The sequence below is a fragment of the Alligator mississippiensis genome, chromosome 1 (assembly GCF_030867095.1).
Source record: "Alligator mississippiensis isolate rAllMis1 chromosome 1, rAllMis1, whole genome shotgun sequence".
Lineage (NCBI taxonomy): Eukaryota > Metazoa > Chordata > Crocodylia > Alligatoridae > Alligator > Alligator mississippiensis.
In genome coordinates, this window is record NC_081824.1 from 377,558,126 (window position 1) to 377,630,214 (window position 72,089).

Sequence of the window (72,089 nt, forward strand, 5' to 3'; positions counted from 1 at the left end):
TGATTAAAAAAAAAAATTCTATTTTAAAAAGGTAACCCCAAATCCACATTTTTCCATTATTAAAATGAAACTCCACAAAAATATATATTTACTATTTACAAATATATATTTATATTTATAGATGTATATATGTATAGATATAGATATATATAGATATAATATATAGATATATCTATATAGATATATAAGTCTACATAGCTATATGTCTCTACATATGTTGATGTTTTGTTTTGTTTTTTGTATCAGAGAAAACTAGAATCACTGGTGTTCACCCAGGTGAATGGTGAAATTGTTGTGGGGTGGACTTTGGTGAATTTCCCCATGTAACTAGTGCCTCATTGAAACCTGCAGCTATCAGTTTGCAGAATAGGTCTCTAAGTGATCCTCACCCTGCAGTCCATGCTTGCCTTCAAGAATGCATGGAAAAGATATAATCTGATGGCTGACTTGGCTACAGCTATTTATGCAAAGAGTGAGAAGGGACAAACTGAGAGGGGGAAAAAACCTAATTCATTTACTTGCTGCCAATAACGGGGAGGTATGTGGCTACATCCAACTCTTAATCTTTTGTAACAGCTGTTGCCCTGAATGCGTTGGCCAAAAGTCAGCACAGTGTAATCAGGCAGAAGTGGGAGTAGCTACAAACCATGGAACAGTGTTTCTGGCCAGAGAGACAAGCAGTGACCTGTAGGAATGAACCATAATGGCCCCCTGGGACAATGAGTAATGAAAAATGAGCTTCTGTATGTCCAGGGACATCTTCTAGGACACCTGTGATGAGCTTGGCCCCAGTCTCCAGAGGCGCCTTTATCTGTGGAGAAACACATTGCCATTGAATGTTTATGACACTAGACAGCTTTCAGTTTAAGGCAAACCATGTTGGCATTGGCAAGATGACAGCTGGAGGGGCAGTGCAGGATGTGTGTTTCATTCCACACACCATATGCTTTGATGATCTAAAGGAGGTCATGGAGGGATTCGCAAGCCTGGAGTTCCCACCTGTGATGGAGCCATCAGTGGCACACATCACCACCCTTTCCCCTTACTATCATGGACTTTAATTCATCAAGCAGAAAGTCTTATCAGTTTTATTTCAGGCAGTTGTGGAACAGCATAGATATTTCACACATGGAAATGCTGGCTGGTTGGGCTGGGTGCATGAAATTGGGATATTTAGTAGTTCCCTTCACCTTAAACTGATGGAGTTTTCCCTTGCTATTTACTGGGGACCCTGCTTGCCCATAGCAGCCCAGATGAAACTTTCCCTGGTTGACTGGCTGCCTGTAAGGAACTGTTTAACTACAAGTTCAGCACCACTTACATGGCAGGAACTCCCCAACCTGGCTGACAATGGAAGAAATCTGCAAGCCACAGTCTGCATAACACCAAACCAGAACCTGGCTGGAAGCCTCAATGGTGCATGGTCCTGCTTGTACAGACACCTCATCGGTGGAAGCTTAGGAAGAACTGGAAGTGGCAGTAGGTATGGGATTGCAATGTCCTCCAGCCGTGTCTCTGGGTCTTCTAATCTGCTGCCTCTCACTTCTTGCCTCTCTTTCTAAGCCAATCTTCCCTAGAAAACTATTCTGTAGCCTGTCTGTTTGCTGTTCCTTGATCTGAAGGGTTCCCTTTCCCCTGAAAGCCTCTTTCCTCTCAGCAAGCTTACAGTAAAGGAAATGAAAAAGAGTTTCCATGCAAACTCCCTAGAAAACTCCTCCTTGCTCTGGATTCTAAAACAAGGAACTTAAGTCTTGGCCTAGCTGATGAGTTTTATCTGCTAAAATAAAACTATATTGGTTAATCAGTCCTAATTAAATATAAAAAAAAAGAATCTTAACTTTTAGGTTCTCCTTCAAAGAGAGGCAAACTGACCTGCAAACTGCTTGCAAATTGTCCTGTTTGCTTCTCCCTGGTTACTTGGATTATCTCCTTATATGCCTCTCCTGGGCCTGGACTGGCTAGGGCCCTTTGCTAGGGCACTTCATCACACCTAGTAAGCAATAAATTGGCAGTTAGTCCATTCAGCTGCTCAGAACACTCTCCCAAGCACACAAACCCACTAAACAGCCCTCAGCAAGCCAAACACACAGGCAAACCTGGCTCAGTTACATTCCTCCCGGAGTAGGATCTGGTGACTGGTGCTTGGTGCCTGATTCCTCTTTCCCTTCACCCTCACTTCCAGCCAGCTTCTTACCAACTGACCTGTTTGCTTCTCTCTGTTTGCTACTTTCCCTCTGGGTCTCCAAACACTAGGGAAAATGGAATACCAATAAGATGGTCACCACTCTTCTCTCTTAGGTTACAATGTGGAGCACGGACCCAAAGGCTCTGAGAGGCCCCTGAAGCATGGCCGGCCATCTGGTGGGATGGAGAGGTTGCCAGTGCATGCTCTGCTTGTTTAGGCTAGCACAGATTGGTCTTCCATGTTGAGAGCCCTAGTAGCCCTTGTCTATATTACCCTGATCACGTTGACCCCACAGCAGTGGTAGCACCTGTTATTTGCTTTGCACAGCAAACTAGAATTATTATTTTGCATTTTTATTGCAAGAGCTGGTGGTTCCTGATCACCAAGGATCCTGGTTTTCTCTGATAAAAAAAGTATTTAAAAAAGTAACACAAAATCCACATTTTTCCATGATCAGAAAGAAATACCACTAATATAAAGTGTATAGGATAGATATATATATTTGTGGTGTTTCCTTTTAATCATGGAAAAATGTAGATGTTGGGTTGCTTCTTTTAATCCAAAAAATGGAGAATTGTTATCAGAGAAAACCAGGATTCCTTATGATCACCAGAGATCCTGGTTTTCTCTGATAAAAAAATCATAAATTATCTGATAAAAATTGCAACTTCTCTGATTAAAAAATAAGAATCTATCTATCTATCTATCTATCTATCTATCTAGCTGTCAGTTGAACACAACATTTTATTTATATATTTACAGTTTTAAAGAAAGTTGGAAGCCAACCAGTTCCTCAATCACTATAATAAAATAACTTTTAAATACCTATATGTTTTGGCATTTTATTTTTGGCTTTTCATGATGGAAAATCAGAGCTGCTGCTGAGACCACTCTATACATGCCAGAGAACTATGCACAAAAAAAGAAAAAAAATATGTGCAGGAAATACTTTTATTTATTTATTTATTTATTTATTTTTACAATTTAAAGCAGAGATAGCGCTATTTGAACCTTCTTTAGAAATATATGCAGGTACTTTGTATAGTTGGCCAGTGGGTGTGAGGTGTGTGTGTGGGGGGGGGGGGATTTCTGAAGGTGTGTGGAGTTTGTGCATGGATGTGGGGGTTTTGGGTGTTGTGAAGGGGTGTGGCAGTTTGTGGGGGGTGGGTATTGGAGTATGTGGGCAGGTGTGTGGTTTGGGGGGGGTTGTGAAGGGGTGTGGGGGGCATATGGGGGATTTGTGGGTGGCAGAGTTTGTGATGCATTGCCCCCCCCCACTGGTGGCTATTTCCATGGGAAATGAACAACCTGGATCTCTGCTCATATCTGTTCCTTGCAAATGGGTGGGCATGTTGTGATGGCTCAGCAGAGCATTTATCCCTGCCATGGAATATTAGGGAATAACTAACTGAGACAACTACCTGGGACCACCACCTTGCATGGACCACCAGGACTACTGTAGATCTGTGTCCAGCTCAGCAGGCAGCTAGGGAGTACTCCTGGCTCAGAAAAACTGGCACTGCAGTGTTCAAAATGCATGGCTTTAGAAAGCACAGAGCATGAATATCAATTCTCCTCCACATTCTCTCCACATGGAAGCCTGCCACTCAGGAGACCAGACACCACAGCTGGAAAAAAAAAAAAAAAAGCCTACATCCAGATACACTCTGAAATGACACCTCCTGCAGTTGAAGATCTAATGAAAGTATAACCTGTTGTTGATAGGAATGGAAGATTGGGGAAAACCCAGGAGTGTTCAATCAATGTTTTTTCCATGTTAAGAAGAATGTGAATTGCCACAGGGGTCTGCAGTGACCAAGTAGTGACCCTGACCATTTAAAACAGCTCTCTTTCTTCATTTACTGGCTTGCATGCTTTAAATTCTTGTAATAAACAGCCTTTATCTGTTAATGAGTTCTTTGCATGGAAGTCAGAACCATTGCAGCCACTTTCCCAGGGCTTCATAGATTCATAGATTCATAGATGTTAGGGTCGGAAGGGACCTCAATAGATCATTGAGTCCGACCCCCTGCATAGGTAGGAAAGAGTGCTGGGTCTAGATGACCCCAGCTAGATGCATATCCAACCTCCTCTTGAAGACTCCCAGGGTAGGAGAGAACACCACCTCCCTTGGGAGCCCGTTCCAGACCTTGGCCACTCGAACTGTGAAGAAGTTCTTCCTAATGTCCAATCTAAATCTGCTCTCTACTAGCTTGTGGCCATTATTTCTTGTAATCCCTGGGGGCGCCTTGGTGAATAAAACCTCACCAATTCCCTTCTGTGCCCCCGTGATGAACTTATAGGCAGCCACAAGGTCGCCCCTCAGCCTTCTCTTGCGGAGGCTGAAAAGGTCCAGGTTCTCTAGTCTCTCCTAGTAGGGCTTGGTCTGCCCTTCTGGGAGAAGGACATGGGAAGGGAAGTTTTGCCAGAGACACTGGCTGGGAAAATGCCCAGAGGTCCAAGGTGGGGGACATCGGGGTGGGGGGCACCCAGGTTCCTGTGATAACAATGATGCTTAATGCTTAGAAGCCTGCTAGCCTACAAGTCATGAAACCCTATTGAAACTAATGCACTGCTGCCTTGTGTTAAGCTTTCTTAGGTTCAGAAGCAAGTTCTACTGCCTTATCTTCAACAATGGGGTGCATCCAGATGAGGGTGCATGTGCAGTTTTGGTGCCACAGATCTGTCAGTAGTGTCACAAACTACATTTGCCACACATGCAGGTCTTCAACCTGCTGATGATTTTCAGTGGGGTTTTGACACTGGGAGGCACACATGGCAGCAGCATGCACCTCCCAAAACCAAAGCCTGGCTGGACACAAACACACTCCAGCTGCTGCCCAAGCTCTGCGTGGCCAGATTGCCACCACTGCAGCCCCAGGAGGACCCCGGGATCTAAGTTAAGGCTGCTGGGGAGGGGTTTTAATCAACATATTTGCTAAAGTGGACCCTGATAGCATGCCAGGCCTACACAGGGAGTTAGGGAAGAGGAGAAAGTGGGACAATTGCTTCAAGGGCAGATGGGGGCGGGGGGTGCATCCCCCTTTGATTCCTTGTCCACCCAGACTTTAAAAAAATCTGCCCGGGAGTGGTAGTAGCATCTTTATTCAGGCAGCAGTGAAAGAGTCATTTGACTTCATTGCTCATTACAATCTATCTGATTCATTCTAAACTCTTCATTCTACAGTGTTAATAACTCTTTCTCCTTTTTAATGGTCTTGATGTTCCACTAATTAAGCAATTATTTCTTCTGTCATTCTGTCAGTAGTTTCAGGTAATGGAGCTCCTATTTCAAAGTTCTTTGGACTGTTTTTAACTCTAGTTAGAAGTGTTAAATCAGGTGTGGAAATAACTTTTAGTGAAGCATTGGATGCACTGTCAAGATGCTCAAGAAGGCTAGATTTATTTTATGAATTTGAAAAAGAGATTCACATTTAATTCTGACTACAAAACTAATGAAACATTTTTTTGATTATTTTTTCCTAGACTCTTGTGTTTTTATACATAATAGATGATAGAACAAATGAATGCACATTTCACTAAAGTTATATTTGGGTTTTCTTCAATTTTAAAATGAATAATATAGCTATAGGTCCCTAGCATATTGGTAAATGTTCTAGCTGCTTTTTAACTGGATAAAAAATATATATTGTGTTATATGTAATGATCAGAAATCCTGGTTTTCTCTGAAAAAAAAAAAGCCCCAGTTTTTATATTTAAAAAAGTAACCCAAAGGCTACATAGTGGCATTTCATTTTAATCATGGAAAAACATAGATTTTGGGTTACTTTTTTAATCTGAAAATTGGGGATTTTTTTATCAGAGAAAACCAGGATCCCTGGTTATGACACACTACACTATCTGCACCACCTTTTCAAAACCCTAGATCTGCTCATGGAAGTTCAACTGCAAATCCACAAAGTCGTAAAACAGTAGCATGGGAGAGAAGGATGCTAGGACAATTCCCAAGTGAAGTTTTGAGGTTCAACAAGGAGTGCTCTTGCCCCTTTATCCCCTGCTATCCTTCCCACCACATTCCCTACCTATATCTTGTGTTGAACTTACTGTCCTCAGAAATAGAGGGGATCCTCCAACATACTGCCCCCTGCCTCCCCATAGTGGGGTCTACTTAGCAAACACCAAAGGATCATGCAAACAAGTTGGGAGTTGGGGGGAAGACTCCAGGCCTATGTCTATGTCTGCATTGCTGGAAAGGATGGCCTGGGACTCCTCAACTTTACTCATTTCCTCAGTTGTTGCTGTGGTGATCTAAGAGGCCTGTATGTCCTTGTCCATGGTGGAAAGGACTCTTGGGTGGCACAGGTTGTGTCCAACACATTTTTGGACATCACTGTGTTATTTACCACAAAGACTCTTATGACCCTGAGTGCACCTGACACACAGGGCACTTACACACATGCAGGGAGCCTGTTCCAATATGTTGGAAATCCAGTGCATTGGAGCAGACTTGATTAATCAAGTCTTCTGGAGCACATACATTGACACACTCTGGCAGCTTCATGCATCACGTGCATCAGTAGTGCAGTGTGCCTGTGCACTGAGAAAATGGCAGCAGTGCACTTTGAACTAAAACACATTCAATGTGCTTTAGCTGAAAGCTCACTGCTGCCATTTTCTCAGTGTGGAGGTGCACTGTGCCACTGATACACATGACATGTGGGCACTTTAAATTAGTGTGGCTCACTAATTAAAAGCACCCGGTGCCAAATCAGAAGCACATGTAAAAATGCCATAGTTGCTGTCCAGTTAGCCCATATGTCACAGCTGCTGTTGCATTTGTCATGATACTAGGTTGACCATGATGCTAGATGAAAGGGAGATGGTACTAGATGATGGAAGAAGATGAAATGGAGGAAGAAGATGGAAGGAGATGTTATATGGTGGAAGTACAGTGGATAGGAAGGATCCATGCCAAACCCTTAAGGATATTCCCAGTAGAGAGTTGTCTCTGGTGGATTGTTCTAATGCTGATCTTGGATGTGCCACAGGCAAGAAACAGGTCACAAGTCACAGTGCAGGGCAGTTACTAGGTGGGTGTAACCACCTGTGCCCTGCCATATCTGGAAAGAAGATTTCTGCCATCAGGGCAGATAAATTCCAGAGGGGCTGGGACTGTGGTGGAAACAGTGAATTGTAGGGTTCTTGAAGGGCTGAGTTGCTTGTCCTGGTACACAATGCCAGAACATCTGTTCAGATGTACTTCATGTTTCATGAAGAAATGTCATGAGAAATTATTAGCAGATCTTACCCTGTGAAGCCTTTTAGGTATATCCTGGAATAATGGCAAGGGCATTTGAGGCCTCATCTACACATCACACTTAAGGCATAATTAACCAGTGGTCACCCAGCCAAATGTTCAATCAATTAATTGTGTGATAAAAAGAGGAAATAACCACTAAGTTATTTAATAAAATATGTATAATAACTTTGTAGATATTTCCTAGCATGCCATTAATTGAATATGTGGTCAGTACCTCCTGTGACTGGGAACCCCATCATCTGATTGGAGCTTCCAGCTGGGGGGCACCATGTGCACCCCTGAGCCTGGAAGCTCCCAGCTGACACATCTCCCAGCCATAGAGGGGCCTGTGTACCTCTGTTGCTGGGAGACACTGTTGATGTTATCTCCTAGCTGCAGGGGTGGCCCATGTACCTCTGCAGCTGGGAGACTGTAGCTGCTGAGATCTCCCAGCCAAAGGGTGTCTTCACACTCCCACTGGAGGAGTGATTATGTGGATCATTCATTCTGAATGGCAGATACCATTAAGCCTTATTGCTGAAGCAGAGGGAGTGCAATCCCAGGCTCCCTCTGCACCTGCAACAAGCAAGCTCCCCTGGCTGGCCGACCATGGCAACACACCATGCATTCCCACTGCTGGAAGTCCCATCAGCTGATTCAGGTTACCAACCACAGGGGCACCCCAGGGGTTCTCACAATAGGGAAACTGTAGTTGTTATGTTTTCCCATCCACAGTGGGGCTGCATGCATCCCCACAACTGGAAGAGTTCAGCAGCTGCGGCCTCCCTTTTCTGTGCAGAATGTAGAGCCCCATGCAGCTTGGAGATCACAGCAACTGGAGTCTCCCTGCTTCATGGCCCCCTGAACAGCTCCCTTGGGGAGCCACAAGAGCTTGCTTCTGGCAAGTGTAGAGGGAGCCCAGGATCAGGCTGTCCCTGAACAGGCAATAAGGCATGATCGGCTCTAATGAGGCAGCCACACAATCATGCCTCCTGCCTTGCACATGTGGCATGTCAGGAGGCATGATTATGTGGATCATACATTATATCACAATTTGTCCCAAGAGAAAAATCAGTTCTCTCAGGACAAATGCAACATCTTTTTATAGCCTGAACAGGTTACCCAGAGAGGTTGTGGAATCTCTATCCATGCAGGGTTTTAAAACCCAGCTAGACATAGCCTTGGCTGGGATAATATAATTGGATATGATCCAACTTTGAGTAGGGGATTGAACTAGATGGCATCTTGAAGTCTGTTCCAACCCTACTTTTCTATAATGCTGTGATGTATAACCAAAACAACCTAACTAACTCAAGTTTGTGAATCCTGCTAATAGAATTGGAGACTTAAATATTAAATGTGAGGATATAGTGTTCCCTTTTCTAAGTACTTCTGTTTATCTGGGCCATGTTTTACAGTGAAAAACAGACCTAATATACTATAAAGAGGATAAATTACCATTATAGGGACTGTCAAGAGATATTTCTGACTTATGGATAGATTCTGATGCTGATGCAATGAAAGGATTTATGTGAAGGAATTTATAGAACAGATTAAAAGGCATTGCACATGGTATCTTGGTATTAGAGTTCATCTTAATGAAGTTTTTGAGAAGAAATAGTAGATGTTATACTTGTTGATGAGTAATTAGCAGAGATCCTCATTTTCTCTGATAAAAAAAAAATCCCCAATTTTTGGATAAAAAAAAATGACCCTAAATCCAAATTTTTCCATGATCAAATTGAAACACCACTAATATATATATATATATATATATATATATATATATATATATATATATATATAGTGATGTTGCATTTTGATGACAGAAAAATGTGGGTTTTGGGTGACTTTTTTATTTAAACATTGGGGATTTTTTTTTTTACCAGAGAAAAACGGGATCCCTGGTAATTAGCACTGAGTTTAGAAGTAAAATAGTAACAATGGTGTTAATATGGATTTAGATCTTGTCAGGCTGGCCTTGGTTTTTTTGATAATTGACCTGTACTTGTAAGATTAAACCATTAAGACAATATTCAGAAATTCTGAAAGTGTGAGGATAATTTATGACATAAGGAATCTTATTGTATTGAAAGTATTGAAAGTTTCTCACCTCCCATTTTAAAAATGCTGTTAAAATAACAGGTAAACAAAACTAATATATATCCCAGTTAGTCAGTACTATTCCATTTTCTCTATTATTTTTTACATATTTACAAGCCATTTAGTCTTCAGTTTTCAAGGTTTTTGGAGAGGGTATTTATGCTTTTAATTAAAGAAATAAATGCAAAATTTTTATTCTTTGTTTCTGAGATTGCACAGATACTGAAACATACAATATTGGGCAAAAGACCTGATACTTCAGTCATTAGAATCAATAGGCTTTTCCAGTTATTTGAATATGAATAGATTAACTCTCAAATTACTCATGTGATTATTTTTATTGAACTCAGTAATCAGTTGAACTGTTTGCAGTACTAGCTGGAGCTAGTTACAGAGTCAGACTCAGTTGCCTTTGTCCCACTAAAAAAGAAAAGGGAATTGCTTTCTTACATTGAACATTCCTGAAAATATTTCCTAACCAGAGAAGAAGAAAAGAAAAGAAAACAAAACAAAACAAAAACCCTAAAACCATCTACTTCATCTTGCCAATTTAATTGGTTACCAGAAAGTCACTTTGACCTTCAGTTCCAAGTGCACGTGTTTAGAATCATGACCTTCTCTCCAGTTCCTTTTAGAACACATGCATCTACTTGAACATAATAATAGTACTTGTTAAAGCAAATGCTTCTCAATCTGGTAAGAAGTCTGTGACCTTTTCAGACTCTAATCTGGCCACTATTATCCTTGGCATTTGTAACCTCAAGTCTAAACTACTGTTATGTGCTCTATGTAGCGTTGTCCTTTAAGAGTACCTGGAAGTCGCAGGTAGTGCAAAATGTGGTGTCCTGCTTTGCAGTGAGGATAGATCACCATTAGCACATACTCCAATGTTTGAGAGTTTGCACAGCTTTCTGTGAGGCCCTACATGTTCTGGGCCCTATTTACATAAGGGTGTTTATACACATGCTCGGGAAGTGGAGGGGATGCTTTAATTAGAGCAGCACCAAGAGCCACTCTAATTAAAGCTCCTGGAGTGTCATGTATCAGTGTCCCCACACTTACAAATGGTGGTGGGGCACTTTGTCTAAAGATTGCAAAAGAAGCTTTAGATAAAGTAGCCCTACTGCCATTTTTAAGCATGGGGATGCTGATACATGAGACGCTGGAGGCTTCTGGAGCATGGTAATTACCACACTCCAGCAGACTTGGTTAATCAAGTCTGCTCTGACACACTGTAATTGCAGCATATCGGAGAAGCCTTGCTCATCGTGTACGGGTGCCCTAAGAATCTTTCATGATTCCCAAGTCATCTGGGACCAATCTCCTATGTGTATCATCAGTATGCTAAGTCTGCTTGGCACAAAACATGTAGGGAGTCAATCTCTGCAGTTGCTGCTCAGCCCTGGATCTCCCTCCATCTTGAGGCTTACCAGAGCCCAATCCTGGACATCTTTCAGAAGTTCTGTGAAACCTGCAGATTTATGCAGGTACTCAACAAACAAACCCAGAATAATGTTTTTGTTTATGGAGTCTGTGCTTTATCTTGATAGTCCCTTTTTAAGCTGTTTTTTAGTCCTTTTGTCACTTTCCTCCTTGTAAATTATCTTACTTTCCTCTTGTAAGCATCCCTGAGCCCTTGGTAGGAAGGACAGCATATAAACTGAATTTAAAAAAAAATCTATTTAATATTCTTATTATGTAAAGTATGATTTCTCACTAATTATATCTGTGTATGTATGTGTATATAACATTCATAAAGAATATAAACCATTCATAAAGAAAACATTTAAAAATCATAGATGCTCTTTTTTTAATGTTAAAATGCCACCAACACTTGAACACTATGTACAGGATCCTGTTTCACGTAACAAAGGAACATCTTTAGACCAAATCTAAGTTACTTGATTTTTGTATGAGAGCAATTCTATTCCCCACTCTCAATGTATAATTGTTTCCATGGAGGAATAAAAAAGTATCTACACATCTCTGGAAGGTGATTGTATTTCTTTGGGGTAATAGAGGGATCTTACCCAGATAGAATAATAGCATTTTCCTACACAATAGTTGGGTAAGTTAGTGTTAGTTGCAAGATGAATTTTTATAATCTACTCAATGATGTAGGATTTTACTTTGTGGATCTGTCTACACAAGATGCTTTACTGCACAGTAGACTAATTTATTGTTCAGTAAAGCATCACCAAGTAACCATGCAAATTAATAGCATGTGTAGATGTGTCCAGTAGATATTGTATTTGTGCCATAATAAGTAATTGGGTGAGTGTTTTTCCTCATATGGCAACCTATGTTTTTATATTGTGATATATTGTGATATCAATACATAATTTGATTCAACACTGCATGTTATACTGTGAATGCTTATAAAAAAATGAAGTTCTCTTATTGGACAAACTGTCATAAGTATTTCAAAGTATTTTCCAAAATTTCATAATGATGTTCATTTCAAAATATTTACTAAATATTTGTTAAATATTATTTACATTTTAAAACTCTCTGCCTGACTGTGCAGAAAAAGGAAAATCATATGAATTATTTTTATCTGCTGTTCTGTGCTGCAGTTTTTAGTAATAAAAAGGCTGAGAAAGCATGATCATTGGTCTTTAAGTTGAATAGGGATTCCACCTGTCCTAGTTTTGGAGCTCAGTTGTTTTGCACCAACCCCTCAGAGAGATGTCTTCTCTGCACAGATGAGTTGTATACTACCTTTGGCTGTACTGCATGGGAGGAACAAAATTGTTACTCAAAGTTTTAGTCTCTGGGATTAGGTATCTCTAACTCATAGCCTAAAGTGCCTTGGAAATAAGAAATGAAGTAGAGACTTTGGCATGGATGGTGTTTGGATAACTTAGCTGTGAAAGTCATCAGATAAATTATCCACCATGTTTATGCAATGTGCATTTGGAAATCTTACTCAAAGACCCTGAATTTGACTTACTGTTCTCTGGAGACAGAGTATAATGAACAAAGGACTAATTTGATGTTATCACTGCTCCACCCTTACATCTCACTCACAAACCTCCAGTGCTGCTTACCTCAGCTCAGCTGTTACCTGGGTGCTCTGCTGCCCAGGAACTCCTATCTCTGTCACTTTCAGGGCTAGACTACTGGACCAGCTCAGGCCCTGAGATTATATGATGATAGCCTGTTGCCTTACTGATCAGGTTTGCCACCTGAACCCTCACTGCAGCTTCATCTCCTCTTAAAGTGACAGGTGCACATTAAGTACCTTGTCACAGTATGCACACAATAATGACCAGGGATCCTGATTTTCTCTGATTAAAACAATAACAAACAAGCAAACCAATGTTCAGATTTTAAAAAGTGACCCCAAATTCACATTTTTCCATGATTAAAATGAAACACCACTATATCTATCTATCTATCTATCTATCTATCTATCTATCTATCTATCTATCTATCTATCTATCTATCTATCTATCTATCTATCTATCTGTCGATAGATGGATATCTATACCTATACAGATATACAGATATATGTATGTGTGCATGTGTATATATATATGTATGTATATGTATGTATGTGTGTGTGTGTATATATATATGTATATATATACATACGTATGTGTATATATATATGTATGTATGTATGTATTTTATGTATGTATTTATATATAATACTGAAATTATCTAGGATAAAACAATGCAACTGTTAACAGGATATAGAAACTTTAATTTAGGCCACAATAATTACTTATGTTGGGATTGAGCCAGGATACTAGGCATAACACCCCTTCCTTGTAAATATTTAGTGACACTTTTTTAATGACTACAAATGCTCAGGTTCTCAGTTTCACACTTCACAAAAAAAACAGTAGCCTCTAACAACAAATGTAATGATTATACTGTAACCCAGGGATCAAGGCTTTACAGAAAATAGATTTAATGAAGACAGACATGGCCAGATAACTTTAATTTGTATCTTTCAACTTCAATTATTCTAATCTTTTGCTTCCTTTTCTTTTTTCCTTTTTACTATCCCAAAAGAAGACAGTTTCTTCAAATAAAGCCAAAGAAAAATCAGATACATTTTATTTCAATTTTATCCTCAGACATTTAAAAAAATTATCAGATGTGCCTGGTTACACACCCAGACATTTTATTCTCTGTTTGAAAATATTATTTTCTAAATGTTGTGCTCAATTTATGCTGATTGGCTTTTTCTTAAAATGACTCTCTGATGTACAGATACAGCAATGTTATGTTCAGAACAGAGATCATCATGCAAATTGTAATATACTTGTTAAGATTATGTGCTCAGCTTAATAATAAACTACTGTTTGCTAGAGTTGGATTTGAAACTGAGGAGGGCAAATCTTTTAATAGATGGACTCAAAAAGATAAAATTAAAACCAGAAAACAATTGGAGTTAGAAGTGGATATCAAACTAATTTGAGAGAGATGAGTATCTTCCTTAAACATAGCTTAATTGTCCTTTGCATAGCTCCTGCTTAATTCTTCCTTGTTTCAACTGCCATATTAGAATACAAAATAAAGTAATCTCTACAGGCATAATAGATAACTAAGCATTTCAATATAATTGAAAGTACTGTGTCTAATAGAAAATTATATTTTGTAACATTCAGGGGTGTGCTTGGTAGCCGTGTTGGTCTGAGACAAAAAGACATATAAAAAACCAGAACTCCTGGTTCCAAAATGATACCTTTTATTAGGCCAACTGGAAAATGTCACGAAAATTGTCCTTTTCTGCAAGCTTTTGGAATCAAAGTCCCTTTGTCAGGCTCTGGGAAAAGTGTAGATACTCTCATGGACCCAAAGGGACAGACTTCCATCTTCAGCTCCCTCTGGGAGCAAAAGTCCCTGTGCAAAAATGAAGTTTATTTCTTACCTATGGGGACTTTTTACCATCTTGTACCATCTACACTTTTCCCAGAGCCTGACAAAGGGACTTTGATCCTCAAAGTTTGCAGAAAAGGACAATTTTCTTGCCATTTTCCAGTTGGTCTAATAAAAGGTATCATTTTGGAACCAAGAGTTCTAGTTTTTTGTCTATTTTGTAACATTGACACTTCATGTTTACCAGCCATGTTATCATTAAACATAATTGTAAAACATGGCTAAGGTTTCTGGGATTTTTTCTCTTTTGTTTTTCCCTAAAGTGTCTAGTACTCACAACTTTTATCTGAGTTACTAAGCAAGAGCTTGGGTAGATATAGGATTTTGCAAAGGAGAGTGCAGATGGTGTGGTACATTATTATATATAGCACAACTTATATTTTCTTCCAGTTCAAGAAAAACTAGAAGCTTTATTAATATGGTGAGAGTATAGCACTGTATTATTGAATTTAAGATTGAAGCCAAAAACAAAAATAATTATTGGTATGTTCACTAATTTGCTAGAGTATCTATATACTTAACCCCTACTGCCCCCCCCCCGCCAAATCAGTCAAAATCCCAAATCCACATATTTCTGTGATTAAAATGAAACACCATTAACATATAGATATGTATACACTGGTGTTTCACTTTAATAATGAGAAAATGTGGATTTTGGGTTCCTTTTTTTAATCTGAAAATTGGGGATTCTTTTTTCATCAGAGAAAACCAGGATCCCTGGAAAACCTGGGGAGTGGAAAGAAATTAGCAGGAATCAAGGAGACGATAATAAGCCATGATGTCTAATGACTGTCTCAGCACTGCCTGAATAGAAGTGCCATGGTCCCTCCCAGGCAGTTGGTTTTAAAGTATGGATAGAGCAGGAGTCAAAGTGGGGTATAAATTCATTACTGCAACCTCCTATAGCTACCCTTGAACATAGGCCATGTACAGACATTCAAAATGCCCAAGGAGAAATTGTTCCAAGTTATGTGGTTTTCTCTAAGTGGCCTGGTTTAGGTGGGGAGTGAACAGTGTACATGGAAAACATTTGAAGGGGTGTCATGCAGGCAGCCTGTGTTATCCCCAACCCCCTGCCATGTCACTGCAGAACCTACCCCATACCCAAATCTAAAGCTTTCAGAATAGTCCAAGAGCAAGTGCTTTCCCTTATGAATTGCATGTTGCAGCCTGCCCATACCCTGCCAATGCACCTTACTGCCCACATTGAAGCATGGAAACCCCGAAGCTCCAGTGTGTCTTGCGTGTCACCATATGCAACTATCATTAGAGGCAGTGGGACATCACACATGCCCATCTGGGCATGATACAGCATCTGGTTACCATGGGATGAGGCTTCCTTCCCGCAAGGCAGCATTCAGTTGTCCTGCACTGGGCTACCAATTGCACCATGTACTCAGCAAGCATCCTGTACTAGGTCACCCACTTCTATGTGGCTGACAAGGATGAAGACATCCAGGATACCATGAATACTGGGGTGCTCTGGCAGCACCTCCAGACCATTAAGCACCAGTTCTGGGCCCATGCCAGCAATGACTGGTAGGAATAGATTGTCCTGGAAACCTTGAGCAATGAACAGTGAGTCCAGACCTTTCGCATGCATCAGGCTACCTTCACAGACATCATCACTCAGCTGGCCCTCCACATCACTTACCAGGAGGTCAGCCTGTGGCAACACCTAACTCCAGATAAGAATGTGACCATCACCATCATAAAGATGGGCACTCCCAGCAGTCTCTGCTATGTCACCAACCTGTTTGGTATGGGCAGGTCTATGACCAGAAAGACTGTCCAGGAGGTATGTCTGGTCATCGAGAACATCCTGGCTAAATGCTTCATCCACCTCATCTACCCACAGGAGCTGGTTTCACTACCAATGCTCTGAGCAGCTGGAAGAAGGCACTGCTTCTCCCAGTAAACTGAGCATAGCCTTGACAATAAGGCAGAAGTCTATGAATAAGGCAGATTTATGTTTGCACAGAAGGGCAGGTGGGCTGTTAATCACCCACAGCTGTGTGGGGGTGGGGCTTTGAACAGCATCTGCATTCTAGAAAGGAAGGGAGGGGATCAGAGAAAAACATGATCTCTGGTGATGAGATTGCTCATCTCCACATAGTTGCAGATGTGTGACACATTGGGTAGTGAAGGAGGATGAGACATGTCTTTCCATGGTCCATAGAAGTGCATATGGGGTCTCCGCATCCAGGGGTGGGCGAGGGTCTGGCTACAACCATGGATGGATGGAAGGGTGGATGAAAGTTTGGATGGATGGATGGAAGGGTCTATGGATGGAAGGCATGGTGGATGCATGTAGGTGTGGGTTCTGGTTCATGGGTCTACCTCTTATTGCATTTGGGTGCACCCCCTGCTCCAGAATGACTAGGGCTCTACTGGCTAGGCCACCTTCACAACCTCAAACTTTCCAGGGGCTTTCCTGTGATGCTGACAAAACCCCATGCTCTGGCTTAGAAATTTCCAGAGTCCTCTACCTGCAACACTGAGGCCCCTAGCCCCACCCAACCTGCTCCTAATGTTTCCAGTAGCATTCACCTGCTTGCCCAGGCTTGGATGCTCAGTGCCCTTCTCCCCTTCCTCCAAACCTAGTATATTGGAACCCTATAGCTGTGAACCAAAAAATCCTTCAGCACCCCAGGTGCACATGGCATTGGTACCTGCTGGCAATGGCCAAGCTGCGGAGGTCACAGGGTCACCTCTGTGCTGGTCCAATCCCAATGTTCTTCCACCCTGACCCATCAGAGGCAAACCACCTGCAATGGCTCTTGGTTGGGAAGGGGGGAAGTCTATGCTGCGGTCTGACTGCCTGGCTGTGGCCTCTGAGGCCTCTGAGATGTGATGTGTTCAGGGCCAGGTTGGAGTACATGGGCCTATGCCCAAGCACAGAAGCATGGGGGTTTCTGGCTGGATGCATGTGTGAGAGGGTCAGGGTCCATGGGGCTATGCCCGAGTGGGGAGGTTTTTCTCAGTCTCTGTGTACATTGTGGGGTGCTTCATGACAGGGTGGTGGGTCATGACTCAGGACTCAGGTGTCGAGGTCCTGGGACTTAAGCAGGGGATGTAGATGACTCCCTTTTTGCCACCCTTGTTGCCTAAGGCACATCCCATTCATAGCCTTGCCATCATAATTGAAACCCATAATAAAACATGGAAAAGAGGGGATAAAAAACAACAAACAACTAAAGAAACAACTTATTTGCCTGACAGGATGCTTCCCCACTTCGAGTAGAGCACAATTAGAAAAGTCTCTCCAGTCCAGTTGTTCCATCATTAACTTATAACAAAGTTTCTAATTATTATTTGTTACCTTGTCCAGGGTTCACCAACCCCACAGTTTACAGGCAACACTTCTATATCCTTGATCCTTGATTCTTGAGGGACACTACTCTCCGTCGCTCTCGTGCCTCTTCATGAAAACTAGCACCGTCATTTGATTACTATGGCTCCAGACTCCCCTTCTGGGGACTTACTGTTCATTTGTCGTTCCTTTTATCCTTGCAATTTCTGGTTCTCAATTAACAACACTTTCTGTTTTACAGGTGTGGTGAACAGTCCTGACACCGGCTGATGACATCAGCATTTCTTGCCACCTCTCTGCATGGTAAGTTTCTTCCTTCACTTTTCCTAAGTAATGGGGTCCAACAGCTCCCTGGTACATGCACATAGTCTGCTCTATCTCTATGTGCTTTTATTTGATCCTTTTTCTTGACACCATGGTCACATTTTTAGCAGATTACAATACATTTTACTTAGAGCACCAAACATATCCCATACCATGCAGATAGGACATAATGCCTTCCATTCCTGTTTAACTGTCCTTGGCATCATGACCCTGTAGGTAAAGATTTGCGTATAATGGTTGTCAAAGAACCTAGCTGTCAAAAAGAATGGTCATAGTAAAGGGACACAATACAGTGGTCTGAGTGAACACATAAATAGGAAATGAAAAGGAATTTGCTATGTGATAGGCTGTTTTGAATTAATAGCATGGACTGGAACTGAAAGGGAGAAAAACAGATACAAGCAAACCTCCTGAGGATGTAAGAAGCGAAACACAAACATTTATATATATATATATATATATATATATATATATATATATAACCATTTAGGAAAAATCATAGGCCAGTGCAGAGGTAAAGCTTAGAAAGGAGCCAAAAGAGAGGAGCCAAAATAGGATGCTATAGGGTTATGTATACATCTGAAAAGGGGACTCAGATCAAGTTTCAGCAATTTTCCACAGTTAGGTCTTGATGCAAGCAAGACAAGACTAGGGCAAAGTTTTTATTTTGGGAACATTCTAACTTGGTAAGATTAAAAATGTGTCCCGTCCCCCCGTCCCTGCCCCTCCCAAACCAACATAAATATATAGCAGGCAAAAAAATCCTTCCTGGATCTTTTTGGCAACCAGTAAACACTCTGGGGCATGGCATTATCAGATACCTCCTACACAGATAAAAAGTTCTCTCTCAATACTAGCATACAGATTACACATACTTGAATCCATATATCACATATTGTGATTATTAGTCCAACACTTTCCACTCTATCATACAACATTCTCATACACTTGCTGAGTTCCCTTTAATTTGCTATGCTCCCATAAACACACTCCCATAAAAAGCAATTCATGTTCTTTTTCGAGAGACTGGAGAAGACTTCCAAAACCTTACTCCCCAATAGTTAGAAGCCTTTCAATTTCCTATTTAAATTAGTTCATAACCAATCTATAGACATTTTATCCCAAACCAATATCATTTTTAAATTAAATGCATCACCCCCCCCCACCCTGAGATTAATCTTGATCATACATTTATTTAATTTTTGTTAAAGGCATTTCCCTGCTCAGTCTTCATTTTGGTAAAACAAACAAGATCTTCTAATCTTTCTCCATTCCCTTAACACCGTAGTGGTCTGCCTGACACTTTTTCAGTTTATATTTTTTTCTTGGACATTGGTGATCAGAATTGTATATAATATTCTAAATAGGACCATATGGATGTGTCACATAGTGGTATAACAACTTTCTTATCTAAACTGAACACACCCAACGTATTAAGTTCTAAAACTGTATGGTGGCATAACTAGGGTAGGATGAACAGGGCAGCTGTCCCAGGTGCTGACTAGAAGAGAACAGAAAAGAATGGCTGCCATCTTTGCTACACAGTTGCACTGGTGGCAATCAGAAATTTCTGCTGGCCCTGTGTATGGCAACTGCCCTGGTTGACAGAACATATTGTTTTGCCTCTGAAATTGCATTAGCTCAGGGGTATCAAACTTACTTCTGCCCTAAGCTGGATCTGGATCATGAGGCTGCTTGTGGGCTGGATCCAGCTCAGGACAGAGGGTAGCTCCATCGGCAGTGGCTTCTTTTGCCACCAGGTAGATGAGGAAGCTCTGGCAACAATGGCTCCTGATCCCATTCCAGCCTCTGCATGAAGCAGTGGCTCTGCCTCCCAGTGCACACAGAAGCATTAGTGGCTTCCATTCCTACCACATGCCCCATGCCAAAGCTGGGGCTGTTGCCTCCAACACATGTTTTGTGTTAGGGTGTCAGCTTCATCTCCAGCTCCAGAGCAGAACACACAATGGTGATAGGTCCCATAAAGGGCATATGCCAGCTGGGGTCACAATGCGGTAATGCATGATTCAGCCAGAGATGGCTAGGGCTGTGTCAGCCCTTGCTAACCCTCACGCTGCTGATCAGCAGGGATCCTGTTTTTCTCTGTTTAAAAAACAATCCCCAATTTTTGATTTAAAAAAAAGTAACTCCAAATCCACATTTTCCATGATTAAAATTAAACATCACTATATCTATCTATCTATCTATCTATCTATCTATCTATCTATCTATCTATCTATCTATCTACACACACACACACACACACACACACACACACACACACACACACACATTAATGGCATTTCATTTTGATCATGAAAAAATGTGGATTTTGAGTGACTTTTTTTAAACCAAAAATTGGGGATTTTTTTTATCAGAGAAAACCAGGATCCTGGGTCATCAACAGGTTTCCTAAGAATGTGTTTAGTTCTTGCACCAGGCTCACTCGTGTGTTCTGTTATCCTATCCTTCAAGAAGGACATTGATTGAGGTAGCAGATAAATTTTCTTCACTGATGATCGATGGCTTCCTATATGGATGGATTAGAACAGAACCTACTCATATGGGTAATTTTTCAATGAGTAATTGTGGCGGTAGAGATTGACCAAGGGAATCAGTGACAAGAGAACTCAGTGAGTGCACTGGGCATGGGAAATGAACTGAAATAAATTAGAGATGTAGAGTATATCTAGAGCAGGCTGCAACCCCCCCCCCCCCCAAAAAAAAAAATAAAACAAAATTTGCACCAGCAGTTACCTGTGCATATTTGTAAGCACAGATTGGCAATGAGTATGTCTCCCTGTATAGAGTAGTTAAGTGGCTAAGATTTTGTACAGAAAATATTTTCATCCTTCCTCTTCTCTTCTATTGGATATTCTCTATGGTTACTTAAGGATTGGAGTTTGTGAGTACCTAAGAGTTAGAGCACATGTGATTTGCATAAGTTTTATACATGTTTCTACAGTAGTGCAACAGAGGGAAGGTAACTAGAGCAGCAGCTCTGGCCTCCAACTTTGTTGGGGAATGTAAAAATATCAACAACTTCAGTGATAGCTGCAGTTGTGATAATGCTGCTGTGATTCAACACTGCAGCAGCTGGCACTGCCATGGGCATCATAACTGCCTGGGATGTGGAGCTGCCTGGCTACCCCTTTGTATTTATGTATGGCTACATGACCAAGCTAAAACAAGGTAGAATTTGTATTTATAGAGAACTAACAACTCTTCCGTGACTTCATGTGCATATTGTCATCCATTGCTAAATGTAAAATCATTACGTCACTCTCAATTAGGGGCAGACAGCCTAGGGTGAATGAATACACACAAGCAGTTATCATGCAGTAGGTAACATTCTAACTCACCTGGTGGTACTTTGACTGCTTAGGCAGGTCTTAAGACAGTTTTTCTTTTCCAATAATATAGAATTATGTTAAACCATTTTAATAATGGAGGTATGAACATTCAATAAAATGACATGTTTTCATATTTCTGTGTTAGACAAACATGTATTGATATTCTGTAATATGAGATAATTTCTAGCTAAGAAGGCTACTGTAGCCTACTTAACCCAATATCAGTCTATTCATGACAGAAATATAGGGTACACTAAAAGGTAGAGTAGTAAAGTAGCACTGCAAAAGCTAGATAACTAGATTGTGTTATTCTAGGATACGGCCACATTGACAAAACTGTTGCACTGATTGCAGGGAAACAGCAATGAATTACATTAACAAATTCAATATTGATAAATGATCTACTCAGCTTCTGCCTAAATTAAAATGACTTCAATCCAGATGAGTGCAGCCACATATTAACACTCGGTCCTCTGTTTCTCCTTTCCATCCTAGTAAATTATGGGTTTGGTGGTTGCCAGCTTGTATGTATTGATTAAAACTGTTGCTACAGATTTTTCTCAAATTAGTGTTAAAGTAAAATAAAAAAGAAGAACCATTTTATTTTGCTGCAACTGTTAATTCAGTCTAGTTAAGTTACATGAATTGTTTTTAAAGGTAATATTAAGAACTATTAAAAAGTCATCTGAAAAATCATGTGAAAAATAATTCTTCCAGTAATTTGAACAATCTTACCCAGCTCAACAGCTACATGGTAAAAGCACAGACTGAAATGAGGGCTTTATGACTATTATCTTTTTGTAATGCATGTTGTTTTTATAGTTAATATTTGAAATTAATGTTTGCTTTACAGTTTTCAGTTAGACTTAGAAGTAATTCCAATAAAAATTACCTTTTGTTCTATAAGATATATAAGTTAGGCTTTATGGTATGCAACTTTGAACTGAAATTGAAATCATACTTGATATCTGTAGCCAACATGGAATCTGTTTTTGAGAATGGCATGTAAAAAATGAATGCACAATTCTTCTCTTAACTGATGCTCATTACCAAAACTCCATAGAAAACAAATGGGTGTATACAAAATGAAATTGAGCACTTGAAAATGGATTTGAATGAAGGATTATGAACTTAATATCTCCTTGTCCAGAATTCAGACCCACTTCTCATCCTGAGTTATTAATTAAAGACTAGGAAGGCTGTGTGGTCTAATAGATGAAAATAATTGCATGGTATTTAAAAAGCTAAAATTAACCATTGGCTAATTGTGTGACCTTGGGCAAATTTAATCATACCTATGTCATTTTGTTCACCTGAAAAATGTAGAGAATGATACCTAGAAACTCTTCTACAATGTTTCATTATCTATGCCTGAAACAATATAGACTTGCTAAATAATCTTGCTCTTTTAACTGAGACAATTCAATTTCAGCTAGTCAAAGCAGGCATAATTTGTTTGGTAGCAGATGCATATTTAAAGAAGCATGATTGTATTTTTTCCTAGTCATTTATGCAAATCCCTTCACTCTATCCCTACACTATTTGTTGGGGTTTTTTGTTCTCTAAATAACCATGGATTATGAACAGAATTACTAAACCAAGCAGCTTGTGTAGATTATCATCTGGGATCCTGTTTTTTTCTGATAAAAAATCCCCAATTTTTGGATTAAGAAAGTGACCCAAAATCCACATTTTCTGTGATCGAAATGAAAGTCCACTAATGTGTATTTATTTATTTATTAGTGGACTATATATGTATATAGAGAGAGAGAGAAAGAGAGAGAGAGAGAGAGTGCAGAGTGTTTTAATCAGAGAAAATATGTGGATTTTGAGTTACTGTTTTTCAAAAAAAAATGTTATCATAAAAACCAGGATCCCTGATTATCATAGTGTTAGAGTAATATTGTAGATTTGCATAGTCCTTGCAAGGATATTTGTTAATCATATAGGACATTGGACAAGACTCGGTATAAATATAGAGATGTTCAAGTTTTCTCAAGGCTTTGCTGTAAGTTAATGCCAGTGGTGGGTTCTAGAAATGAAAGAAGACCTCTAGCTTCTCATTTGCACACTTATATGTTATGACAACACTGTGTGCAGTACTTTTCTACTGAGCAATTCTGGGGAGAAGCTTTACCTCCCAAAAGTATGTCTACAATATATGATAGCAGAAGTTATAATAAACTATTTTACTGTAAACAATACTGGTATTTGTGATGGAATAAAAAGATACTTGTGCACCTCTGAAGGGCTATCCTAGCCTTATAATGCTCCTAGAGGGGTAATAGTTGAGTAACTCAGAGTTAGTCCCAAGCTGTGCATAGATCATTCACCAAGTGAAACAGGATTCTGTTCTATAAGCACTGAAGAAGTGAAAAATCATTAACTGGACATTTTGTTTTTTATATTGTGCTATCAAGATTTTTTTAGCTTCTAATCTATGTGCTATACTGTAAATGTAGATACAAATGCAGTCTCCTTATTGGACCAATTATCATATTAGAGCATTTAAAAAAAACCTTCAAAATCTCTACCTTCCTGTGTCCAAAAGGAAATTATTTTTATCGCTGTTCTGTACAATTTTTACAAATAAAAAAGCCGAGTAAGCATACACTTAGAATGGCCTTTTATTTAAGTGGGGCAATAATTCCACCTGTACTGGTTGTGGAGTTCCACTGCTTTGCACCAATTCCTCAGAGAGATAACTTCTCTGCACAATTCCTTAGACATCTGTACTGCATGGGAGGAGCAGAATTGTTACTCGAAGTTTTTGTCACAGGGCTTAAGTGATTTTTCAGGAATCCATAACTCATTGCTGAGATTGACTTGGAAATAAAAACTGAGGCAGAGATTTTGGAAGGCATGACTGGTGTTTTGGCAACTAAGCTGATGAAAGTCATTGGATAAATTATCCACCATACTACCATGCAAACCACCACATTGTAGATAGTTTGCACAGGGAAGAGGATGTTTTACTGTTGGTGGGTGGGTGGTGGAGGAGCTCTGTTGGGGAAGGCAGAGGGGAATCTGTTCATTGTGAGGGTAATAAAAAGTTTTCCTGAGAACTGTCTGCAGGGAGCATGGTGCTTGGGGGGTGTATGTGTGTGTGGGGGGGGGGGGGCGGGGGAGTCAGTGGGTAGCTGTCCAGGTGTGCTACAGCAGGGAGTGCAGGAGGAGGTGGTTGGTTAGGTCTCTTGGACCTGGTACCCTGGACTTGACGGTGTGTGTGCAGCTTGCCTGGATCCTCAGTGGGAAGGGGCCACTGTTGTCACTGCCACTACAGTTGGCAATCCCACTTCCAAGCATCCTCCACCCTCTGTGCCTCATCTGCCCAAGCCTCATAGAAGACCTCCCCACAGGTCTCATAGGTGTTATGCAGCATGCAGACTGTGGTGATGACCTGGGGGTTCTTGGTTTTGGTGAACTTGAGGCGGGTGGTGAGGGTGCACCAGCATCCCTTGAGGAGGCTGAAGATGCACTCCATGAAGGCATGGGTCTAGCCCAGGCACTTGTTGAGGTGGGTCTGGTGGGGGTCCAGGTGTCTGGTGTAGGGTCACATGAGCCAGGGATGAAGCACATAGGTGGGGTCCCTGATGAGGAGGGGCAGGACCACCACCATGCCCAACTGGAGGTCCAGCACCCCTGGTGTGAAGCACCCACTCTGCACCAGGGCTGGCAGTGTGGAGTTCTGGAAAATGTGGGCATGTGTGGGTACTGCCCACCCTGCTGGTGTTCACATTGGTGAAGGTGCTGCTGTGGTCGATGACAGCCTGGACCACGATGGAGTGGAAGCCCTGCAGGTTGTAGTAGGGGCAGTAGCCATGGGCCAGGCAGGTGATGGGAATGTGAGTCCCGTCCAAGGCTCCTATATACTGGGGGAATTCCAGGGTGCAGAACCCTGCCACCACCACCAGGGAGTCATGCACCCAGAGCACCATGTGCCCCAACATGTCCTGAAGGGTTCTGCACACCTGGAGGACGACTTCCCCAGTGATGATCTTGTTCATGACCAAGAGGTGGATGGCATAATGCAGGCTTGCAGGCACTGCAAGCTTCAATGGGGTGATGACTAACCAGTTGTCCATGGGGAGAAGCTGCTGCATGGTGGTGTCCTGCTGTTCCAGGTGATCCTAGAAGGTGTCCCAGGTCATTCAAAATGCCTACAGCAACTGCTCATCATCCCAGGTGGCCTGTACAACATGCAGCCATCAGTTTTGGATAGCCAGGTGGTCCCAGAGGCAGCAGGGCTGGAGGCCCAGGAGGGCATGAATGGGCCTGGTGGTGGCTTCCAGGAACATATCATTGGCCTCCTTGCAGAGTCTGACCAGCAGCACAGTGCAGCATGGTCAGCCAGGTAGTTTCTGTGCATGAGGGAACTGGCAGGGCCCAGGCAGCCATGTGCCAGATGGGAGTCACTGCAGCAGGATCCTGGGGTGTTAGGCATCAGTGCCAGGGGCAGGGATTAGAGCAGCCGTGGTGTGCGGAGGCAGAGGCTGTGGCGAGAGAGCTGCTGGGTACACTGTGTACACTGCTCCTGGCCAAGTAAGTGGCTGGCTAGGGAGCAATGAGTGGGGATACCTTTTAAAGATGCCCTCCAGCCACAGGCAGCTATGGCCAGAGCCTCCAGCTCCCCCTCATAGTGGCAGAGGCTCATTGCTGGGCCCCAAGAAGTGGAAGCATTTGGCTTCCATTTGTAGCAAATCTGCTGAACATGTAGATGGCTGACTGGGAGCATTTACTCACTAGTAAACTACTCTGGGATCAAATACACAAGTAAACACACCAGTGGGTGCATCTATACAAGACATTTACAGTGGAGCTGCCTAATTAGCTCTGCATGTACATAGATTTCATAGACATTAGGGCTGGAAGGGACCTTGGAATATCTTCAAGTCCAGCCCCCTGACCCAGGGGCAGGAAGTCAGCAGGGGGTCAAAAGACCCAAGCAAGATAAATGTCCAAATGATTCTTAACAGAGTCCAAAGTAGGTACTTGCACCACCTCTGGAGACAATCTATTCCAGGCCTGGGGACTTGGACAATAAAGAAGTTCTTCCTTTATGTCCAGCCTGAAACAGTCATGGAGGAGTTTGTGACCATTTGATCTTGTCATCCCTTGGGGCTCTCTGGTGAACAGATGTTCCCCCAGATTCTAATGAGCACCCCTGATAAACTTATAGGTGGCCATCAGATCACCCCTGAGCCTGCACTTTTCCAGGCTGAAGAGTCCCATAGCTTTCAGCCTTTCATCATAAGGTCTGTTTTCCTGATGTCTGATCATGTGCATGGCTCTCCTTTGGACTCTCTCAAGCTTTTCCTATTAGGGTGCACAAAACTAACGAACTCCAGAGCAAACTAGTACATGTAAATACAAGTACTAGCTTGCTCTGGAGTTTTTTTGTGCATGGCAGTGCATGAGTAGATGCTGCCTAGCTGGTTGGGGCAGGGCCATCCCTGCACTGAAGCACCCTGTTGGCCTAGTCAGTCCCTTTGCAGCCACATTGAGTCCTGTCAAAGCAACCCTTGGCGGCTGGCAGCTGGGGCTGCTCTGACTGGGTGCAATGTGCCATGCATGAATAAACACTGGAGGGGTATTCTCTGAATGTATTGGTTCCCAGGCGCACATTCAAACTGTGCACCCAGCAATAAGCTCCAAAGTTTATTCATATACATTAACTGCACATGTGGATGTGCCCAGTGGGTGTGTCTATGTGACAGGTTTACTGCCGAGTTAACTATATTAGCTCTGCAGTAAAACATCACCATCTACACACGTGGTGCTATTAGGATGGAGTAAACTAATTAACTCCACTATATGATAGTACTGCTTGTGACAAGTACTATCCTATGATGGAGTTATTTTTTTCCACTGCCACACATGAGAAGACACTGACGGGGATGGCTGGGGCCTGAGGGTGCTTCAGTATCAGGGCTGCCTTCTGGCTAACCTCTGCAGAAAATTGAGCTGGGTCAGAGCAGCCCTGGGCTGGCAGACTGACCCCTGAACCCATGCCAGCTGGGGTTGTGCTACTCCACCTCAACATGCTGTGGTCCCAGTTGCACATGCAAATATGGCACCTAGTGGCAATAAATTCTGGTGAACTGCATTGGAGTTTATTCAGCCACATTAATTGCATGTGTGGACAATCCTAGTGAAGAATTAGATTTAACCAGCATTTCCAGCCTATCTCTATCTGTATCATGGGTGGGTAACAGAATCACTCCTCCATAGTAGTTGATTAATTCAGTCTTAGTTTCAAGCTGTACTTTGCTCATCTGCTAGGTAAGATAGTGTTTCAGTTTAAGTGTGTGCATGTATATGTATCTTATTCCTTAGATCTTATCACATACCAAGGAGAGTCCTAAACTCCTGGAAAAGAAAAATTATTATTTTTCAGGCCTGGTTCATTTTGTTCTGTTTCCTATTAGTCACATTTGTTTTTGACATTTTTTTTTTTTTTTTTTTTACTATGAATCTTTTGAAACATCTTAAAGGAAGACCATTCTTCCTAAATATTACTATATATAATATCTATCACAGGTCATGTGTACAAATTTAGTTGTAAATATTTTTAACTCTTTATAGCTAATATAGAATATACTAGATAGAAATATTTAAAACAATTTTGGACAAAAATTCTATATAAATATTTCAGGGAAGTTTCTGAGCTAGTAAGTTGAAGGGATGGCCTTTCAGTTCCAGTAGTACTCTATTTTTGTCATTTTAAATATGTTTTTGTGGCTCATGAGATTGCATTCTGTTATTACTCTGAATCCAGCCCAGATTTCCTGTGACCAAATATGATTTCACAAAAGTATAAATGGAGTTATTTTTATTTCTATTCATTCATTATTTCATTAGTTTAGAACCTACACATTTAGCTATTTGTACATTTGCTACCAGATGAATACAGGAAGCAAACAATATGAGTATGTAAGCCAAGAACTTCCCTGAAATTTAAAGAGCTGAATTAGTTTGAGATTTTTGCAATTAGGAAAACTTAAATAAGGATTAATAACACGAATTTCTTATGGATATATATAAAGAAAATTGAGTTCTTCCACCTCTGCCTTATGCCATTAAATGAGAAAAGGCAATTAAACATATAATCAGGATAAAAATATGCTTCAAGTCAAGTATATATTCAATTGCTTTCCTCAGTTGAGGCCTACTGCCTACATAGCATGACTCCATAACAATATTCTTATTGCTATTACTTTTCTAATACATTTGTCCATTTTCTGGCACTAGTTTATTGTGCCTCTGCTTAATTGATATTACATACTATTTTGTTGAGGTAATAGTTTTCTTATTATATGCTTGTATAGATCCTAGGAAAAAAGATCCCTGATTATGACTGAAGTTTCTGAACACTACTTTGAAAATAATTAATGTAAAACATAAACAATAATATGATAAAAGTGTGGGCTTTTTAAATCCAAACTATTACAACCAATTATTTGTGCTACTGTGTATAAAACATACTATGTTTTGGGTTCTGCAATAAGATGGTTTGCTTGCCAAACATCCAGGCTTCAGAAATTGAACACAAATCAAATTTGACCTGCCTCCAAATTCCAGCCATTCTATTCTTGCTAGGAGATAAAGCAATAGTCACAGTATGTTCAAAACTATTACATGCCATCAAAAAGCCAGTCAGGTGTTAATCTCTTGATTAAGAAAATTATTGGGTTTCTTTGCCAATAGAGAGACTGAATCCATCCTACAAGAAAAACAAACAAAAAAGACCTATTAAGGTACCTAAAGAGACCTAAAAAGACATATACAGGGAAATGCTGAGTACTGAGTATCTAATCTTTAAATTAGTAATGTAATATGTTGTATTTCTCATTCTTAAAATTAAATATTGTTTTTGTGGGAGATGAACAGCTGGGGACAATATGCACATTCAGAAGTTGTGTGTGATATTCAAGTTGTTAACTTTTAAATCAAAATGTTGTTTTAGTTTTGGGGATTGTATCCCTTCCTGTGAAAAGTGAAGGGAAAAAATACTAAAAGTACCTTTAACAGTGCCTAGGATGGCATCAACAGCAGATTTATTTAAGCTTAAATATCACTATCTTTTGGTAAATATTGATAACAGCTTTTTCTGTGTGAAAGAACTTTTCACTTTTAAGTTGTGTTTAATGTATACTGAAAAAGTAAGAAAATTTTATATTACTAAGAATCCTGGTCTTCTCTGATTAAAAAAAAAAAATAGATAAAAAAAATTACCCAAAATCCACATTTTTCTGTGATTAACATGAAATGTCATTAATATTTATATCTATATAGAGATAGTGGTGTTTCATGTTAATCACGGAAAAATGTGGATTTTAGGTTACTTTTTTAATGCAAAAATTGGGGATTTATTTTTATCAGAGAAAACCAGGATCCCTGTATATTACAAATTTAAATTTAAATGCTTTAGATGACCTATTCTGACTATTTTCTCATATTACTCTCTTTCAATAATATTTTCAAGATTTTGGTATGGAAAAACATTGAAATCACACACTCTCAAAGACAAATAAAGCATTTTCCATGTGCTACATTAATAATAAAAATAAAGCAAAAATGCTTCCAAATGATCTCAGTAGGGGCCTTCTTAAAATTTGCCTAAAATTGCTTGTTTTCACACGGTAGATAGGAACATAAAACAAACCTTCTTTGCCAATCAGAAGTGAGATTCTTCATCTTTAGCCAGAAAATAAATAAATAAGGTGTTCCAAAATTGTAAAACTTGTCAGAGGGAATTTGAATGGAGGCAGTGATCTTGAAGACTTAAGAACTGTCTTCTTGACAATTTCAAATGTTATTGAATTTTACCCCTAAATCATACCAGCATTTTTTTAAAATTCCTCACTATATATGTAAATCATTACACAACCCACTGAAAAGAACCTGGAGAAGGTAGAAAAACAAGTGAACATAAAAGAAAACAAAACAGAACCAAAAAAACAAGCAAAAGTAAACAAAAAATATAACCTTAAAGAACAAGACATTTTTAACTATGCATTTATGATACAAATAAGAGTGTTGGATATTTCATATTTGTTTCCCTTTTGTTTTCCTCTGAGCAAGCTCTCCAAAGTCACCTGGGTTTGAGAGAAATAAAAGTTATACCCATTCTAGTTGTTTCATTAGTAAAAAAGAGAAAAAAAGGGAGAATTCTAAAATTTGAGTTGAATTCTAATCATTCATAATGTAGACTGGAATCCATTCCATTTTTCCACAATTCTATTTCTTCTATTAAAATTACTCATAATTTTGCTTAGTGGAAAACAGACAGGAATTAAACTCATACCAAGAGCAGACATGCTGATTACGAACATTCCTATTTTTTTCTATGGTAAACTATTATTTTTAAATCAGAAGAATACTTCTAGGAAAAAGACTTCCAAAAGGTCTTAGGATTTCCTGTTCTTTTCAAAATTCATGAATCTTTCAGTTTTACCTAACAGAAGACAAGGAGAATTGGGTGCAGAGAAGTTTGAAAGAGATTTATTAAAAAATTTGAAATATATTTATTAACAAATTATTTCCTTCAACAGTTACAGACATTTAAATATAGGTGTTTTAGAATCATCATCACAGACTCATGGAAAATTAGGGTTGGATAGTATCTCAGGAGGTCATTTGGTCCAACCCCCTGCTCAAAGCAGGACCATCCCCAACTAGATCATCCCAGCCAAAGCTTTATCTAAATTGGTCTTAAAAACCTGCAAAGATGGAGATTCCCCCACCTCTCCATCTGGACAATCTGTTCCAGTATTTTACTACCCTGCTAGTATGAAAATTATTTCTAATATATAACCTAAACTTCTCTTGCTTCAATTTAAGACCTTATTCTGTCATCTCCCATCACTGAGAACAGTTCAGCTCCATCCTCTTTTGCATCCTCCTTCAGGTAAAGGCTGCTATTAAATCCTGTCTCAATCCTTTCTTCTGTATACAAAGCAAGCCCAATTCCTTCAGCCTCTCTTCATAAGTCATGTGCCCTCTTCTGACCTCTCTCCAATGGGTCCACATCCTTTCTATAGTGGGGGGCCCAAAACTGAACACAGTACTCCAGATGTGGCTTCACCAGTCATAAATAGAAGTGAATAATCACTTTCCTTGCCCTGCTGGAAGCACATCTACCAATGTGGCATAGTATGCCATTAACTTTCTTTGCAACTAGGGCACACTGTCAGCACATATTTATCTTAATGTCCACTGTAACTCCCAGGTCCTTTTCTGCAGAGCTGCTGCCCAGCCAGCCAGCCCTCAGCCTGTACTGGTATATGGGATTGTTCCATCCTAAGTGAGGCACTTTGCAGTTGTCCTTGCTGAACCTCATAAGAGTTATTTTAGCCTAATCTGCCAATTTGTCTAGGTCACTCTGAAACCTAGCCCTAGCCTCCAGCATATCTACTACTCCCCCCAGCTTGGTGTCATCTACAGACCTGCTGAAAGTGTACTATATGTCATCTTCTAGGTCAGTGTTTCACAACCAGTGGGACGGATCCCACTGGTGGGATGCAAAGGTCGTGTAGGTGGGAGTTCAACTCATTTGAAAATTTTCATTAATGATTAATATAATGTTAAAATCCATGTAATGTAAAAATACACTTCTTGGAAAAAATGGGGTTTTGTTTTTATCTTGGTGGGACCTCTTGACAAAATGGTTGGTGGGACATAAGGTACAAAAGGTTGAGAACCTCTGTTCTAGGTCATTGATGAAGACATTGAACAAAACCAGCCCCAGGACCAACCCCTGGAGCACTCCACTTGATACCAACTACCAACTAGACACTGAGCCATTGAGTACTACCCTCTGAGCCCAATGTTCCAGCCAGCCCACCTTACAGTTCATTCATCCAACCCATCCTTCCTTAGCTTGCCTGTGAGGATGTTGTGGGAGGCCACAGCAAAAGACTTGCTAAAATCAAGGTATACCACATCCACTGGTTTTCCCGCATCCACGGAGCCAATCACCTCAACATAGAAGGTAATCATGTTGGTCAGTCATGACTTGCCACTGGTGAATTCATACTGACTGTTCCTAATGTTCCTAATCACCTTTTTCCTTCTCCAAGTGCTTCCAGATGGATTCCTTGAGGATCTGCTCCATGATTTTTCGAGGGACTGAAGTGAGGCTGACTGGTCTGTAGTTCCCTGGATGCTTTTTTCCCTTTCTTAAATATGGGCACTACATAATTCCCTGTTTGCCCATGTTTGCCATTTTCCAATCATCTAGGACCTCTCCTGATCACCATGATTTTTCAAGATGACCACCAGTGGTTCTATACATGTTCTCATTTCAGTACACCTTGTTTTCATAGAATTTTTATAGCGTTCAGAAGGGATCATCTGATTATCTAGTCTAATTTCCTGTCTATCACAGGCCATTAAATTTTCTCAGATACCCGCTATTATGAGAACAAGTATTTGTTAGACAAAAAAATATGTCAGTCCTCAGGAGACTAAATAGTTGTATCTACAGGCAGATTTCATAAGAGATACAGCCCTAACAATGTCTCAGGTCCTTGCAGTGGCAGGGGATTGATTAGTGAGATATGTCCACATGATCCTAATGGTGAATTGTTCTCTTCACTGAAGAACAAGTCAAAATTCCCACAGATACTTGCTAATTTGACCTTGAAAGAAAGCTAAAAGTTCTTTCACAAACCCAGATCTGTTTTTCTGTGAGAAAGAGCCTCCAAGAGAATTCTCTGTACCACTCAGATAATGGTACACTGGTCTACTCTATATTATCCACCATTTCCAGTTAATTTCTACACAATTCACAGAGCCATAAGGAACTCAATGCTTGGGTAGCCCAGTGATGAAGGTATTCCCAGAGAAAAGGAAACCTGAATTCTGATCTTTCATAGAGTCACAGAGTCAAAGAAAAGCAAGGCTGGAAGGGACCTCCAGAGATCTTCCAATTCCAACCCCTTGCTTCAAGCAGGATCATCCCTATGCAAACCATCCCATACAACCATGTAGCAGGGCACTGGGGTGCATCTGCTCCTTTAAGGCTGATTGCAGGTGGTATAGGGGGCTAATGAAAGACTCTCCTGACCAGAAGAGGGCTCAGGCTGGAGCTATATAAGCCCAGAGTCTGAAGAAGTCAGGCAGTATCTCCCTGGTAACCAGAAAGTGAGGAGCTTCTGGCAACAGAGTAGCAAGGTTCCTGAAAAGACTTGCATTTATCTAAACAAACTTTCAGGACTGAGGGCAGAGGCAAGTCCCCTGGGCAGAGAAAGACTGGGTTTTACAGGCAAGTGGCCTTTGTTTTTGAGATCTCTGCCAGAGAGCTAAGGTGCTTCTTGTTTATTTAAATAGCATTGGTAGTTTAGCCTTGAGCCCTCTATGGCAGGCTTGAGGCCTACTTAGGGAACCAGTAACCCAGGAACCCACATATTGAGAGTGGGGCCCAGTAAGGGGCCAACAAGCCTAAGGGAAGGCTGAGACCCAGACCAAGGGGTCCATGTGCCCAGGGAAGGGCTGAGTTGGGGTGGAGAGCCCAGAAGCCCAGAGAAGGGGCTACATTGGACTAAAGGGTCCAAGACCCCAGAGGAGGGGCTGCATGTGGGACTGGGGGTGGGGGGTGAGCCAAGGGAGCTGAGTGAAAAAGGGAGGGTTACATTAGAGCCTGAGCCAGGCAGGGGCATCATGGGTATCTGGGGGTGTCATGGCTTTTCCTGTGGCCATGGACCTGTTACAAACCATAATCTAAACTCTATGTTCTACTCACAATCCTATCACAAAATACACCTAACACCCTAAACTGCCACAGCAGGGGAACCATGGCAGCCCATGCCCTGCCTCTCTAAAATGTTGCCAGTGTACACTCAAGAGGGCCATGGCCCCCCACTATTGTGTATTTTTCATTATGAAATCTACATGCAATTTACATTAGACATTCATTAATTTAAATAAAATAACCTCCATCCTAAATCTGTCAGCAATATAAAACAGACATACACCCATCTTCAACAATTCTTATGAGATGGCATAATCCTTATCCCAGGTGCCTATTTAAAGTAGAGATAAATTAGGTGCCTAATGGCACCCACTGTAGCCATTCCTGGGACAGGTGCCCTAATTTTAAGCATCTAAAGCAGTAGCATAACTAGGGGTTGGTGAGAAGAGCCACCCACCCCAGGCATCAAGCTAGGAGGGTGCTACAATTACCTGCCCCACCTCAAGGAGTCTTCACCCCAGCAGCAAGAATAGCTTCATAACTTATCCACGGTGGGAACTTCCAAACAGTCTTCCTGCAGCTGCTTTAAGAGCAACAGCTGGAGCAGACAGCAACAACTCAACTAAGGACTGTTTAGGAAATCCCAACATAGGCAAGACTTCTGCTCTTCCTCTCCCTGCAAATTTCCAGTGTGAGGCATGTTTTATTCAATGCCTGAGGTTTTGTGGTACTACAAAGAAGCTTATAGTGCCACAAACCACACGTGTCTACATGTCTGGACTCAGCCATAAGTTTTAATTTTTCAAACCCTATTGAAATAAATTGCCATTAATGTCAAAGACTGCACTCAGACAAGTGTGGATGTGTGGTATGTGGCACTGAAGACCTGTCTGCAGCACCATATGCCACATACACTGCACATACAGGAGATCCCAGGGTCAAAAAAAGCCCATGTTTAAAAAAAAGGGAGGTGGTGCGCACCACCCAAAACCAGTGTGGCCACCCAGAGCCCAGGTAAGGCTGATATGGCCAGATTTGGACATTAGGACAGAATAGAAGAAGAATTAATAAAATAAATATGTTATAACCAGAAATCCTGGTTTTCTCCTGGTTTAAAAAAAAATCCCCAATTGTTGGATTAAAAAAGTAACCCAAAATCCAATTTTTTTTCCATGATCAAAATCAAACGTCTCTCTCTCTCTCTCTCTCTCTCTTCCTCTCTATCTCTCTCTACATATATATACACACCTATATATAGGTAAATTAATATCTATAGCTATATAGATTTATCTATATATCTATAGCTATATAGATATAGAGAGTGGCTTTTCATTTTGATCATGGAAAAATGCAGATTTTGAGTTACTTTTTTTAATCCCAAAACTGGGGATTTATTTTTATCAGGAAAAAAAAAAAAAAAAGGTATCCCTGGTTATAACCTATTTATTTTACTAATTCTTCTTGTGTCCTGTCCTCATGTTCAAATTTGGGTTCATAAATGGTCACATACTATTGCTTGATCTGTAGGTTTAGTGAGATCCTCTTTGGTTCATTGTTCCCCTACACATGAGCAGGCCAGCAGGTATTCTGTAGTCTGAAAGTTTTCTCCACATTCACTCATGTGTTTGAATTTGTGAAGTATCCCCACAGTTGCATGTTAACTTTATTCTTACCCTGTTCAGAGGCAGTTCAAACTTCTACATATTAGTCAATCAAACTCTATGCCTACAGAGGATGTTCAGCAGTTTGATATTAATTTCATACTTATTCTGATCCTGAGTAATCTCTAGTTTTGAATGCCAAATTTTATTCAGATGGATGTCAGTGTTTCATCCAATGGCTACCCTTGCAGGGAGGAAACCTTTTGATGATTTTTGTCCACTGGGAGCTGCAATATGAACATGCAGTAGATGCCTCTTGTTTTGCTCTTCTGGGTGGATCCTGTTTGGCTTTCTGCCACTCTCCTGATATCTGGTTGGGCAATTCCAACAAGAAGATGGACACTATGGACATTCATTGGTTTAAGGCATCCAGTAATGCACCTGCAACATTCATTCAGCACACTGTCTAACTTCTTTCCATGTGTCATTCTTTCTGAAACTGGGCATGCATATTTAGCTGCCAAATAGTAAAGTGCAAGCAGAGTAGTTCAGATCCTTATTGGGATGGCCCCCCAATTTGGAGTTGATGAGTTTTTTTAATAATATGTTGTTCTGGAAACTAACTTTGCATCTCATTTTTCCTCAGTGTACTCTGTATGAAAGTATACAGTCTAGTTTCATTCCAAAGTAGATAAGACTTGGGCAGTAGGTGAGGGTTATTCCATGCCAGGTTAGCGTGAATTGCTTACTAGTATCTAGGTTCTAAAAAGACTAACTGTTATTTTATTTGGATTGGCATGTAGATGACTTTTAACAAATAAATCTCACAATCCACCTGGGCAAAATTCTTAACTTGAGTAGTGTTACACAAATCATCTGCATAAATAAAACTCCTCATGCTTGGGTGAATTGGTTGATTACCGGTGTAGATGTTAAATAGTATAGGTGCAAGTATGTTCCCTTAAGACAGGCCATTCCTTTGTTTTTGCCATCATTTCCACTTCTTGTATAATTTGATGTAGAATTGTTGATTTTTTTAGAAAGGGTCATATTATTCATAGTTGTTGGAAATCTTTTGTCATATCATATATTTTTGCAAGTAGCCTCTTGTGGTGACATAAGCTGCTGGCAGGTCTATGAATATGGCATTAATGACTGTTCCTTTTTTGGAAGTCACCTTTGTGCTGAGTGATATTTAATACTTGATCAGTGCATAATTTCCCTGCATGGAAGCCAGCTTCCTCAGGCATTTGGTGCTCTTTAAGAACTGGTAACCAAAGGTTTAAGATGAGGCATTTATAGATTTAGAAAAGATGACATAACAAGTATACATGTCAGAAGGTCTTTGGATCTTTTACTGTAAAACATGAAAGGTTATATGATATATAAATACTGAGGGCACTATTCTTTGCTCTTATTCATGGCAGGCAGTATATTATTCAGGAGGGTTGCAAAATGTGACCTTTAATTTTCTAATATTTGTAATCATGAAGTCTGTAGCAGTATCTTAGGTAATGAAGATGCATAGAAAATCTGAAGATACATACAATTTCTTCTGGTTATACATAACTTGAGTTATAGTTCCATATGGAAATAAAATGTTTTACCATTTAAAAAAAAAATGAAGTTTTCAATATTAAAGAATCATGTGAGAAAGGGAATACGATGAGTAATAAGCATTTTTGTCATTTGTTACTATATTTCATGCCATGTGATCTCACTAATATAAATGAGAATGCACAATATAAATGTTGGGGTTTTTTAAAATGTCTTCAAGGCTTCAATTAAGATGAGGTAAACAAATTGTGGAATTTTAACATGTTAGCAAATGCACAAAGCTCAAATGCTCTGCCAGTTGGGTGACAAGACACTAACTTGCTAAATATAGCCACATTTAGCTTACTTGCTAAATTTAGACATATTTTAATTTAAAATGTTTTGGCTATCATGTTCATGTTCCTTATGTATTTACCCTGAAGTCTCACTGTCTTTCTAAAATATTTACCTGCCTATGAAAAAGAAAGCATCCAAATTGTAATTATTCAACTTTATATGAATGGTAAATGAATGTATAACCTCACTTAGAATCCATATTTGATATTCAGATCTTACATGTTTTTTTGGAATAGAAAAAAAAAAAATGACTGAAGTGTGGGGCCGACTCCTTTATGCTTTAGCAATGCTTGTCTGAGCAGGTAGGGGAAATGGACTATCTATCTATATTCAGCTGCTTTTCCTGATCAAAGATTGCTGTCATAGGAAAGATAAAAGAAAAGAAGTAGGTGTATCTTAAAGGAAATTAATTTATCTTGGACTACTCAAAATGTGAGCAGAAGTCTTCTTTTGTTCAAAAAGGCCTGGAGGTACGGAACAGGGAATATAAAAATTGTGAAAGTGTAGCCTTAGTTTTTCAGAGTTCTTTGTAGCTTTTGAATGGGGCTTCATGATTCCAGGTACTCTGTGATTTTGTAAATGATCAAATATAAAGTAAAAGTACAGATCTATTTAAAAATACAGATATGTCTAAGAGTGTGAGAGGAAAAGAATATCTAGTTATATTATCCTGTTACTTTTTCATCTTTGTTGATTTGTATTTCATTCTCACTCCTCAGCATAATATAGATAATTCAAGGTTGTTTTAAAAATGTAGCAGCTGGAATCTGGTATATGAATAGTATGTGTTATAAAAAGTACTTTAATTAAGTAATGCATTTATATCTTTTTGACATATATGCAAAGTTAACTTTGGCAGATGGCCCCCCTGAGGCAAAATCCAACAGTGGAGATAGAATCTCACTGTTTTGTGTCCAAAAACGCACATCCAATATTTCATAATAATAACATACAATTGGATTTTTTGGTTCATCTCTAACATTTTATAACTCCCTTCCAACTCACTCAGCACATCTTTTTCTTGGTGAAAGAAAAATATTGTATAAAAGGTAACTTCTCACAGATATATATGTAAAAAAACCTTCATGTGTAATAGAGGTAAAAGTTGAGGGTTAAAACATAAATTGGTTTGTTTCAGAGGTGAGCCTGAAAAGTATCAAGGAGTTTTTTTAATGATTTCAGTTTTCAATGAATGGCCATTCAGATCAAATTTAGTAATGATAAGTGGAAAATTCTTCACTTAGAATGGAATAATCAAATGTAAACATACAAATTAGGGAACAACCAGGTAGGCCTCAATGCCTTATAGAAGTATCTATGGATTTTAATGAACTGCAAGCTAAATATATAACATTGTTGCAAGAACGGTATAATATCAATATAACATTTCAAAAAATGTAATAACATCAGAAAATGTATTAACAAATGTCACATATAACTTGAACAAAGTAGTGTTTTCCACTTTATGTAGTACTGGCAAAGCCTCACCTGGAACACTGTCCAGTTTCGGGCACTGTACTTCAAGAGGGATACAGAGAAGTTGGAGAGAGTCCAGGAGAAAGTAACATAAATGATTATAGATATAGCAAAATAAGATTAAAGTTTGGAAAACTAGAATTATTTAGTCTAGAGTAGATAAGACTGAGAAGAAGATATTAAATTTAATAACAGTCTTCAAGTACAAAAAAAAAGGCTGTTTAAAGATGCCGATGATCAACTGTTCTCTGTTTTCACAGGAGACAGGATAAGAGGGAATAGGCTTAAAAATATAATGAGAGAGATTCATGCCACATATTAAGAAGAGTTTACTAACAAGGAGGATAGGGAAACACTAGGTGTGTTTACACATGCATTAGCTCCAGGAGAAGATAACCCATGAGTAATCTACTCACAAGAAAACACTCCTGGGCAGGTGTCTACATTTGTAGAGAAGTGGAAGCAGATTTGCTGATAATGGCAGCAAACTGATTTCACTTCTTGGGGCACTGAAACGGGCCCATGCCACCACCAGGAAGAGGTCTAGGCTCCTCCTGGGTGCTAGCTCAGGGATTGGCAGGGAACACCAGGCCAGGGGACAACTGTCTCTTAGCCAGGGCTCAGACATTGCCCCCTGCCTCTGGCAGGCTGCCTGCTGCCAGGGCAAGGACAATGTCCCCCTGTCCCAGCAGCAGGGAGCTCCCAGTCCCAGCTCCCTGATTGGGGCAGAGAGTTTGGAAATAGTTGCATGGGGGGGGTCAGGTCCCAGCCCCCTCTCCCAATCTGCTCGTGGGTCAGCTAGCAATGAACCCCTGGCTGGGTGGGGCTTACTGCTAACTGCCCCACCAGGAGATTTGGGCAGGAGACTGGGACCTACCCCACCCCTGCAGCTCTTTCCAAGACCCACACCTTGGTTGCCCAGTCAGGGCATGGGGCTGGGACCTAGTCCCAAGGGACATAGTCCCTGCCTGGTTTTTGGTGGCAGAGCCTGCCCCAGCCTGGGGGCAGGAAGCAATCTCTTGCCCCCTGCCCGGGTGACCAGAAGTTTCTTCTCCCAGTCAGTTGCATACATGAGTGCTACTGCACAGTTAGTAATCACAAATACATTTTCTGCTTGCATTTGCAGGTAGCAAATTTACTCATGAGTAGGGAGGCTTGCTACACAGTAAGCGTATGCTCATGTAGACACATATGCCCAGTAACCTACACTACTTCACAGTAAAGCATCTCATATAGACATACCCACTGAAGCTGGTCACCTTGAGAGGTTGTAGAATGTTTGTTAGAAGTTGTTTAGGGTTAAGACAAATAATGAGGTTTTAGACCGGGATATATCTGCTATGGAAAGAGGTTCCATCCCAGCACACTGAACACTGACCTGTTGAGATCTCTTCCAGCCCTATTTTTTCTATCTTTTTATAATCTGGTCCCACTCTAACTCTTGTAGCATAACCTACTACACTCCTGCACCCATACCCTACTGTTTACTGCAGAACAGAACAGTCACTGAATTATTCAATGTTTGTTTCTTTGGGAATAAAGTGACAAACTCAAGCAGCACAATGAACTTTATACGAGAAAGAAGCTGAACTTGAAGGAAAATTCTAGAAACATATCCAAGTTAATTGGTCAGAGGAAACAAAAAAAAAATGTGTAAGGCAAAATTGCTTTCAGATATAAGTTTGTGGCTGTAACTGAGAGTCCCTTGTTGCATCCAAAGCTAAAGTTTGTCCACAAGGTTTATTTCAGAACAGATGCCAACAATTTTTCATTTAATGCTTCTGAACTAAGACAGGAAAAAAAAAACATATTCCCCATGAACAGAAATGAAAATTTACTACATAATGTTTGAAGTTTTATAGAAGTTAAATGTCAAAAGGTAAAGCTTTATGTATCCTGTACTTTATCATAGTGGAAGCTAAAATTGTTCATGATTAACCAACTTTTCTGCTATTTATTCAGCTGGTATTTGCCTTTTATTTCATTACATGTTCTGAGAGTTTTACTTAGTTTGTATTCAGTATCTCAAAGACACTTGGGAAGACTAAAATAAGTCTTCATAAGCAGCACAAGAGAAAAAAAAAGTGCAGTGATTATTCTAGCTGTAACTGTTAGCATTCTGCACTTCAAGTATGTATGGTTTCTCAAGTGAGCTTTGCGTATCTCAAGGTACACTGGCAAGAGACATCAAGGATGTATAAACTGAATTATATTTTGATCCTTTCTACAACATAATCTAAACCCAGTTCTAATCTTGAATTTCTGTGTGAAAATATACACAATGTAGGGAATACTACCAAACTTGTTCAATGCACAAAGCTTGCATGTAGTGGACTTTAAAAATACATTATAAACATTGGGAAGAGCGCTACAAAAATACACTCTCCAGTGTTTTGCACAAATTCCTTTTTAAAAAGATTACAGCTTTGGGCACATAAGCTGCCTCCCCTTCACCCACTGAGGTCTGCTACTTACTAGGTAACTAGTAGGGTGAAAATGCTAGACTTTAGGAAAGCTGATTTCAATGAACTCAGGCGTTTAGTCAAGGATGCACTTCAGAGTAAGAGTTTTGAAGAGATGGGAGCCCAGGAAGGGTGCGTGTTCCTTAAGGAAATGATCCTTTAGGCTCAGAGGGAGATGATCCCGATGCAAGGAAAAAGGGGGAAAGGGGCCAAGAGGCTTCCTTGGCTGACCAGAAAAATCAAGAGCAGCCTACGGGCAAAAAGGGGGGCATAAAAAAAGTGGAAATGGGGAGAGATTACTAAAGAGGAGTATACCTCTTCTGCTGAAGCTTGTAGGGAGGCAGTTAGACAGGCCAAAGCTACCATGGAGCTGAGGATGGCATCCCAAGTTAAGGATAACAAAAATTTGTTTTTTACATATATAGGGAGTAAAAGGAAGGCCCAGGGTGGAATAGGACCTCTATTTAATGGGCATAAGCAATTGGAGACGGACAGGGGGCACAAGGCTGAACTTCTCAATGAGTTCTTTGCCACCGTGTTCCTAAGCGAGGGGCAAGACAAGTCTCTCACTGGGATTGTAGAGAGGCAGCAGCAGGGCGCCATACTACCAAGCACCAGACTACCAAGCAGACTACCAAGTGTAGAGGCACTTGGAGGAACTGGATGCATTTAAGTCGGCAGGCCCGGATGAGCTCCATCCGAGGGTACTGAAGGCACTGGCTGACATCATTGCACAGCCACTGGCAGGAATATTTGAACACTCATGGCGCACAGGCCAGGTCCTGGAGGACTAGAAAAGGGCCAATGTGGTCCCCATTTTCAAGAAGGGGAGGAAGGAGGACCCAGGCAACTATAGGCCAGTCAGTCTCACCTCCATCCTTGGCAAAGTCTTTAAAAAAATTATCAAGGCTCACATTTGCGAGAGCCCAGCAGGAAAAATTATGCTGAGGGGAAACCAGCATGGGTTCATAGCAGGTAGATCATGCCTGACTAATATAGTCTCTTTTATGACAAGGTTACAAAACACCTGGACTCAGGAGTAGGGGTTGACGTCATTTACTTAGACTTCAGGAAGGCCTTAGATACGGTATCCCACATCATACTGGTGAACAAGTTAAGAGGCTGTGACTTGGATGACTACACAGTCCGGTGGGTGGCGAATTGGCTAGAGGGTCATACCCAGAGAGACGTAGTGGATGGGTCAGTATCGACCTGGAAGGGTGTGGGCAGTGGGGTCCCGCAGGATTCGGTCCTTGGACTAATACTCTTCAATGTCTTCATCAGCGACTTGGACGAGGGAGTGAAGTATACTCTGTCCAAGTTTGCAGATGACACAATACTGTGGGAAGAAGTGGACACACCGGAGGGCAGGGAACAACTACAAGCAGACATGGACAGGTTGGACATATGGGCGTAAAACAACAGAATGCAATTCAATAAGGAGAAATGCAAAGTGCTGCACCTAGGGAGGAAAAATGTCCAGCATACCTACTGCCTAGGAAATTACCTGCTTGGTGGCACAGAAGCAGAAAGGGATCTTGGAGTCCTAGAGGACTCCAAGATGAACATGAGTCATCAGTGTGATGAAATCATCAGAAAAGCTAATGGCACTTTATCATGCATCAGCAGATGCATGACAAACAGAACCAAGGAGGTGATAATTCCCCTCTATCGGGCGCTGGTCAGACTGCAGTTGGAATACTGTGTGCAATTTTGGGCACCGCACTTGAAGAGGGATGTGGATAACCTGGAGAGAGTCCAGAGAAGGGCCACTCGTATGGTTAAGGGCTTGCAGGCCAAGCCCTATGAGGAGAGACTAGGGCACCTGGACCTCTTCAGCCTCCACAAGAGAAGGTTGAGAGGCAACATTGTGGCTGCCTATAAGTTCATCACGGGGGCACAGAAGGGAATTGGTGAGGCTTTACTCACCAGGGCGCCCCTGGGGGTTACAAGAAATAATGGCCATAAGCTAGCAGAGAACAGATTTAGACTAGATATTAGGAAGAAATTCTTCACAGTTAGAGTGGCCAAAGTCTGGAATGGGCTCCCAAGGGAGGTGGTGCTCTCCCCTACCTTGGGGGTCTTCAAGAGGAGGTTAGATAGGCATGTAGCTGGGGTCATCTAGACCCAGCACTCTTTCCTGCCTATGCAGGGGGTTGGACTCGATGATCTATTGAGGTCCCTTCCGACCCTAACATCTATGAATCTATGAATCTATAAGTTGCAAGAATCCTTAATTGTTCTTAAGATGGAAGAATGGGGACTCATTGGGGTGTCTAGTAGCCTTTTGCTGCAGAGCTATTAATGATTCAAGGATTGAAGAAATACTTTGAGATAAATGCTGTTTTTCTTCTTAAACTTCAATGTCCGTATACATCTATGTCCGTGCAGTTTTTGATGCTTATACACAGTTTAGGATTCTAGCATTTTACTCTGTGCCACATAAAACCCTCTCCCCCCCGAGAAAAATAAAATGCACACATATCTGCTAGAAGTTAAATAGATGAGGTTCCTTGCCTATTTTAGCTCAGTTATTTAGATTACATTCTTTTCTTTTCTAGTCATCTAAGTGACTAGACAGATTTTTAAAAGGACTTCAATATGGTCTCCCATGATGCTCTTAGAAAAAAAAACAAACTGGGGGATCAAGGGCTGGCATAGTCCATGGTCAGGTGGGTTGGGAACTGGCTAACAGGTTGAACACAGAGACAGGTCTGTTCTGTTAGTGGACAGGTCTATATTGTCTTGGCAGGAGGTGGCCATTGGTGTCCCACAGGGTTTGGCTCTTGGCCCTGTACTGTTCAACATCTTTATCAATGATTTAGATGAGGATGTGGAAAGCATGCTATCCAAGTTTGCAGATGACAGGATGTGGATCCAAGTGGACCTGGACAAATTGGAAAGGTGGAAAGAGTGGAACCGGACAGAGTAACCAGCAATATGTATATATGTTAGAAGGAGATGTGCTAGTCAGCACAATGGCTGAAAGGGTACTTTGGTTTATGGTCCATAGATTCATAGATTCATAGACATTAGGGCTGGAAGGGACCTCAATAGATCATTAAGTCCGACCCTCTGCATAGGCAGAAAAGTGTGCTGGGTTCAGATGACCCCAGCCAGATGCCTATCTAACCTTCTCTCGAAGACCATCATGGGAGGGGGAGCATCACCTCCCTTGGGAGCCCATTCCAGATTTTGGCCACTCTAACTGTGAAGAAGTTCTTCCTAATGTCCAGTCTAAAGCTGCTCTCTGCTAGCTTATGGCCATTATTTCTTGTAAGCTCCAGGGTCGCCTTGGTGAGGAGAGCCTCACCAATTCCCTTCTGTGTCCCTGTGATGAATTTATAGGCAGCCACAAGGTCACCTCTCAACCTTCTCTTGCAGAGGCTGAAGAGGTCCAGGTGCCCCAGTCTCTCCTCATAGGGCTTGGCCTGCAAGCCCTTAACCATACGAGTGGCCCTTCTCTGGACTCTCTCCAGGTTATCCACATCCCTCTTGAAGTCCGGCGCCCAAAATTGCACGCAGTATTCCAACTGCAGTCTGACCAGTGCCTGATAGAGGGGGAGTATCACCTCCTTGGGTCTGTTTGTCATGTGTCTGCTGATGCACAATAAAGTGCAGTTAGCTTTGCTGATGACTTTGTCACACTGATGACTCATGTTCATCTTGGAGTCCACTAGGATTCCGAGATCCCTTTCCACTTCTGTGCTGCTGAGCAGGTAATTTCCCAGGCAGTAGGTATGGTGACATTTTTCCTTCCTAGGTGCAGCACTTTGAATTTCTCCTTGCTAAATCGCATTCTATTGTTTTCTGCCCATTTGTCCAACCTGTCCAGGTCTGCCTGTAGTTGTTCCCTGCCCTCCAGTGTGTCCACTTCTCCCCACAGTTTTGTATCATTCACAAACTTGGACAGAGTACAATTCACTCCCTTGTCCAAGTCGCTGATGAAGACATTGAAGAGTACTGGTCCAAGGACTGAGCCCTGCGGGACCCCACTGTCCACATCCTTCCAGGTCGATACTGACCCGTCCACCAGCAGTCTCTGGGTACAACCCTCTAGCCAATTTGCCACCCACCAGATGGTGTAATCATCGAAGTCACAGCCTCTTAATTTGTTCACCAGTATGGGGTGGGATACTGTATCAAAGGCCTTCATGAAGTCTAAGTAAATGATATCTACCCTTACTCCTGCGTCCAGAAGTTTTGTAACCTGGTCATAAAAAGAGACTATATTAGTCAGGCATGATCTACCTGCTATGAAGCCATGCTGGTTTCCCCTCAGCATAATTTTTCCTTTTGGGCTATCACATAGATGAGCCTTAATAATCTTTTCAAACACTTTACCAAGGATGGAGGTAAGACTTACTGGCTTGTAGTTGATTGGGTCCTCCTTCCTCCCCTTCTTGAAAATAGGGACCACATTGGCCCTTTTCCAGTCCTCCGGGATCTGGATTGTGTGCCACGAGTGCTCAAATATTCTTGCCAGTGGCTGTGCAATGACGTCAGCCAGTGCCTTCAGTACCCTCAGATGTAGCTCATCCGATCCTGCCGACTTAAATGCATCCAGTCCTTCCAAGTGACTGCACTATTTCAGGGTCAAGGCTTGGTGGTCTGGTGCCCTGCTTTTGTCTCTCTATGATCTCATTGTGAGGCTTGTCTTGCCCCTTGTTTAGGAACACTGAGGCAAAGAACTCATTGAGGAAAAACAAATTTTTGTTAACCTTAACTTGGGATGTCATCCTCAGCTCTAAGGTAGCTTTGGCCTTTCTAACTGCCTCCCTACAACCGCTAGCTGAGGAGGCATACTCCTCTTTAGTAATTTATCCCATTTGCACTGCTTATATGCCCCGCTTTTTGCCCTTAGGTTGCTCTGGATTTCTCTGGTTGATCACAGATTGAACATAAGCTGTCAGTGCAACACTGTAGTCAACAGAGCTAATAGCATACTGGGATGCATTTGCTGATGCATCATGAGCAGGCCTAAGGAAGTGATACTTCATTTCTACTCAGCACTGGTGAGATCCCAGCTGGAGTACTGTGTTCAGTTCTGGGCACTGCACTTTAAAAAAAGATGTGGAGATTCTTGAAAGGTCCAGAGAAGGGCCATGAGCATGATTAAGGACCTGGAGGACAAACCTTATGTGCAGGGATCCTGGTTTTTTTCTCTCTCTCTCTCTATATATATATATCTATTAAAGGTGTTTCATTTAAATCATGGAAAAATGTGGATTTGAGGTTACTGTTTTTTAACCGAAAATTGATTTTTTTTTAATCAGAGAAAACCAGGATCCCTGTTCATAAGGTTTGTCCTCCAGGCCCTTAATCATTCACCCTGCTCTATGTTCACATGGTTCACTTTGAGAAACACACAACTATTCACCAGTCCCAAGCAACTGTGCATAGAAGCTGGAGTAAGTAACTCTGGGTGAAAGGAAGGGCAGGCAAAATGGGGATGGGGTGGGGTGGAAGTGAGTCTGTGGGAAGTGGGCTGCTTGGTGGGTCTGGAAGGAGTTGGCAGGTCTGCAGGGGAAGGATATATCTCAAGAGGCAGGGGGTAGAGATGTAGGAGACTAAAAACAGCCCAGTCAGGGTTGTCAGGGGGGCAGGAAAAGTGCAGTCACATGACTGGGGTCAGCATCTGGGCTTTCCCCAGCAGAGGCTGTACTCCAAATACATACAGGAGTTTGACAGCTTGAGCTAACCTGTTCCCGATTTAAATTAGTTCACCTCCAAGGGTTAACTAATTTAGATTGGGCACAACATTGTTTGCCCAATTTAATCTCTGTGAATACCTGTATATAAGATATTTAGACAGACTTAAACTTAGTTGTACAGCTCTAAATGTAACTTATTCAAGTACCCTTAGACTGCTTGTTATAACAAAATTGGGCCCCAAATAATCTCTGTTCTAGTATGTTGAAGAAATTGGCATACATAATAGAAATGATTTTAGCTCATCTGTACTGAATCTGCCAACTTGCCAGTAAAACCCTGTGACTTGAAAATAGTAAATGCAGTGTTTATATTTATAAAAGGAAAAATAATTGACCCAAAAAAGAAAATGGAGAATCAAACAAAACACAGCATAAGTTTATCCTTCGATAATTGTGTCAGGGTAATTTAATATCTTTTTCCAAGATAACAGATTTCTTGGATAGAGGTAATGCAGTTGACCTAGTTTATCTAGCTTGAAACAAAGTGTTTTAATACTTTGCCTCATGATAAATGTTTGGTTAAACTGGAGAGGACAGGGATCAATGCTACAGTCATAAGCTAGATAAGGAGTTGGCTTAAAGGGAGACTGAACTGGGTTATTTCAAAATGTGACATATCTTACATTTGTTGTCCTCCTCTGAGTTTGGTCTCAGCCATCTCAAATTTTATTATCTAATGCACCATATTAAAGCAAGTGTGTAAGTGAGGCCTGCCAATGCTGAGTTGAGTAATTGTTTCCATTGGTTTACAGAAGAATTCCTTTTAATGCAGATTTCTTTCTAACACAACATAATACAGCATTTGCTTTTTATGGTTATTGTGACATTGTTTAACTCCATGTAGCTGTGATTCAAATGAATGCTTAAGCATTTTAAGCACAATTTAAAATTAAATATATACATCAAGACACTTAAGTATGTGCTTACACCCAGTGTTGAAATGGACTAATAAAATCTAATATTAGCTTCACATCTGTTTTTTTTTTAAAGTAGCAGCTGATTATTCTTGATATATATATATATATATATATATATATATATATATATATATATATATATATTATTTTTTTTAATTCTTCATTGTAGTTTGACACTAATTTTAACCTTATTCTTGCAGTCTTAGCAGAAAATAAATTTACTGCCTGACACACTAAGGGTAAGGACACGTAGCAAATGTATAAGTATCACAAGTTGAAACATAACATATAATACAGGATGTAATAATTCAACTGTTATATCTGCATGATTCAAAAGTGACACAAGTATAGCAATACAATTCAAACTTTAATCCTTGTTCATTCAGGATCAAAGTTGGGGTATTTTACCTAATTTTTATCTCTTCAGGATAATCTAGATATAATGGGTGTTGATATACATGCTCCAGGATTCGCAGAGTTGGGGGGAGAGGCATTTTAACTAGATGAGCTTGGAGAGCCACTCTAATTAAGGTGCCCAGAGCATCTCATATATTAGCTTCCTCACACTTCAAAATGGCAGTGGGGGTACTTTAACTAAAGCTCATCGAACAAGCTTTAGTTAAAGTGCCCCCACCACCATTTTTAAACATGGGGACAGTGATGCACAAGACTCTGGAGGCTGCTGGAGTGTGGTAATTACTAGTCCTGTGTGAGTAGGCAGCTATTCAATCCAGCTTTGGATCCAGCTGGTTCAGATGCCAGGGATCCAATCCACAGGTCTGGATCGATTTCCCACTTTGATCCGGCTGAAGCGAGTTTGAAACTTCAGAGCCGCCTCGGAGATCTGGCCATAGGGTATAATGGGGAATTGATGAAATGTCTATAACTTTGTTGTTTGTTGTCTGATTTTGATTAAGCATGCCAGGATGTTAGCATCTGCTGAGATAATGAAGCCTGCCAAGTTTCAAGAAGATATGTACAGGGGTTTGGGAGAAACTTCAGCCCAAATTCTTAAAAGCAAAACTCATGTCATATGTGTGTGTTACACCACAGCAGGGTGAAATCTGCAGGGGTGGTAGCCCCTGGTGAGGCCAGTCCAAAGCCTTGCACATCCCTAGTAATGACCATGTTCCAGAAGATTCAATTAATCAAATCTGCTCCAATGTACTGTAATTAGAGCATGTCAGAGCAACCTCACTGGTCGTGTATAAGCACCCAATAATTGCACTGTAAAAGGTGATGACCACTCTTCCTCCCTGGTTAAAGGGGCCAAAAAAATGTGTGTCCATATCCTGAATTTTCCTTCCTTACTTCTAGGTGGTTCCCCAACCAAAATGTTTAGGTTCATGCCACAGGGCTTTATAGGAAAGCCTTCACAATGACTGTCTGCTTTTTACTTGAACTGTGGCTATATAAATAACTTTTTTTTTTTCTCAAATGAGTCTATCCTACATTCATACACAAGAAATTCACTTCATAAATTTACAGTTGAATAAAAAATGTCTGTTTATATATATATACACACACACCCACACACACCCTATAATTATGCATTTCTCTAGTCATTTATAATGACATACAAGTCCATAGCAAAGTGGATTTACTGGTGTTTTTACAATTCTAATAACATCTCAAAGAGAGAACACATTTTTCTCTTAGAAGCTGTGATTTCAGTGGGTTTTGGCTAAGTAGAGACTTAGCAGATGGTCATTGCTTTATTAAGACTCCCCTGTGAAAAAATAACCTTACTTTAAAGTAAAAGAAAAAAAGGCAGATATGTGATCACCAGGGCTCCTGGTTTGCTCTGATAAAAAAAAAAATCCCCAATTTTTGGATTAAATAAATAAATAAATATATTAATGGTGTTCCATTTTAATCATGGAAAAATGTGAATTTTGGGTTACTATATATCTATATATTGGTGATGTTCCATTTTAATCAGGGAAAAAGGTGGATTTGGGGTTAGTTTTTTTAAATAGAAAAATAGGGATTTTTTTCACTGAAAACCAGGATCCCTGGTGATCACATATCTGCCTTTCACTAATATATATTAGTGGTGTTTCATTTTAATCACAGAAAAATGTGGATTTTCGGTTACTTGTTTTAATTTGAGAATTGGGGATATTTTTTCTTATCAGAGAAAACCAGGATCCCTGGTCATTACTCTAGTGGCAGGATCTAAATAATTTTCATAAGTACCTAAGTGGGATTTAAGCCAAATTGGGAGGTGGGATGGGTGGTACAGACATTGTACTTAATGCACTTTAGGCACACAGAAAGCACTTTACAGCCCTGGCACAACAGATATTCATGTAAATAATTTTAAAAATGTCACTCTGAGTTAAGCCTGGATGTACAGGTAGTAATCTAAAGTGCTCCCTGTTAGAGCACATTATGGAACGACTGCAATAGATCCCCTCAATGGTTAACTTAGAGAGGAATCGCCACTATCAGTGATACCCTTTGATCCCAGCCTCTCATGCAGCTTGTTGGGGTGGGGGGTAGGAGAAGGGCATTTTCTGTCCCAAAAGCTGCTCCAGGTTGGGGGGGGGGGGCTATGGGAGAAGGGCTCCAAAGTCAACCCTGCCCCCCAACAGCACTGACTAGGCAGCAGCACACCAGGTAGTGGACACAGACCCCAGAGCCCTTCTCTTCCAGGCCTGGCTGGCCCACACTGTGTTGCAACTACTGCAGTTGGCTGCAGTTGTCAAGAGGCTGATGGGAACACCCACTTGTATGGACTTGGACCACCCCCCTGGACCATAGCCAGCAAGCTGCGGGGGTGCTTATGGTGGAGAATGTCTGTTTCCCAATTCTTCCAGTCAGCTGCTGCTGACACTTGTCAGCTGAAAGATTGGCAAGGATGGGGACAGAGGCTACTTTGAGTACTGTGTCCATTTTTGGGCGCCACACTTCAAAAGGGATGAGGGGAATCTTGAGAGGGTCCAGAGGAGGGCCACTCTCATGATTAGTAGCCTTCATGATAGACCCTATGGGGGGAGGTTGAGAGAGGTGAATCTCTTCAGCCTTTACAAGAGACGGCTGAGGGGAGATCTTGTGGCCACCTATAAATTTATTAGGGGAGGTCAACAGGGAATAAGGGAAGCACTGTTTACTAAGGTGCCCCAGGAAGTGACTAGGAATAATGGGTGTAAACTAGTTAAGAGTGGATTTAGGTTAGATATTAGGAAGAATTTTTTCACAGTAAAGGGTGGCCAGGATCTGGAATGGGCTTCCAAGAGAGGTGGTGCTATCACCTAGCTTGGAGGTCTTCAAGAGGAGGCTAGATAGTCACCTGGCTGGGGTCATCTGACCTCGGTCCTCTTTCCTGCCAGGGGCAGGGGGTCGGACATGATGATCCATTGTGGTCCCTTCTGACTCTACAATCTATGAATCTATGAGATCCAGGAGTGCCTTCAGCAACCATTGTGGCCAATCTGTGAGCACCACCTGCCACCCTACTCAACAATACAAAAAAAAAATTGCATATTCTGTTTTTGTTCTAAATTCTGGCCAAGTTTCTAAGACATTAGATAAGCCTGGATTTGGCTCACTGGTCCCAGGACAGTTTAGGCATTTTACATTACACACCAATTGGATGAAAAATAGAAATAACCTTGACAGAAGGAACCAGAACCCAGGACATCTCCTTCCCAGAAAAAAATGACCTTCTCACTGGGCAAGCATTAGCCTCTCTCTTGCTTAATTTCTTGTCCTCTTGAATCTTGCATGAATCTAATGGCTAAGAATTAATGGTGAGGAGAGAAGAGATGAAGGGATATGCTGGTGATTAGGACACTTTTCTGAGAAATGAGAGATTTGGAATTGAATCCTGCAGGGTTGAAGAGGAGCTAAAATTCAAATCCTCTGCTTCCTGTGTGAGTGCTCTGACCATTCAGCTATTATGCTAAAAGTGGACACTATCCACCACTATTAGTTGTGCATCTCCTTTCTAAAAACTCAGCATCCCAAAATAATTATAGATATCATATAGCTCATCCTTTGGAAGTCACTGACTCTCCCTATCGACTGTTTAACCCTAGTCCAAACAGCTCTCCCTGCTAACAGGGATTGTCTCCCTAATTCTTTGGTATTATAGTGCTGAAATGCAGGTGTCTACAAAAAGAATTTGGACCTGATCCTATGAAACTAGACTTTATTCTACCTAACTCCATAGTAAAACTTATGGGAAGAAATTGTGTCATCTTTGAAGTTGATAGAAAATGTCTCTTTGATTTTCAATATTGATTCCAATGTTTTGCAATCAACATTTGAACGTAGTTTTGGCATCCTTTTTTTCCCTTTGCATCATGCTTATTTTTGCTTAAAACCTACATTATACTAGAGTAAAGACTGAATACAGATAATAAATCTTATAACAAAAAACATTAGAAAGGTGTTGTAGTTATTCCCCAAACAGGCACTAGAGACTCAGATGATTCAGCATTAAGGTTAAACATGAAATAAATAAATAAATAGATGTGAAGGCATAGTGGAGGAGGCCAAATAAACTTAACTCTATCCTATAATGACACTGGGCAATATTACTTCTTATCTGACAGTATGTTTGGCCCCAACTAGGTGAAACTTATTTCTAAAGATGTATTTTACTCCCCTTTACAGGTCTCTTCTTTAATGACTTCTATTTTTCCTAGTCTAATTCTTAATCTTATTTTTATTATTTTCTAAAATACAAGACACTGGCCGTGTCTACACAGGATGCTGACTGCACATTAACTCATTATTACTGTGGAGTAGCATCATGTAGCCTGAAGCATGATGCACCAATACTGTGTTTGCAGTAGTAACAAGCTACTGCATGGTCAACATCACCTAAAAACCATTTGGTAATACTACTGCACAGTAACTTCAGTTACTGCACAGTCATTTAGTACTTGTGTTTACAAGTACTAAATGACTGTGCATTAACAACTGTAGTTGTAACAACTGCAAGTAGACTTGGCCAGTAAAGATAGATTTCTAATGGAAATTCTCATTGTGCTATTAATCAATGTCTGGTCTTCACTCAGGCCAGTGAAAACCAAGAATCAACTAATAAGCAGGGATCCTGATTTTCTCTGATAAAAAAAATCCCCTATTTTTGGATTAAAAAGTAACCCCAAATCCACATTTTTTCCATGAGTAAAATGAAATACCACTGCTCGCTCTCTCTCTCTCTATATATATCTATATGTATATATAGATATAGATACAGATATATAGTGGTATTTCAATTTCATTTTGATCATGGATTTGGGGTTACTTTTTTAAATCTGGAAATTAAGGATTTGTTTTGTTATCAGAGAAAACCAGGATCCCTGGTGATAAGTCCAAGGATACAAAGAAATATGTTAATTTATTTTTTTATTAATTTGGTTTTAAAGATACCTACTTAATATGCAACTGATGGAATGTACACTCATGAAAATTTGATACTCATTAGTTTCCCATTAGATGCTGGTGCTCAGCCACTTGTTTGCCATTTCAGAAGCTCTCATGGAAGTACCTAAAGTAGTATGCATTTAATTTGAAATAGGGGAATTGTATTAGTGCAGTTTAGTTTTTTGTTTATGAAGTTTTAAATGCAGTCATGTTTACATTTAGTAATGAGATATATACATATAATCCAGTATATTTTACATTTCACTCATATGCTTTCCAAAATCTTGTTAAAAATGCAAATTATTTTGTTGTGATTTATTTTTCTTTGCTACGACAGGATCAATTTCCCTATTCCTGAAAAAGAGAGTTTGTACCCAAAAGCTTACAAATAACAATTTTTCCAACTATTTAATCAGTCTAAAAAAAAGATCACATCTACCCAAGGAACTTTGCCTGCCTACGTCCTTAGACCAACACGACTACAACCAGCAACCCTGAAGTCAGGTAAAGTACAGATATCAGGTAAGCAGAGATAATCTAAATGTTTGGCTTTCTGTGCTGCCTAATCAGCAAACTCTTAGGTTAAAAACAGCTCCCTATAATGCTAGCAGTGTTCAAACAAGTAATTTAAATCAGTTGTAGAAGGCATCGCATCAACATTTGTCTGAGGTAGACATTTGATAATTTTGGAGAATAAGGTAGAACGGCCGATAAAAGCATGAATCCCTTTCAAAATAAAAACATATGATAATCTCTCTCTCTCTCTTTTGCTGCAAATTTGTATTCTAGTGTTCTTTCCTGCCCTACTGAAATAACATCAATAACTACCTCACTCCTATCCCTCATCTTCCACATCCATGATAATGATACCTTTGTTATAAATGCATCCAGATGGGTAGTTCTGGAGGCTCAAGTTTCTCCTTCCTCTCCTGATGCTTGTCCTAAGAAACAGACTAAGATTTATGCTTAGGATAACTCCTTATCCCCACAGTCTTAGCTGCACTTCCCTTATACCAGACCACACAGTTGTAGCAAGGGAATTTTTGCCAGGTCCAGGTGATTGGGTTGTGAAAGAATTCTAGGTAGACGGGACTAGCCTAGAATATCCCTTGCCCTGAGATAATGCTTTATTCAGGCAAACAGTAACAGGTAACAAGCAAAAGGATTTATTGTACATGATAAAAGTATCACACAAAAACCTGACTGTATATTTTGAAGGCAGAGTACACAAAACCAGATAAAATTTCTCATTCTTTTACCGGACTGCAGCATTTTCTTCCAGAGATTCCTGTCAGGAATCTCCAGATTTTAACCTTCCTGTTGGGTCTGCTAGCCCCTGACTCCTGGAAACCTACATCAACCCAAGGCCTGAGATGATCCAAAGACCACTACTAATTCACAGAAAGTTCCTAAATACATCAAGCTAGCCTTGTTCATATTTTTTTTAAGTCTCAGAATTCTCTAGAAATACTTTCCTAGGGCACCAAGAATTTTCCTAGCTAATCTCCCATTTTCCTGAGATGCCTTTCTTATCGTGGGCCTGATTTTTTTTCCATTACCAGGAGACAATGCCTTCAGTACCAGTCTAAAAGCAGCAGTTTGCTATGTTTGGAAGTGGCAATTATTCTTGCCCTGTTTTCACACAGGTCAGTTGCACCCTCCCTCTATTCCTTTGACATAGAAGTAGGTCTTACCTAAAGGCCTGACTGTAGCTTTTGATTATACTATGACTACAAATCATAAAGATATATGCAGACAGCATTATAACAGAATCCATACAGGGACAAGAATGGCATAAAGGCCCACTCTACATGTTACAAGTTTTCTGACATTACCTGGAGACCTGTAAAGTACCTATCACACCATAAACATCTCAAACCAGGTATAGAGTTTTTATGGCTTGTTGCTATCAAGCTTTAATTTGCAGGTGTAGTAGGGTCTTCCCTGCTGCTGCGAGCCCCATCAGCTGATAGTAGCTGCCATGATTCTCTGGGTACATGAAACCCCTGGACCCTGCAGATCACTGCAGCCACTCTTCCTAGGGCTCCCAGGTGTGGGAAAACCCTGGAGCCAAAGGATCACCACAGCAGGGGTGATCCTCTGGACCCTGGGGTTTCTCACACCTCCCAGAGCAGGGAGATTGCCCCAGCAGGGATCATCCAGCCACAGGAATGTGTGGGACATCCCTGCAGCTGGGAACCCCTCAACTGGGGTGCATGGGGCTCCCAGACCCAGGATCGTGTTTCTTGCTGGTGTAGAAGAAATGATGGCAGTAAGGTGTTATGCTTCTTGCCGATTAAGAGGCAATAAGGTGAAACGTAATCTAACGTACAATCCCATAAATCATGCCTTTTGCTGTGCATGTGTGGAACAGCAAGAGTCACAATTGTGTTAATCATGCATTAGATCTCATCACACCTTTACCTGCACATGTAGAAAGTAATATAGCTTATTACTGGTTTTTGGACAAGAGCAAACACAAGGTTAATCACATTAAATTTGGTTCTTCACTGTGCTATAAAAAAAAGCATAGATCTTTGCCTTGTTATAAAAAAGATAGTAATAGAGACTTTGAATCTCTGAAAAGGGAGGTAGGGAGGGATACACTTAATATACACATGTAGGAAGTCTTGCCATTATTACAAATGATGGTGTAGATGTAAGACATTTCTAAAAACGAGATGGAGTACCTTGTACATTTTTTAAACATTGTCCTTGTCCGACTACTTACATGTGAATGCATGATTTAACACCCTATTTATTCTCCTTTTATGTATGATTAATGAAGTTAAGAAGTATAACAAAGAACATCTAATAAACTGTATTGGTGCCCCAGGTAATGAGGGCAAATCTCCTGTGATTTCACTTTTTATGTTTTTCTCCGTCTCTCTCGTCTCACATTCTCCTCCTCTTCTCGTGAAATCTGGCATTAGCATTTTGGGGGACCTAAACAGTCCTGGACACTGCTCGCACAACATCACAATATTAGCATCTTTATGATGTAAGGTACATCAAAACAAAATTATTCCTGTTAATTTTTTTATTTCTTTTCTTGTCTTTTTTTTTAAATCCTAGATAGTGCTCTTTCTCATTGCTCATGTCATGGCTGAGATTTTATTTTTCCAAAAAGTAGTGCTTCTTTTCTGTGCTGTCTCTGGAGGAATAAATTGTATGTCTTCCATGCTTTGTTCTTTTTATCTTCTTTCTTTTTAATCTTTTCCCTCTTCCCTTGCTGGCCCTCCTTTGCTACCTTCCATTTTCCTCCATTTCATTTCTAGGTTTAGACAGTAGTAGTCATTCTAGGCTATCATTCTGGAAGCACTGCAGCCTCTAATGCTAGAATACTCTGAGTGAAAATGGACTGAAAATATTGGTTAATGTTCTTAATGTCTAGTTTTATCAGCATAGAGACTAGGCCCTAATTCTACTATAACATAAAGCTGAATAACTAGTATCTGCATAATCCTTTGGGAATTATTTTACTGGATGACTGTGGAACATAGAGTATCTCCAGTGCCTCTCCCCATTTTCCCTTTATAGCCATTTGAGGGTTGTAGGACTGCAGATGGCAATCCAGAGTTCAGGCAGCAACATCTGAAACACTATACTATAATCTGTCCAGAGAAGGAGATGGCATCTTACCCCACACCTTCAAAAGAGACACACACACAGGATACAACCATAAATCCCACAAAAACAATGGATTACTCACTATCAGCTCTCACCAGATACAGAAAGATTTTGCTATAAATTGCCCAAGGATACCTGCTCTATTTCCTGACATCATGAACAAGGACACAGAGGCACTACCTATCACACAAGATTGAAAGCCCACAGCATTTTCCATATGGCATTTCAACAGACTGGTGGCTGCAGGGCTCACAGCTCCAGGCAATGAATAACCGGCTTCAGCAGATCAGATACAATTTGAAACAACTAGCCAAGCACAGAGCAGTGCCATCTCACCTAGCCTTGTAAAAAGACTCATCTTAGTTTTGCAAGACTTTCTGTTTGACTGTTACTTTTTTGCCTGAAGAACACTGGAGACAGGTCATAGAACAACTTCAAAAGATCAAATATGTCATAAATAAAACATAAATTGATGTTTGCTCTGGGATCCAGAGCCTTCCTGCTGGGCACAGCCAACCTGTGCAGAAAAGACCCTCCTGCACACTTCATCAAATACATACATTCTTTGCCTGAACTAGCCAACTCCTCATCCTACCCTCATAACCCTACTTCTGGTCACTACAGGGAACTCCCATTCCCTTGAGGGGAGTTTCCAGAAGCACACCACCATTCTCAACCAAAAATATATGACAGGTAGCCATACCATTACACCGAGAGAGATGTCCAGATCTTTGCTTTACACAGTCTACAGCACATAGCTGGAGAGATACTCTAAAAGTGATTTATGCTGCAGAGGAGGTGGGCTGCATTGTAGGCACATACAAGATAAGAGAGGAGGGTGTGTAGCTGTAGAGCTACATCTCAAGAGCCAGTTCTTCTATTTTTTAAAAGATTCTACAAATGATTTACAAGTAAATAAATTCATGATATAGATATCTGCAGTTTTACCTAGAACACAGTCTCTTATCTGCACTGCTTTCTGCAGTCAGTCTAAGAGGGACTCCTTATCACAAGCTCTGCCAAGGTTCTGGTGGCCATGAGCCACTAGGTAATTCATAGATTCATAGATGCTAGGGTTGGAAGGGGCCTCAACAGATCATTGAGTCTTACCTTCTGCCCACCCATCTGTTGAAATGCCATATGGAAAATGCTGTGGGCTTCCAATCCTGTGTGATACAATATGCCTGTGTCAGACAGTTCCTGACAGCCATTCTTTGCCTTCTGCTTTTTCATCTTCCTATACTGGTGTGACTGTCTTAAAAGTACATCCTACCATATTGTGTCCACCTAAATGGTAAATATCCTAGGGTAATTGATAATGCTGCAGGATATTTACCATTTAGGTGGCCACAATATGGTAGGACATACTTTTAAGGTAGTCACACCAATGTGGAATAAAGAGCTTATCCTACTGGCTAAAGTACTTTTTTCATGAAGTGGTAGACCCAGTAGACTGGGCTAGGTGGTAGCTCCCCTGGGTTAGGATCCTAAGGTAATTCATGATTCAGTAACGCATTCAAATCAGTGGACAAGTATGGATGTCCTAGGCACTTTCAAACACTGCATATGAAACAGTAGTATATCCCTGTTAATGTTGGTGTTTCATAGCCTTCCACAGGCAGTCATGAAGCAGACCAACTATGACCCTCAAAACAATTGATTTCTCTTAACTAAATAGGTAATGGATAAAGTAGCATTTATGCCTAGATTTGCTACTGGCATGTAAAATATAATTGTAATACTGCCTGTAGTATTTCTAACAGTAGAAGTTCAAATGCTACTGCAGCAACAACACTTTTCTGTCCTACAGTGTGTTGTGATAACTAAGTACATTACTTCAAATATGGAGTAATAATGCCTTTCTCAGGCAAGTACTAGGGTCTGGGTATGGCTGCCAAGAACAAGCAAGGTGGAATAAAAACCCAAGGCTTTTTTTAGTTTCTGAGGCAAGCCTCTAATATTTCTCAGTTAAACAGCAATTCATGAGGTGAGGGTAGGGTGGCAGCCTGAGAACAGTGAGACAAAGACAGAGTGGCCAGTGACCTTGCTTTGCTGTCCTGAGTTGGTGGATCCCGTCACATCAGCTGCCAGCTTGTGGACAAAGTATTTGGGTATAACAGTTTCCTTAGGCTCTCTTTCTCTTAGAGTTTGTGATTTAGCATGTGAATAATTGAGGCAAATATAATTTATGAGTTTTCAGTAACCATGCACCAAATTTCAGTATTTAGTTGCATTCTTTTTTTAAAGATATTATTCAGTACAAATTTCTCCCTTCCTCCCTTTAGATGAAGAAAAAGTGAAGAAAAGTTGCAAAGAAAGGACTAGTAGGTCAGTAGAATACAAATATGGCAGCCAAGAGGCTCACTGAACTTGAGTAGGTAGTTGTAATAATTTGGGGGTTTGGATTCATTTTTCATTTTTGGAGCAGTGCCTTGGGGCAAAAACCCACGTCTTTCTCCTTTTCAAAGCAATGTCTAGCTCACTAAACCAGAAAACAAGTCAATCACTGGATTTCTTTTTCTGGCCTCTGGCTGTCCAGGGACTAGAGAAGGATTTTATATCTATCTAGCTGCAGTATAGTAGTTAAAGCTCTTTGAGTGGGAAGTGAAAGATGTGGGTACTTTTGTATCTGCATTTTAAATATCTAAATATCTCCACCTAATTTGGGGGGAAGAGGGGTTTGTGCTCTGAAATGTGTGAAATTTAGCCCATTTAAGAAGTTTGAGCAAATGGGTGAAAATTTAGAATGTGCACACCTACCAGATCCTCCAAGAAGGGAATCTAGAAGCCACTTATGTGCCAAATAAACTAACCCTTGATTTAAATGTTGAACTGCACCTACGTTCTTTGCCAGACAAATGGCCTGGGAAATTCACTGAAAGTCTTTTACCCAATACTTTCCCATTATTTAAAACAGACATCATTTCTAAGAATAAAGATGCAAACAAATAAATGAATATATTGACAATGAGACTGTTTTGAGCTTCCTCTTTTTAAAAAATAATAAAACCCATTCAGCCTACAAGCCTAATGGTCTGTGGTCCAGAACTACAAACAAGGAGAAGCCATTACCACATTGAGATTCAGTTGAAGATCTGTTGTTGTTATGGGCAGGTTTTGTTGTACTTTACTTCCATACATTTCATGTTTTCATGCCAGCACATCTAGATTTCTTTCTTCTAGAACTTGATCCCTTTTAAGTACTTTCTGCAACTAAAAGTGCAATGGCCATTTCAATTGTCCTCTAATCCATGAAATGAAAAAAATAAATTACGACTATCTAACATTTTGGGTAATGGTAATGGTATAATAATTAAACATAAATGTAAATCTATATAACTTACAGTATTTGCTTAGTTGCTGGAAAAGATCCACAGTTCTGTTTCACTTATTTGTGCCAAGGAAATGTATAAAAAGTAAGTCATATTTGCAGTGTGTGTAATTATTTAAAATTCCTTAGTTATATTTTTACGGAAAACTGGAAAACTTAAATGCAAATGGAATATAAGAGGAGAGTGGACATCTATTTACTTTCATCCACACTAGCGTATGTCCTTAGTCTTTGCCATATAACAAGGGAGGTGGTGCTCTCCCCTACCCTGGGGGTCTTCAAGAGGAGGTTAGATAAGCATCTAGCTGGGGTCATCTAGACCCAGCACTCTTTCCTGCCTATGCAGGGGGTCGGACTCATAGAGAGCTACACCCCCGCCTCTTTTATCTACACGATCCCTCTTGTACATGGTATAGCCATCTATACCCGTGGTCCAGTCATGGGTGGAGTCCCACCAGGTCTCCGTTATAACTATGACATCATAATTATTTGCATTGAGCAGGAGGATGAGCTCCTCCTGCTTATTCCCCAAGCTCCTGGCATTTGTGTACAGGCAGGCAAGTGTCCCCTGGGGGGCTCCTTCCTTGCCCACAGATTTTACCAGGGCTGGGGCAGGGGTGGGTTCCCTTAAGTGCCTTGACCCGCTGGCTTTGCAAGGATTGCTCAGTAGGCCAGCAGTGGTGGTAGTCCCCCCGACCCCCAGTGGGCTTAGTTTAAAGCCCGGTGGAGCAGGTCAGCCAATCTGGCTGAGAAGAGCCTCCTCCCTAGGGGAGAGAGGTGGAGGCCATCTCTTCCCAGCAGCTCACTGCCTCTCTCACCAAAGAGCGGGCTGTGGTCATGAAAGCCAAAGCCTTCCCGATGACACCAGCGCTGCAATCTTTGGTAGGTCTTGCTTGACCAATCTCATTTCCTTCTATGACCAGGTGACCTATCACCTGGACAAGAGAGAAGAGATTGATGTCATATATCTAGACTTCAAAAAAGCCTTCTATCTGGTATCCGATGATCACCTGTTGGTGAAACTGGCCAATTGTTTCCTTGGGTCCACCATGATCCACTGGCTGGAAAATTGGCTCCGTGGTTAGACCCAGAGGGTAGTAATTGATGGAAGTCACTCATCGTGGTGTCCTGTGACCAGTGGTGTCCCCCAAGGCTCCGTCCTTGGACCCATACTGTTCAACATCTTCATTAATGATGTAGACACTGGAGTCAGAAGCGGACAGGCCAAGTTAGCCGATGACACCAAACTTTGGGGCAAAGCATCCACACCAGAAGACAGGCAGGTGATCCAGGCTAACCTGGACAGGCTTAGCAAGTGGGCGGATGAGAATCTGATGGTGTTCAACACCGATAAATGCAAGGTTCTCCACCTTGGGAAGAAAAACCCGCAGCATCCTTATAGGCTCGGCAGTGCTATGTTGGCGAGCACTATGGAAGAAAGAGACTTGGGGGTCATCACTGACCACAAGATGAACATGAGCCTGCAATGCGATGCTGCCTTCATTCTCCCCTTGTACTCGGCCTTAGTGAGGCCGCAGCTGGAGTACTGCATCCAGTTTTGGGCTCCACAATTCAAAAAGGATGTGGAGAAGCTTGAGAGAGTCCAGAGAAGAGCCACGTGCATGATCAAAGGTCAAGGAAACAGACCCTACGATGACAGGCTGAGAGCCCTCGGGCTCTTTAGCCTGGAAAAGTGCAGGTTCAGGGTAGATCTGATGGCCACCTATAAGTTTATCAGGGTTGACCACCAGTATCTGGGGGAACGTTTGTTCACCAGAGTGCCCCTAGGGATGACGACTAGGTTGAATGGTCATAAACTACTACAAGACCGTTTCAGGCTGGACATAAGGAAGAATTTCTTTACTGTCCAAGCCCCCAAGGTCTGGAACAGCCTGCCACCGGAGGTGGTTCAAGCACCTACGTTGAACACCTTCAAGAGCAAACTGGATGCTTATCTTGCTGGGATCCTATGACCCCAGCTGACTTCCTGCCCTTTGGACAGGGGGCTGGACTCAATGATCTTCCGAGGTCCCTTCCAGCCCTAATGTCTATGAAATCTGTGACATCAAACTTGTAAACTCAGATAAATTCAGAAAAATCCTGTGTTGTTTTTATAACATTCATTCCATAAGTTTTACAAAATAGGTGATTCTTACTGCAGTAGCTTCCTAAAGTAAATACTGGAAGTTTTTACAATATAAGATGATCAATATAACTGCTATGTACTACATATATTAAATGTTTTTAAAGCAGAGAACAGCTTCCTTCTTCCCTTCCACCACAGACTAATGGAATTTATTTTTTTCTGAGGCAGGTAAAGGCATTTAGAGGAAAGCATTGGATCATTTTCAGTGTTTACCTACCTGCAACTAAGAATTTTCATATTCTGGGACCAGCTTTTAAGAAAACTTAAGTACCGTTGAGCTCTCTTAACTTAAATTACTGTTTTTGCAAAAGCAGTGAGCACCTAAAGGCTCACACTGAAGTTTTTGACTGCCAGATTTTCACAAAACTTAGGCCCCGATCTCTCAAAATGGCCACTGAGAGCACAGAGTTACTTGTTCGATTAAGATCTTTAAGTTGTTTGATAGAAGATTTCTGGATACAAGAAAACTTTTGGATCTCCACAGAGTCAGCTAATTATTTTTCCTCTTTTGGCACTTAGCCTGAGAAAGCTGCTGAACTTCAGAACACCTAGTATCTGTGCCACTGTTCTTAAAAGTATCACACTGGGCATGTCTACATATGCACTTTACTGAGCAGTAGACTAATCTAATGAACAATAAAGCATCACCATCTACATATGCACAGCAATTACTCTGCAGTAGATTAATGTAAAGTGCTGTTTGCTAGTACCAACAAATACAAGTCCAATATGGTCCCCATTTTCAAAAAAATGGAGGAAGGAGGACCCAGGAAACTATAGGTCTGTTAGTCTTACCTCGGTCCTGGGGAAGCTCTTTGAGAAAATTATCCATGTGCACATCTGCGAGGGACCAGCAGGACAGATTATGCTTAGGGGCAATCAACATGGGTTCATTAGAGGCAGGTCCTGTCAGACCAACCTGGTGGCCTTCTATGACCAGGTCACAAAATCCTTAGATGCAGGTGTCATGGTGGATGTAGTCTTTCTGGACTTTAGGAAGGCCTTCTACACTGTCTCTCACCCCATTCTCATTAAAAAAAAAATTAAGCAACTGTGGTGTCAATGCCTACATGGTCAGATGAGTTGCTAATTGGCTAGAGGGCCGTACCCAGACAGTGGTGGCGGATGGGTCATTTTGGCCTGGAGGGATGTGGGCAGTGGGGTCCCCCAGGGCTTGGGCCTGCACTATTCAACATCTTCATCAGCAACTTGGATGAGGGGGTGAAAAGCACCTTGTTCAAATTCACAGATGACACTAAGATATGGGGAGAAGTGAGCACACTAGAGGAGAGGAACAGGCTGCAATTAAATCTGGACAGGTTACAGAGGTGGGTGGATGAGAACAGGATGGGTTTCAATATGGACAAGTGCAAGGTATTGTACCTCAGGAGAAAGAACCAGCAGCATACCTACAGGCTGGGGAACTCCCTCCTCTTCAGCACAGAGGCAGAAAAGGATCTTAGAGTCATTATTGATTCCAAGATGAACATGGCCTCCAATGTGAAGACGCAGTCAGGAATGCTAACTACACCTTGTCATGCATCCACAGATGCATCACAAGCAGGTCCAAGAAGGTGATCCTCCCCCTCTATGCAACATTAGTCAGGCTGCAGTTGGAGTACTGAGTCCAGTTCTGGGTTCTGCACTTCAGGAGGGATGTGAACAGCATGGAGATGATCCAGAGGAGGGCCACTCGCATGATCAGGGGGCAGCAAGGCAGATCCTAAAAGTGGAGGCTACAGGACCTGAACCTGTTCAGCCTCCACAAGAGAAGGTTGAGAAGGGATCTGGTGGCCATCTATAAACTGGCCAAGGGGAGATTAGCAGGCAATGGGAGAGGCCCTGTTCCCCCGAGCACTACTGGGAGTAACAAGGAATAATGGCCATAAGTTGACAGACAGTAGATTCAGGCTAGATATCAGGAGGCACTACTTTACAGTCAGGGTGCCTAGGATCTGGAACCAACTTCCAAGGGAAGTGGTGCTTGCTCCCACCCTGGGGCTTCAAAATGAGGCTTGATAGGCACCTAGCCAGGGTCATTTGACCCCAGCATTCTTTCCTGCCCATGGCAGGGGGTCGGACTTGATGATCTGTCCAGGTCCTTTCTGACCCTACCAACTATGAAACTATGAAACAGGTACTATCCAATGGCACTTTACACTAATGTGCCCGAATGAATTTGTAGATGTTGACTTGGGAGGAAATTGCTTCGTCTTAGCTTAGGCAGCAGAGGGCCACAACTGCTACTTGGCTTATCCCTGACCTTCAGAGGGTTGGGGAGGATCTGCTCTGGCTCTGGAGGCAACTATGAGTGATGGGGAGCTCAGGGATGGGTGGGCAGGGCAGTCCAGTGACATCCTGGTATCTTGGGCTAGCAGCAGGGAGCCTTGTCTCTTGCTTTGTACCTCAGGGAGGCTTGCCTTTGCACTGTTCCAGGTGCCTTGGAACATTGTGGCAGGGGAAAAGGAGGTTAAAGGGGAGAGGGTTACAGATGGCTAGAGCAAAGGGAGGGCAAATTTTGCCTAGATTTTCTTGCTTGATTCTCCCTGGAGCTGAGAAGCTGAAACTGCCAGGGGGCTGAATCTGCCAAGCTGTTTCTTGCCTTCCTCTTCCAGGTGCAGGAAAAGCAGCGCCTCCTGGCAGAAATCAGGAGGTAGTCCCTGTGCCACCAGGAGATGAGGGGTCCCTGCCAGGGGGCACTGCTTTTCCCATGGCTGGAAGAGGAGAGAGGGATTCAGGGAAGGCAAGAAGATCCCATGGAAGGTGTGGCTAGTGAAGGCAGCCATGGCTTCTGACAGGCTGGGGAGAGGGGTGCTCCCCCCTCCCCATGCAATAGAGCTAGCTTTGGGGGGGATGTGTCCCTCTGCAATGGAGCTTCCTGGGGGCAAGGGGGGAGCAAGCTTGGGGGGTTTACCCTGCTTTCCCCTGTAGCTAGAGGTGTTCTGATCTGTGCAGTGCCATAAACTGCATGCCACGACATGTCTGGATGCAGCCTCTCACTCATTCTGTTTGTGGAATGCTATGAATTATTTGTCCATGGCATGTTCCTCAAGTCATTTGGAAAGAGAAACAAAAAAGTAAAAGGTAAACATATGTAAATAAACACGTGTAAATCAACCTCGCTTCATCAATGTCAATGTAGTTATGAACTGATTGCAAGTCCCACAACCTTTCTGCACTGAGAGAGGAATGTGAAACTGCCAATTGAGAATAAAAGGAAGATGAGTTACACGTTATGTAATTCAGCCACACCTGGCCAATCTAGATATTTCTTTTTTCTGGACATTTTGAGTTACCTGTTACAGTATACCTGAACTATAGTGGATGACCAAAGTGCAGCTTGAGACCAAGTATAAGTTACTGGACTATTGCGTAGGAGTGATGCTATTTCTCCTATTCTGAGCGGTGGGAATAAGGAATTTGTTTGTGTATTTCTAGAGGGTGAGTTTATCTTTGGCAGAATTTATGAGTTCTGAGGGGGTAATATTTGCTCCTACATGATAACTCAGTGTCAAGTTAAACTTTGGTCATCCACTAGGTGAAATAAAAAATCTATCCTTTAAGATCACGGGAATGTAGGTCTGGAAGGAACCTTCACAAGGTCATATAGTCCAGCCCACTACTCAAGGCAAGATCATTCCTGACTAAACTGTTCCTGCAAGTGTCTGTCTAACCTGCTCTTGAAAACTTCCCAAGATAGAAATTCTACAATTCCTCATGGTAGAATGTTTGACCACTCTCAAAAAGGTCCTCCTAATGCCCAACTTAAATTTCTCCTCCCACAGTGGGAGGCCATTGCTCATAGTCTTGTCCCCTAGGGACATGGAGAAAAGCTCACCTCCTCTCTTTGATTGCCCTTCAGGTATTTAAAGATGGACACCAAATCCTCCTCCATCCTCAGTCTCCTCATTTGAAAAAAAAAAAAAAAATGCAGCCAGGCATAACAGGGACATGGATTGGGTCCAGCAAAGCAGAATATAAATCATGAGGCAGTTTAATGAAGTCAAGCCTCTGTCAGGTCTTATTCACAAGTTGTCATGCTGTTAAGTGTAACTATTTGTTTGTTTACTTAGTTCCAAGACAGAGGCATAAAAAGCCATTTCTGCAGTGGCAGCTGGGGCACTGATGGTGGCTGGGTTGGTGGTGGCAGCAGCTGCTACTGCCATTCTTGCAGTCCCTCTCATTTACCACCTGGGGATGGTACCCCTCTCATCCTTCCCTAGTTAAGCTACTGTACAAATAAGTATCTCTGCCATATGCTATTCCTTTTTGGTCAATAGTGACCACAACCCCCCCCCCCCCAACAACTTTAAAGCTACCACCTTTGGCTCTTCTGTGACTGCTCTCTGAAGAACCTTTACTAACTTGTGTTTTTTAGACAAGTTCAGTTGGCTTTGTCTGCTCTTTGCCAGTGTCTATCAAGTTAGGCTTAATTTCCTTTGCTGGGGCAGTGTTTTATACAATAAATTTCCAATTCTTACACTAGAACAGTTATTGGCATCCCTTGTAGCTTGTTCTCATAAATTCTCTGTCTTTTGTGGGGGTTAACAGATTGCCTGGCTGGATCATGTACCTGGTCTTCTGCTCTGCCTCAGATGTTGTAATATTTTTGTTTAAATCAGTCTTCATGTATGATTTTTGTGAAGACTTAATCCAGATACAGACAATCTTTTTTTTTTTTTTTTTTTTTTTTTTTTGGTATAATTGATCGGAAACCAGTCTATACCCATAACAGTACAGACGTTTGGGACACAAAACTGGTCTATACCCATAACAGAATAGAAGTTTAGCATGTAGACTGGTTTAAAAATGGTGAAACCCAGTCTAATATTTGCTCCCGCCACCAAAGGGTGAATATGTGTTCTGTTTCCTACCAATCTAAACTACCCTACTTACAGAAAACAATGTAACTTGGGTTGATTCTACCATGGGCTTTTTGAATATCTGTACCTAGCCTTACTTGTTTGGGACTTCACAGAATCACTTCCAGAACAGACCCTCTTAAAGGTTTTCTTTTATTCTGGCTGCTGATACAGTCCTCCACCAGGGCAATGGGATCAGAAGAAAGCAGTCATGAAACATGTAATTAGGTGATCAGCAGGTATCCTTGTTTTCTCTGATTTAAAAAAAATCCCATTTTCAGTTTTAAAATAGTAACTCCAAATCCACATTTTTCCATTAATAAAATGAAATGCCACTAATATGTATACACACACACACACACACACACACACACACACACATACACACACATATTATGTGTGTGTGTGTACATATATATATATACATATATATATATGTACACACACATACACACATACACACACACATATATATATATATATATATATATATATATTGATGTGTGTGTGTGTGTGTGTATAGTAGTGTTTCATTTTAATCATGCAAAAATGTGGTTTTGAGGTTACTTTTTTTAATTAAAAAATTGTTTTATTTTGTTTTGTTTTTAAATGCAGAGAAAACCAGAATCCCTGGTGATTGGTTGATTTGTGTGTTTACTAGCGCTGTGTGTGAAATTTTGATGAGTGTTTGATTTTGAAGCTGTTTTGACATGTTTCAAGCTTGAAACAGTGAAATCAAAATAAAATGAAAGGCTTTGAAGCAGCTTTAAAATGAAATAAGGGCACTCAAAACTTTTTGAAAGTTTTTAAATATTTCGAGTTTTGAAGGGCTTGCTTGCAGGTAAACAGAAACTAAAGAAAGGGAGGGAGAAGTGGGGGGAAGGACTGCTCTGATATTGACATGTGTAGCTGGCCAGTGACTGTGATTCTTCCCTGAGGTCCTGTCCAATCCCAATGCTCTTGGGGGGGGATGGAAAAACAGGATAAAAAGCATTGTTTCAACTGAGCATTCTCTGTGCCTTTACACTTACAAGTGACATGAGTTTTGCTCTGAAATTTGAGGTGCAGTTTCCCAGAAATCCCTGCATCTATCTCCTTGAAATTTGGCAGGCTTCATGGCCTCATAAGGGGTTTCCATCCCTGCAGTTTTCATCCCATTGCACCTTAACACACACACAAAGTCACACGTCACAAGTTTTGCTTGTTAGCTGTTTAAGGTGCAGTTTCCCAGAAACCCTAGCACCTCTCCCCTTGAAACCTGGAAAGCTTCATGGCCTCAGCAAGGATTAGTATACCTGCTGTTTTTACTCTGCTGTTTTTACTTTGCTGTGCCTTCATACTTACAAGTGACAAGAGTTTTATTGTGAACAGTTTGAGGTGCAGTTTTTGAGAAACTCCTATCTCCTTAAAACTTGACAGGCTTTGTGGCCACATGAGGAGCTACTATCCATGCCACTTTCATTCAAATTAGGAAATAAATGACAAAGTTATAAGCATTTTTATGATTCCCCATTATAGCCTAGGGGCGAAACATTGAAACATGTTGAAACAGCGTCGAAACAGTGAAACAGTTTCATTGTTTCATAGTTTGTAGGGTCGGAAGGGACCTTGGCGGATCATCAAGTCCGACCCCCTGCCATGGCAGGAAAGAGCACTGGGGTCAGATGACCCCAGCAAGGTGTTCATCTAGCCTCCTCTTAAAGACCCCCAGGATAAGAGCCAGCACCACTTCTCTTGGAAGTTGGTTCAAGATCCTAGCCGCCCTGACTGTAAACTAGCACCTCCTGATGTCTAGTCTGAATCTACCCTCTGCCAGCTTGTGACCGTTATTTCTAGTCACTCCTGGTAATGCTTGAGGGAACAGGGACCCCCCTCCCCCCCCCAATACCTGCTGGTCCCCTCTGACTAGTTTGTAAAAGGTCATTTGATCCCCTCTCAGCCTTCTCTTTTGGAGGCTGAACAGTTTCAGGTCCTGTAGCCTCTCCTCGTAGGGCCTGCCCTGCTGCCCTCTGATCATGAGGGTGGCCCTCTGAACCCACTCAATGCTGTCCACATCCGTCCTGAAGTGCGGCACCCAGAACTGGACACAGTACTCCAACTGCGGCCTGACCAGTGCCACATAGAGGGGGAGGATCACCTCCTTGGACCTGCTCGAGATGCATCTGTGGATGCATGACAAGGTATGGTTGGCCTTCCTGACCACGTCCCCACACTGTCGGCCCATGTTCATTTTGGCATCAATAATGATTCCAAGATCCTTTTCTGCACTGATTAGAAGGGAGTTCCCCAGCCTGTAGGTATGCTGCTGGTTCTTCCTCCCCAGGTGCATCATCTTGTACTTGTTAGTGTTGAAACCCATCCTGTTCTCATCTGCCCACCCCAGTAACCTGTTTAGGTCCAATTGCAGCCTATTCCTCCCTTCTAGCATGCCCACATCCCCCCACATCTCAATGTCATTGGCAAATTTAAATAGGGTGCTTTTTACCCCCTCATCCAAGTCACTGATGAAGGTATTGAACGGTGCGGGTCTGAGATCTGAGCCCTGGAGGACCCCACTGCCTATATCCCTCCAGGTCAAAAATTACCTGTCCACCACCACTCTCTGGGTGCGGCCCTCCAGCCAGTTAGTGACCCGTTTGACTGTGTAGGTGTCGACGCCACAGTCACCTAGTTTTTTAATGAGAATGGGGTGAGAGACAGTGTAGAAGGCCTTCCTGAAGTCCAGAAAGACTACGTCCACTGCTACCCCTGCATCTAAGGATTTTGTGACCTGGTCATAGAAGGCCACCAGCTTGGTCTGACAGGACCTGCCTCTAATGAGCCCATGTTGGTTGCCCCTAAGCATAACCACCCCTGCTGGCCTCTCATGGACATGCGTCAGGATAATTCTCTCAATTCTTTTGACAAAACAAAATGGAACAGTGCTTCAAAATAGCAAAATGAAACACTGTCCCTTCTAAATGGTGAAATGGAAGTTGAAATGAAGCAGTCCTTTTTTGCACAGCCCTAGTGTTTACACTCTTCTTTCTCCATTAAGTTCTGAACATTCTTATAGGAATATGAAACTTTCTTTTTCAGCTGCCTAATGAGACTTCTCCAGAAAAATATACCTGTATCCAGCATATTACTAGTTTGATGTCTTGTTGAACTATAGCTTAAATCCAAGTGCATTGTGTTTGTTTTGTTTTGTTTTGTTTCACTTTTTATGTTCCATAAGTTAAACGCTAGCACTAGGTCTCTGAATATTATGTACCTTGTCTTCTCAAGAAAAATAGACATTTTTTTTAATGTAGTTACTCAACTCAATTCCCATACTACTTCCTATTAGTACTACAGTTGCAAGCATACATTTTGTAGAACTGTGTGATGTTGTTTGATAAGATAACAAGAAAAACCTATTTTCTGATACAGAGATTGTTTATCTCCTTTGGCAGTTCCCATGTTACTTTTAAAAGTTAACAAACTGTTTGGCTTCTCATAAGGACTTAGATGATAGGGGTCAGATAAAACATATTGAATACTATTAACCTGCAAAAGAGTTATCGATTTTTTAGATATAAATTCAAGATATTAATCCTTTGGATAACACATCTCAGAAATAATACTTTGTACATACTGTTCATAGTGCTTTTAATCCAGAGAATAAAAAACATTAATAAATTATCATATTATCTGTAGGGAAAGTTAAACCTTATCATCTCTGTATTGTTATCATCTTACAATATGCCCAGGCTTAAATGCAAGTTTTCCTGACAACCAGTCCTGAGTTTAAAAAAAAAAAAAATCCATCAAATTACTGTCTGGATTAGGGTTTAAATACTGGAATCTTTATTCATGTGACTTCCATGGATGTATTAGCACTGTAGGGTGTATTATTCACTTATACTGAGATAGATAGAAACGGTCCCCAGGATTTTGGAGCTTTCTGGACTGTGACTAACTTGTTAGATCTCTGCCTTAGACCCATTCCCAACTCTCATAGTAGAGGGCAGAAAGACTGCTTGATGAGGCCAGGTGTAGAATCTGAACTAGAGCAGTCCTGAACTGTAAAACAAGGACAGGATGGCTGCTGTATGGCACAAATACATGGATATTCCAGTCTACACTGGACTAAGACACCAGTTGGTAATAAAATCTGTTTATTATTTTAACCACTTGTCATTTGCTATCCATTTTAAGAAAATGTTATGTAAAAAAATATTTGTTTACTGGATTTGCTAGTTTGGGCATAATGTTGAGTTCAATTCTACTTTACTATTAACACATCACCAGGGATTCTGGTTTTCTGTGATTTAAAAAAAAAAAAAATCCCCAACTTTCAGGTTAAAAAAGTAACCCAACATCCACATTTTTCCATGATTTTCATGTGTGTGTTTGTAGTGGTGTTTCATTTTAATTCTGGAAAAAATGTGGATGTTGGGTTACTTTTTTAAATCCAAAAGTGGGTTGATTTTTTTTTTTTAAATCACAGAAAACCAAGATCCCTGCACATCCCACACATGATCTGTTTTGTTTTGTTTTTTTCTGGGCCAACACTACTACTTACTACT